This window comes from Bos taurus, chromosome 17, assembly GCF_002263795.3.
Source record: "Bos taurus isolate L1 Dominette 01449 registration number 42190680 breed Hereford chromosome 17, ARS-UCD2.0, whole genome shotgun sequence".
Lineage (NCBI taxonomy): Eukaryota > Metazoa > Chordata > Mammalia > Artiodactyla > Bovidae > Bos > Bos taurus.
In genome coordinates, this window is record NC_037344.1 from 56818344 (window position 1) to 56880718 (window position 62375).

At 44.9% G+C, this 62375-nt stretch overlaps 1 protein-coding gene across 1 annotated transcript; it reads right to left on the reverse strand.

Annotated features, from left to right (window-relative positions):
• Positions 1-19992: 19992 nt before the first annotated feature.
• On the reverse strand, positions 19993-60557 carry SUDS3 (SDS3 homolog, SIN3A corepressor complex component; the record flags this gene model as incomplete). The annotated part of the gene is given in 12 exon segments (NM_001098891.1): positions 19993-20187; positions 23187-23271; positions 39278-39383; positions 40553-40574; positions 40723-40784; positions 41737-41832; positions 48916-49072; positions 50520-50539; positions 53743-53814; positions 55197-55252; positions 57735-57804; positions 60284-60557. Coding segments are annotated over 12 exon segments (987 nt in total). The 3' UTR covers positions 19993-20088.
• Positions 60558-62375: the final 1818 nt, after the last annotated feature.

Genomic DNA, 62375 nt, shown 5'->3' on the forward strand with positions numbered 1-62375 from the left:
GAAATGGTGTCAGGTGCTTGAAATGTTTAGTGACCCTTAAAAGACAGAATATTGTAGCTGAGCCCAAGTGAATGTGCCTGCTCTAACAATCCTTTATTCTTTCTCCAAAGGGATGAGCATAGCAATAATCAAGAGGTAAGAGGCTGACAGCCCTCACATGAGGTGTTGTGCAGGTTGGGCACTGCACAACTTGAGGGGCGCCAGGTACACTGCCAGCTATGGAAGCCTGGCTGAGTGTTGCCCCCTAGAGTAATGCAGTGCTCAACCTTTGTAACCACACAAGTCAGTCCGTAATGCTGACACCAAAATCAGGGAAAAAAGGCTGGTGTGGCAGGAATACAGAGATTTTTAATCAGTCAACACATAATTTTTATATACTGAAGTGATATGTTAGATACATTGGGTTTGGGACTTCCCTGGCAGTCCAGTGGTAAGGATTCTGTGTTCTCACTGCAAGAGGCACAGGTATGATCCCTGGTCGGTGAACCAAGATCCCACACAGTGAGGCAAAAAAACAGATAGAGAGAGAGAGAGATAAGAGGTTAAATGAAATATGTTAATTTCATCTGTTCCTCTTTATGTGGCTACTAGAAAACTTTAAATCACACATGTGGCTTGTATTTGTCTTGGTACAGGGAACTGTACTAATCTCTACCTTTCCTTATATCCAGTTTGTATATAACCAGGCAGAGATAAAGAAACCAACACAGGAAAGGTTAAACACCAGATTTAAATAACAGAACAAGAGATGTGCATGATGACCTGCCTAGCGAGGGGTACAGAGAGGAGTGCTAACAGCCTGAAGGAAAAATGATATTAATATGGAATAATGTGATGAGGAAGGAAATTTCTTCTTGGCTGCAAAAGAGCTAAGTGCTGTCCGGTTTGCTGCCAGAATGGGTTGTGAAATATGAAGTATGAACAAGGATCTAGACTTGGAATGACTTTGGTGCTGTGTGTTTTGTGGAGAGTTCACTTTGAAATGCATTGTGTATGCATGAGTATGTGTATACTGGTGCTCAGGGAGCGTGCTAGATCTGATTCTCTTATTTTTACTCACTTCCCGCCTCTTGAGAAATGTGTATGCAGGTCAGGAAGCATATTTGTATGCAGGTCAGTTCTAACTGGACATGGGGAAAAAAAAAAAGAACTGGACATGGAACAACAGGCTGGTTCCATACAGGAAAAGGAGTTCATTGAGGCTGTATATTGTCACCCTGTTTATTTAACTTATATGCAGAGTACATCATGAGAAACGCTGGACTGGAAGAAACACAAGCTGGAATCAAGACTGCCGGGAGAAATATCAATAACCTCAGATATGCAGATGACACCACCCTTATGGCAGAAAGTGAAGAGGAACTCAAAAGCCTCTTGATGAAAGTCAAAGTGGAGAGTGAAAAAGTTGGCTTAAAGCTCAACATTAAGAAAATGAAGATCATGGCATCTGGTCCCACCACTTCATGGGAAATAGATGGGGAAACAGTGGAAACAGTGTCAGACTTTATTTTTCTAGGCTCCAAAATCCCTACAGATGGTGACTGCAGCCATGAAATTAAAAGACGCTTACTCCTTGGAAGAAAAGTTATGACCAACCTAGATAGCATGTTCAAAAGCAGAGACATTACTTTGCCAACAAAGGTTCGTCTGGTCAAGGCTACGGTTTTTCCTGTGGTCATGTATGGATGTGAGAGTTGGACTGTGAAGAAGGCTGAGCGCCAAAGAATTGATGCTTTTGAACTGTAGTGTTGGAGAAAACTCTTGAGAGTCCCTTGGACTGCAAGGAGATCCAACCAGTCCATTCTGAAGGAGATCAGCCCTGGGATTTCTTTGGAAGGAATGATGCTAAAGCTGAAACTCCAGTCCTTTGGCCACCTGATGCAAAGAGTTGACTCATTGGAAAAGACTCTGATGCTGGGAGGGATTGGGTGCAAGAGGAGAAAGGGACGACAGAGGATGAGATGGCTGGATGGCATCGCTGACTCAATGGATGTGAGTCTGAGTGAACTCCAGGAGTTGGTGATGGACAGGGAGGCCTGGCATGCTGCAATTCATGGGGTTGCAGAGAGTCGGAGACAACTGAGCGACTGATCTGATCTTGTGAACAAAGTTGTCAAGGGGATGTAGCCTATTACAGCAAGCCCAAACAAAACACACTTTCCAGAAAAGATCAAATGTTCTAACCCTTCCCCATTAGCACCTTGCTTTTTGCGACCGAGGTGAGCAAATATAAGTGTCACTGGAGGAGGGGCAAGTTTTCACTCTATGAGCATTACTGACTGTTAACTGTGTACAGACACTGTTGAAAGAGCAGTGAAGAAAGCAAAAAGCAAATGCTTTGTAGCTTTCAGGAAGAATAAACAAACCCCTGCCACCAATTAGGCCTTAAAATAGCAGTTAGATAAACACCCTGAGAGTACAAAAAAGAAATAATTAAAATGTTGTGAAGACTAGATATTTGAGTAGCTACCCATTCTCTTATTTGCTGTTCTCCTTTATAGGAGTTACAACCATCAAAAAAATAAGAGTTCACACCAAAGAATTGGCAGCGGGCAGGTGTGTGTGCGGGGGGGAGGGTGGGGGGTGCTGCTGTCCAAGGTACCAGTTGGTGACTCCATGAGCCTAGCTGGGATTTGAACGTAATCATGAGTTCCCCTATAACTTTTCAGAGGTAACATTTTGCCCTCAATATGTAAATGAACATCACAATATACAATTATGTGTGTGTGTACCAAAAACAACTTTTCTTTCATGTATTTTTTAATGTTTTATTTTTCTGCTTTCTGATTCATTGATTTATGCTTTTATCTCAATTTCTGTTGCACTATCTCAGTTTTTTATTTTTATTTATTTTTTGGCTGCACTGGCAAGGCATGTGGGATCTTAGTTCCTCAACCAAGGACTGAACCCATGCCCCCTGCATTGGAAGGAAAGTGTCTTAACCACTGGACCACCAGGAAGTCCCTCTTTCATGTATTGTTACTTTAAATGTCCTGTCCCCATTGAAAGATAACTTCCATTAAAATGCAAAGAATTAAGAAGTTTTTCTATCAATTCAGTTCAAATGGTTGTAAAGTGCACATCATCTTATAGATGATATTCTTCCTTAGACCCAGTTGAAAATCTCTCCTGCTTAGATATGTAAGTTGCAGATTCAACTGTCTACAAGGTTAGTTGTTGTTATTTAGTTGCTAAGTCATATCTGACTCTTTCAGCTCCTGGACTATAGCCCATCAGGCTCCTCTGTCCATGGGATTTCCCAGGCAAGACTACTACAGTGGGTTGCCATTTCCTTCTCCAAGGGATCTTCCCAACCCAGAGATCCAACCCATGTCTCCTGCATTGTTAGGCAGATTCTTTACCACGGAGCCACCAGGGCAAAGTAAATAACTGAAATGGGGCATTTAAATAGTAACTGACATGGCTTCCAAGTTGGGGAGATAACTGGCATGGTGGGACTGGTTACCAGGAAAGTGTGTGCTGTCTAAAGGGAGATGCCTCTACTCAATGCCAGACATTGTGTTCATGTAAGACAACAAACTCAGTCTTACTAAGTTAGCTAGTTATTCAGGAGATGTTCAAAAATCTCTCAATTAAAAAAAAAAAAAGTCCAGTTAATTCAATTTACTGTTCATTGTGTAAGCCAAAGAGAACACCTGTGGGTTGGATCTTACAGGCTTCCGCTTTGCAATCTGTTCAAGGCTGGTTCTCGTACTTGAAATCTCGTTTACATGAAAGTCTGGAAGATGGAAAAACAGGTATTTTCTTCCCCATTTCAAAGATGGAAAAATTGAGGTACAAAACATCTTAGAATAATTGACAGGAGCCAGCACCTCCAGGGCCCAGCCACCACCCTGAAGGAATCAGCTCCATGTCCACTGCTAATTTTAGCCTACAACTGCAGAGAGTACCAATGAGTGTTTTTGCCAAGTATTTTTGACTTTGTGGGCCAGACAGTCTTTTTCATAACTACTCAGCTCTGCCCTTTTAGTGTGAAAGCAATCATGGACAATGTGCAAATTTATGGGTGTGGCTGTGTTCCAATAAGACAACTCACCAGAGCAGGTCACAGGCTGAATTTGTTCTGTGGGTCGTGGTTTGCTGACCCCTGGTTCAGAATCAGAATACGATGATGTGGACTTCCCTAGTGGTCCAGTGGCTGGGACTCCATACTTCTAATGCAAGGGGCACAGGTTTGATCCCCTGCCTGCATGGTTCCTTGGGAACTATGATCCCACATGCTGTGCAGCATAGCCAAAAAGAAAGAAAGATGTGTAGTAGGGTAAAGCATACTATTCAGTTCAAGAAGTCGACTGCATAAACACTTAAACCCTTGGAATTTTAATCAAAATCCAGAGTAACCATGGGAGATGAGATACCAAAAACAAAATTGCTAAAGTGATTTTAGGCCACAAAAAGCCAAAATTCTACCCTAGTGTGTTCAGTATGGACCATGCCTAGATCAGTTCTGGATAAAGTAACGTGAACAGGAGCATGTTCAACAGAGATTAGTGATAAAAGACTCAACCAGAAAAGGCTTTATGTTTCATCTGGTGGGTGTGCCTGCCACCCCACTCCACCCTACCCCTAAACCACTGCTGGTGGCCACTGCATGGAAAAGGATCATGAAACGTCACATTGCAGGACTGAGAGAGAATGAGGGCCATGATTGATTAGTAATGTCTGTCAAGGGTATAAAGGAGAATACTGATGAGTGTGCCACGTAACTGCCATCTTTAAAACCATACCACATGGGGAAAGACAGGGAGTCAACAAATGGAATTTGCTATCCCAAGTAAGTTGTATAACCCAAAATATAATTTTCTTCAAACTGGCAAAATAGTATTATACTTTCTAAATATTAATCTTATCTTGCTAATAATGAACATGACATGCAGGCAGTAGGGGGTCAGGCTAGGTCATCTCTGAATATTCTCAGCCCTGCACAGGACTCTGTGATTTTTCAAGACACCTCATTGTACTATCCCAGCTGTGTTTGGGTGGCTTAGTCTTCCCAACAGCTTTGCTTTGAAGATGTCATGAATATTTAAATACTCTTTAGGCTAAACATTTTTCATGCTTCTCATTTCACCCACAGTCCAAAGGTGGGTTTTGTTTCACAAGAAAGCTCATTTTTGAGATGTGTGTATGTACATATATATGCATATAAACCCACTGGCATTGTTTTATATAACATACTCAGACCTCCAAGGTGTGTGTATGTAAATTCCTCCTCTTAAATTTTGACACTTGGCTCCGAAGTCAAAGTCTGTAGGTCAAGGCCACTGACGTGTCTTCAGGCATGAACCAGCAGGTGTGCTTAGTATTGATGGACTGATTATTCAGAAACAACTTGTGAGTGCTCCCACTGCAGTTATTCATTTGCTGTGACCTCAGAACCACAGTGACAGTGAGAAAGCCAATGTCCTCTTATTGGTGTTGATTAGGAAGAGGTTGAATGAGTCACAGAAGGTCCCAGAGAGAGATGGGGACAGTTAAGGCATGAAGGGTTGGTTAAGTATACATAAAGTGTTTTGTTTTTGTTGTTGTTTTAGGTTTTATACCCATCAGAGTGGAGAGAATAGGCAGAGGAAAAACAAAAAAAAAAAACAACTGTAGAAGCTGAATGTAGATGAAAAAAACAAAACACAACAGTGGATAAAGCAGAGGAACATGGAATACCAGCACCTAATCAGGAAGGAAGATGCCTCTAGAAACAAAAGTGAAGGCAGTGGGAATGACTGAAATTCAGCTTAAGAAGCTGTAAGTTCCCCAGATCTGTCTCCCTATTTCCTGTAGCAAGACTGCCAAGATCCCAACCTGGAAAGAGACTGGAGATTTCTCCTCTAGAAAAGGTAAAACTAAAGGTCTTTGGACTAAAGGACTCCAGAACTGGGTCCCACATTTTTTTTTTTTTTAAAGAGAGAGAATGAAAACTTACAGAATAAAAAAATTTTTTTAAAAATTGTTTTAATGAAAGAGCAAAAGTTAAACTCCATAGAAAGTTTAGAAAATAAAGTTAAGAAAATCACCCAAAACAGAAAGGAAAAAGACAAAGAAAAATAGGAAATAAATGAAAATTTAAAGACTGCTATAGGAAGTCTTAGAGAAGGAAATGGCAACCCACTCCAGTATTGTTGCCTGGAAAATCCCATGGATGGAGAAGCCTGGTAGGCTACAGTCCATGGGGTAGCAGAGAGTCGGACACGACTGAGCGACTTCACTTTCACTTTCACCCTGGCTGAGATCTTCCCTGTAGCTCAGATGGCAAAGAATCTGCCTGCAATGCAGGAAACCTGGGTTCGATCCCTGGGTCAGGAAGATCCTCTGGAGAAGGGACTGGCAATCCACTCCAGTATTCTTGCCTGGAGAATCCCACGGATAGAGGAGCCTGACGGGCTACAGGTCGTGGGGTCGCAAAGAGTGTCAAAGAGACACAACTAAGTGATTAACCCACCCACCCACATAGGAAGTCTACTGTCCAATAGGAATCCTTGAATGCAAGAACAGAAAAAATGGAGGGGAGGAAACTATCCATTATATAATTTATCTATCGCTGCATAAGAGAAAAGTCACCCCAGGGCTTCCCTGGTGGCTCAGTGGTAGAGCCATGTCCAGGAGACATGGGTTCGATCCCTGGTTCAGAAAGATCCACATGCCACAGGGCAACTAAACCTGTGCACCACAACTATTGAGCCTGTACTCTGCAACAAGATAAGCCACTGCCATAAGAAGCCCATGCACCAGAGAGCAGCCCCCACTCTATGAAACTAGAGAAAAACCCATGCAATAATGAAGACCTGGTGCAGTCAATAAATATATACATAAACTATTTTTTTTTAAATCACCCCAACCACACAGAAAACTTATAACAAACATTTATTCTCTTACCTTGTTTCTGAAGGACAAGATCTGCGAGCAGTTTAATGGCATAGTTCTGGCTCAGAGCCCTCCAAGAGGCTTCAAGCAAGGTGCCAGCAAAGGTTGCTGTCTCATTGGAGGCTGGACTTGGGCTTAGAGGAGTTTCTCCAGCGTGACTCACTCACATGGCTACTGGAAGAAGCCTCAGTTGCTACCTGGCTATTGGCAGGAGGCCTCGCCATAAGGCTTCTGCACATGGTAGCTGGCTTCCCCCAAAGCAAGTGATCCAGGAGAACGAAAGAACATGGCCAAATGGAAGGCACAGTGCCTTTTATACCCCAGTCTCAGCAGGGAGTTACTATCACTTCACTGTATGCTGTTGGTCACAGAGACAGACCCTGGTCCAATAATGAGAACTGTACAAGGGTATGATTATCAGGAGGTGAGGATCATTGGGACCATCTTGGAGGCTGACTACCACATCCACGAAATATGTAGGTGTGTGTATATTTATTTATGTGTGTGTGTACAATATATATATATAAAATCCTGAAATTCTGAGAATTAAAATATTTATATTATATAATATTTAAGATTATATACAATATTTTAATGTATTAATATTAAACATTTAATATATTAAACATATATATTTAAATATTTCAACTCTTAGAATTTGAGGATCTAAGTTTCCAGAATTGAAAAAGCCCACTAACCACTCAGCACTATGGGTCCATGCCACAGCCCACTGTCATGGGCTTTCAAAACACCAAGGATCATATGAGCTTCCAGAGATGTTAAAAACTCAGATCACTGAAGAAGACACACAGATGACCCACAGGTACATGAAAAGGTGCTCAGAGAAATGAAAATCAAAGCCATGATGAGATGTTACTTCACACCTGTAAAATGGTTATCATCAAAAAGACAAGAGTTAACAAGTGCTGGCCAGGATACGGAGAAAAGGAAACTCTTATGCAGTGTTGGTGGGAATGTAAATTTGGACAGCTATTATGGAAAAAGTATGGAGCTTCCTCAAGAAGTTAAAAATAGAACTACCAGATGATCCAGCCATCCCACTCTTGGGTATATATCCAAAGAAGATGAAATCATCATCTCAAAGAAATATCTGCACCAACTTGTCACCAAAGAATTATTCACAATAGCCAAGACATGAGAAAAACCTGTGATAGAGGAATGGATAAAGAAAATGTGGTACAGGGAATTCTTTGGCAGTCCAGCAGTTAGGACTCAGTGCTTTCACTGCTATGGGACCAGGTTCAATCCCTGGTCAGGAAACTAAGATCTTGCTGAAATAAGAAAACCACAAGCACACACACACAAAAGAAAATCCTATCATTTGCAACAATATCAATGAACCTTGAGGGCATTATGCTAAGTGAAATAAACAGAATAAAAATGCTGCATATAACTTATATGTGGAAGCTAAAAAAAAAGAACTCATAGAAACAGTAGATTGGTGGTTGCCAAAGGCGGAGCATAGGAGCTGGAGGAAATGGGTGAAGGTGTTCAGTGGTACAAACTTCCAGTTATAAAATAAATAGAGTCTGAGGATGTAATGGTCAGCATGGTGACTAGTTAACAATACTGTAGTGTGTGCTTGCAAGTTACGAAGACAGTAGATCTTAAAAGTTCTTACCACACACAAACATAACTAATGAGGTGATGGATATGTTTAACTAGCCTTATTGATAATCATAACACACATGTATCAAACTATGTTGTACACCTCAAACTTGCACACAATGTTATAAACCAAGTATATAGTGATGAATTAGCTGGAGAAAAAGGTCAGATCAAAAAATCAGTAGTCAGAATGGCTTCAGACTTCTCAAAGACAACATTGGAAGCTAGAGAGCAATAAACACTGCCTTCAAAATCTTACAGAAAAACAATCTCCAAGTCAGAATTAAACCCTCCAAAATGGAGAAACACTGGAGAAGAAACAACCAAATTTTAGAAGCTGGGAAGTAAACTGAAAAAGAAAAAAAAAAAACCTGAATTTTAAAACCTGACAATGAAGAACTTGAAAATAATGAATTAGCAGCACAAAGAATTTCTAGAAATGGACGTCCAGGGAGGGAGGGGCTGTTTGAAATACCATTAAGAGCTAAGTACTTAAGAGGCCTTTTAAGTTCTGGATATGTAAGGGACTAAATTCTGGGCATGAAAAACTTAAGTTATACCAGCCAAAGCATCAACAGAAGTACAAGAATAGAAGTGTTTTGAATCACGCTTGGTAAGTTACTGCAAGATGCGTTTTACCCAAATTGGGGAGGAAGCAGAGAAACAAGACAAGAGAAACAAGAGATGGGAGAGCCAAACACAGAGAGATATAGGGGATCTCCAGGATGGTGGTGAGGAGGGGAACCCCAGAGGGACAGCTATGTGTCAGGCTGCAGGGCAACCGGTTCAGAGTGGAGGTCAGAGGCCCTCAGGCAGGAAGCTTCTCAGGGCGATGGAACGTACGGAATACCTGATGCATCTCAATGTCTTATTGGGAATTGAGACACTCATTGAAGTCTTTGAGGTCAAATTTATAAGAGTACACAGAAAACCAAGAAAACAAAAATGAGGGCAAAACGCAAGGTAATTATTAACTCCTGGGGGAAACATTGTCCAGGAAAGAAAAGGCAACCACAGTTTACAACATGATTCAGCTGCAACTATTCACAGCTCCAGTGTTCTCCAGCCATAAGGATGTAAACACTGAATACTGAGCTAATCAAAATTACTAAAGATCTATTTTGGGGGAGTACAGAATGGCTTCCACAGGAGGAATTTAATAGAGAATGCCTAGGATGGATATGTCCAGCATTAGTAACAAGGAGATATAGAAGTTAAATACCAAAATAATCAGCTTAAGGAGGTGAGGTAGTTGATTCTGGGAGGGGAAATGAAGGAGAAAACAGAGGACTACTGCATTTTGTGGCCACTTGATAAAATCCTTTGACTTTCTAAACTGCATGTGCATTACGTTGATCTTAGAGAGAGACTAATAAGCTGCAATCAGAAATCAGGCAACAGTCACCTATCGATTTGTTCAATAAGCATTTAATGTGTGCCTACTGTATACCAGTCCCTGGGAATTTGGAGGAAAAACAAAGTTCCTTGATCCAGGCCCTTTCTTCACTGGCTCACAGTCCATTAGGTTTCTCAGCACAACCAGAGGGGTAGTGGTTCAAACTATTCTCTAGAGAGGCGTTAATATGGTGAAGAGGAGAGGCCTGGACACCTGCTTGGTCTTGAATTTCAAGCCCTGTCGCTAGTGGTTTCTGTTGGCTTACTGTGGGCAAGGGAGCAGTGAGTTTAGCCTCAAGTCATGATGGGACACAAGCAGGTAGGAAAGATGACAACTAAGATAACAACGGTCTCTAACAGGGGCAGTGAGCGATGTGGGATACATTCTCTGAAGTGCGGAGAGCAACCTAAAGGCTTGTTTCAAGCATGAGGGCCATTGTTCTGGCTGCTTGCTTTCCATGACCTCATTTAATCCTCACAGTGAACTTCGGAGGTGGCTTACCAGGTGTGAAAATGGAAGGGGTTGACTCCAGTGATATCTCAGCATTCTCTGGACCTGGCCAGTCTGTTAGGGACAGGAGAAACCAGTGGGGAAAGGAGACACATGAAGGGGATGCAGAGGTGAACACATTTTTACTCCTCTGAGCCTCCATTTCTTCATCTGGAAAACTGTTGTTTAGTTGCTAAGTTGTGTCCAACTCTTTTGCAACCCCATGGACTGTAGCCTGCCAGACTCCTCTGTCCATGAGATTTCCCAGGCAAGAACACTGGAATGGGGGCTTCTTTGGTGACTCAGTGGTAAAGAATCCAGGAGACAAGGGTTTGATCCCTGATCCGGGAAGATTCCACATGCCGCAGAGCAACTAAGCCCAGGAGCCACAACTACTGAGCCCACATGCTACAACCACGGAAGCTTGTGCATGCCTAGAACCTGTGCTCCACAACAAGAGAAGCCACCGCAGTGAGAAGCCTCTGCACCCGTACTAGAGGTTAGCCCTGCTCACCGCAACTAGAGAAAGCCTGAGCAGCTACAGAGACCCAGCACAACCAAAAACAAATTAATTAAAAAAAAAACAATACTGGAGTGGATTGCCATTTCCTTCTCCAGGGGCTCAAACCTGTGTCTCCCGCACTGTAGGCAGATTCTTTACCACTAAGCCACCAGGGAAGCCCCCTTCTAGAAACTTAGGGAATCATTAAGACATATCTCTCATGCTTGCTGAGTGCATTAGATAAGATGATGTATGGAAAAGTTCTTAGCACTCACCTGGGCACAGAGTAAGTGCTCAATTAACACAAGCCCTTATTCCTTCCTAGTCCTCGTATGCTTCCAGGGTTCTCCCACACTTGGACTTCTGAAAGCTCCTCCTTCTGGTAAGGGCAGTGCACCATGCTTGTGGGAAGAAGCGGGATCAAAGCAGAAGAAAAGGGAGTCAAACAGAATTACTGTCTAACAGGGATGTGTGTTGTTGCCCTTTATTGGTTTTACATACGAGTTAGTTTACGAATACTTTCAGGAGCATGTAAGTGTGAAATTGGAAAGCGTCACTGCAGGACCGCCACGAGCCGCTGCACTGGCAATATAAAAGGGGAGGAGGGCGGGGGACATGGTGGGCCGAGGAGAGCGAGAAAAGGAGCGAGGCGGGGAACTACAGAAGGTGAGCCCCAGAAGGTATGGAAGGACAAAAAGATATGGGGCTGGGGAGCAAACTGGCTTTGAAGTTCAAAGCACAGTCATGCAGGCTGATGGCTGAACACACACTTCTCTGACTTTTTCAGCACGGCCCCCACTCTCCCACCTCGTGCTTTCACTCCAGCCATCTCCTCCATGTGATTTCCCGTTCCCCGCCACAGACACTGCTCGAGACTGGCCCAGCTTTCAGGCCAAGCTCAAATTTTATTTTCTTTCAGGAGAAATTATAAAGTGTTCCATGGCTAGTAAGAATACAGACTCTGGGTCAGCAAGACCTGCTTTGGAATTGAGTTTGGTTGAACTTGAGGCAAGTTTCTTCACCTCTAGAAACCTTAGCTTTCTAATCTGTGAAATGTAGATCTGTAGTCACAACCTCATAGGGTTACAATCAATAATAAATGATAATGTACACAAAGGCTAAACCCTTTGCTCAATAAATGTCAGCTGCTATTATTTTCTCAATCACCCACATTCCAGTCCCACTTCCTCCACATCTATTATACTGAACCAGAATTACTGACAACCATGGAACTATGCTTTTCTCTCTAAATCCTCAAAAAGAGCCTCATCTACTACATAACGTAAAATAGATGTGGCATAAATATCATGTGAATTGAATGCAATGACTATCACAGTCTCTAATTATGGACTGTTTCAAGAAGAAAAAACATCCCAAGCAACTGGGTACAGGTGACCAGATGACTGTGGGTAGGTTCCCAATCTTGTCTGGGATGAGAGTGAGGCTCTCCAGGAAACCATTCTGTGGCAGAGACACGTCAGCTCTCATAATAATAAGAGCAAGAAACAACAACAGGTACTGAGATCTTACTACATCCTAAACAAGCACTTACTACTTCTAAGTGCTTTACCCCAAATAAATCAGCTAATCCTCAAAACAACTCCATGGAAAAGGGGCAATTCTCACCATTTCACAAAGGAGAAAACTTAAAATGACCAGCTGTCCTGGTTTGCCAGGATCTGAGGGGGTTCCTGGGATGTAAGATTTTCAGTGCAAAACCCAGAAAAGTCCCAGGCACGCTGGGGTGAGTGCCTAACACTGAAGCACACAGATGTTATGCAAATGTCCCAAGATCAATGAGTGGCCAAACCAGGATGACAAACCCAGGACCCCCATCACCTCTACTGCAGACACAAAGGCAAAAATGAATCCACTAAGGCAACAAATTAGCCAGGTCATAAAGTGGACTCTCCACCAGGCTTCCCAGCACAGAGTCTGACACAAGTAATTCAAATGACTGGCCCAATTGTGTTCTAGCCATGCATTGCCCAGAGCTAGCCATGTGACTCTCAGGCAAATTGTTATCATCCCTGGGCCTCAGATGCTTTCAGCTTCAAGATGAAGGAAGGGGTCTAACTCAGGGATGGCAAATAACAGGCTCCCCTTGCCCACTACTCTTTCGCACTCCACCCAAACTTGGGCCACAGAATCCTTCTCAACCCAACAGAGTGGGTATTCACAACCCATTTGTAGCTGATTTTTAGCATGATTTCCTAAGCCAACATCTTTATCTTCAATGTCTATTGACACTCAACCAGTAAGCTTCCCAGGAGTCACTCTGGTCTCTTAGGATTCGGCTGTCAGACTGACACTTAAGGACGGCAGACAGATGACCATAGGATGACAATGGAAGGGACAGACTCCGTAGACTGGGCACTCCCTGTTCAGCCCTGTGTTATGGACACCACCATGGACAAGGGCAGGGACTCAGGAGAGACCACCTGGCCTTGGCATCCTGGCTCACTCACTACATACAAGCAGTGTGACCTTGTGCAAGTTACCTAAGCTGATTCTCCATTTCCTCAACTACATAATAAGGATTATAAGACTACCTACCTCCTAGGATTATAAGGATTCAATTAGTTAATATATGTAAAATGCCTAGCACATAGTAAGCAATAGATGTGTTAGTATTATTAGAATCCTCAAAATCACCCTCCAAGGTAGATATTATTATTTAACAGATGAGGGAACTGAGGTTCAGAGGGATTACGTTGCCCAAGGTCACACGGCTAGTTAAGCAGCAAAGCCGGATTCAAAGGCTGATTTCTAAGCTTTGCTCTGCCACACTGCATCTCTGTAAACACTTGATGGTGAAGTAAGTGATTCTTGACTGTCGGCAGGGCCTTGCCTGGATTCCTAGGGCTGCACACCGCATTCCGCTCCCCCCCCACCCCCCGCCCCCCACCACCCCAGCACCTGCTTGTTCTCTCCTGGCTGGCTCTGGAATACTCCTGCTTTTACCCTGGCCCATCTACACCACTGGCAAAGGGAGCACTGATGCCAACAGATCCGAGCATCGGCCTACAGAAAACCAGAACCCAGACTGCTGAGTCTCCAGATCCTGGGAAACAGGGGAGAGAAGCTTTACCATTTTGATTATTGGTCTTCCCCAATCTGTTAAGCAAATTCTGCCATCTTATAGATCTCTATCTTTCAGGGAATTGAGCAGACACAAATTAGAGAAAATGGGTTAAAGGGATTAAGCACCTAGGTACCTATGCTGTGTCTTATCTATCTCACTCCCCTGGGGAGCCTCCTAAACATACATATCTCTTTGTCTTAATAATCACACCTATTCACAAAAATATCAATTCCAGTTAGCATGAAAAAAGTTGCTATGGCTAACGTATTTCTGGCCATGCAATTACGTCCAACAGGGTGAGCTGGTGGTGCCATATTTCTAGTTCATTCCATCTAGTGCTTTTTTGGTTTTTTTGGCCAAGCCATGCAGCTCACAGAATCTTAGTTCCCTAACCAGGGATCAAACCCACACCCCCTGCAATGAAGTGCAGTGTCTTAACCACTGGACTTCCAAGGAAGTCCCAGTGCGCCTTGCTGGGAAAGTACTTACCCAAAAATGGGGCTTGGGGAGTCTCTAACACTAGTGAGACACCAGAAATTCGTTCTGTTCCTGCTTCTGCCCAGGTTGCTGGTGGGTGCTGAGCTTGCAGCAAGTAATGTGGAACCCTGTGGCTCTCTCTTCCAGCTGGTGACTCCACAGGATGCAACATGCAGAGTACAGCACCATGTCAGATATTTAGCTCTCTGCCCACATTTTAGAACCAGGTCAATGGCTCCTAACCCTCCTCCTCACTTTATACACAGGAAAGGCAAGAAGAAAGTGGGTTGGAAAACCAGATCCGTGTTTGCCTCTGAAGCCTTGCTCTCACTGCTCATGAGACCAAGTCAGCTCCATTCAAATGGAAGACTCTTTTGTGTTCTCAACGGTTCCTTCTCTTGCAGAACTGGCACACTCATGCCTTTTCAAAGGCAGGCAACCTCCTGGCCAGGAGTTCAGCTCTCGGGAGCTGCTCTCCTACCAAGGGAGAGTGCCAGAGTCATCTGGCAAGGTGAAAGGTCCGACCAAGTGTTTTCACCTCTAAAATTTTCTCTGGATGTGTGTCCAAGAGGTGAGAGCAGATAAAAGCAAACAGCTAGGGAAGCACTGAAGGAGAAAGGTGAGAATGCTGAATCTGATTTTAACAGAAGAGGTCGGGAAAGGACAGCAAAAGGTAGTAGGTAGGAAAGCTGGCTTAGAATCCAAAAGATCTGGACTCAGCCCCTCAGTATGTGACCTTGGAGAAGTTACTGAACCATTTTCTGTGACTAATGGAACCTGCTTCCTCCTCCATAAACTGGTGATAACAATGATGTGCTCCCTCCAAGACTGTTACAAGGCTTCAACGAGAGGATGCAGGTGAAGGGCACAGCGCCGGGTCTGCCTCACTCTACCCATCATTTTACACTAACGCTGCTCGACAGCTACCATTCACGGAGCACTTACCAGGCATGGTGCTGATCTCTGGGTTTCAAAGAAGCCTTGGACTGATTTTGTATCAGTACTCTTCAACAGATTACTGCCACAATTAAGTGAGAAAACACCTCCTACAGAGGGTTTAGTCTAGAGCCTGATATATAGAGTACTCAGCTGAAAGGCAGATACTAACATCAAGGGCAAGCCACATTTGCCTTGGTAACAAATAGGAGTGAGCTCATTGACCTAAGTCTGAACCACACCCTCTGCTGCCAGCTCTCATATCCCCGATCCACAGCCCCTAGCCTACACCAGAAACTTGGCTCTTCTACAACTATGGAAGGACCCACAGACCTGAAAAGCTTGAAGGCTAAGGTGATTAGAACAGAGGAAACTTGTCAGGCAAGCAGTTACCGGGGCAAGGAATGATAACTGAAGGTCTATGGAGCTCATGGACACTGTCTCTCGGTCTAGATGCTGGTTACACGTACGTACTCACACTGAGAAAACAACTTGTACAATTAAGATTTGTGCACTTTTCTATATGACTGTTGTGGTGGTTCAGTTGCTAAGTCATGTCTGACTCTGCATCCCCATGGACTGCAGCACGTCAGGTTTCTCTGTGCTCTACTATCACTTGGAGTTCCAATTCATGTCCATTGAGTCGGTGATGCTATCTAACCATCTCTTCCTCTGGTGCCCCCTTCTCCTTCAGCCTTCAATCTTTCCCAACATCGGGGTCGTTTCCAATGAGTTGTACGAATAACAATAAATAACTCATTTCCAGTGAGTTGTTACAATAACAATAAAGAATTATGCAGATTGTGACTGCCCTTCTCCATTATCCAGAGTGTGGAGCAGCCCTTCCCAATGGGTGTTACAAGCACAACTGGGCTGTGAGCACAAGATGTCGTTGGCCCCCAGGGGCAGAAAGTGGCCTCACCACTTCACCCCCCCGGGGGAGCTGTGGAAACACCATGTTTTTTGGTGAGACTGGCAAGTACTGCTCTTGAGTTCTCAATGAACAGCATCCTCTTCATCAGACCAGTTTACCTTAAGGCCTTTCCTACCTTAGGTCAACCGTATTTACTCCATTTTTAATCACGTTCTTCTATCCTTTCTGACCAGAAGACAGCTTAGCTGGCTACACTTAAGGGTTGACAACCATAGACTGGCTCTTTACAGACCTGGGAGTTCATCTTGGACATCACACATATCTCACTCTTCACAGCAAGCTAATGTCTAGGAGGTCCCTCCCTCTTCTCCAACTTCCTTCCTCCATGACCACTGAAGGGAAAACCTAAAATAAATTTTAATCATTTAGGCAATCAATGGATGTCACACAGATTACATGCTGGTTTTCTCTTTGAAAGTTTATTGTCATTTAAAGAAAAAAAATAAAACCCTCTACTTGTTACATTCACCTCTCAGAACATTTAATGTACCAGTTAATGATGTTATTGTATAAAAAAAAAAAAGCCCACCAACTGCTTGAAATGGCTGTATGTTGTTATTATTTTTTGCCATGTTCTGGTACTAAAGTGTTTTAAACTCTTTGGAAAAAACGGTGTAACATTAAGTACCGAGATTTCAAATTCCCAGATTAGAAACAAGATTTTTTTATCAGGAGGAATTTTAGTAGAAATTCAAGGGTAAAAGGAAATGGTAATAGAAAATAAAAAACAAAAATATTGTAAAAAATAGGATCCCCCTCCCCTCCCCCCAGCCAGTCAAGTTAGGTTAAAAAAAAAAAAAAAAAAAAACAACATTGCAACCAAACCCATTCCATCCCACCCCCTGTATTTCTCTTAGAAAAGTCACCCAATCCTAAACATAGGGTCTCACACACCAATACAAGTAGCTTGATTTGCAGATCAGCTTCTGGGATCTTCTACTGGCCCCAGTTAGAATTTCTTTAAAAAAAAAAACTTAAAGTTAGGTAGTTAGTTAGACTTCTATAAATACTGGTATCCAAATCAAGGAAAATATCCTGGCTTTGGTATGGCTACAGAAATCTGGAAACTGTTCAAGAGGACACCGGCTTAGAGAGGGAGACACAACTCCTAGGTGGAGGTAAAATAAATATTAGGGCACACCCGCAGCAAACACTGCGGGCAACACTTGAGGCTGATGCCTCGAACGAAACACGTGGACAGGTTCTTGATCAGGATCACACACATACAGCTTCTTGAATAACATACATACAGGTTCTTGATCAGATTAACATATGTATAGGTTATTGATTGGAATTGTCTGGACCAAACTTTATCCAAGTACCACTTTCAGGAAATAGTTTGAATCTGGGAATTTATCTCATGCCCTGACGAGATAAAGGCCTTTTGGAAGAACAATAACCACCTGGGTTAAAGCCAGGCCCCTCTTATTCTAGGAAGCTCAGAATCTGTTTTTTCCTTGTCTTGTTTGACTTGGCCCATCATAAAAGCACCTCTATCTCCTAACAAGGGGGCTCTTCCCTCCCTGGTCACCAACCACAGGGGTCTAACTGAGGGGCAGAACTGCTGACTCTTCACCTCTGGAGTGACTCAATAAAAAGCAAATATACCAGGATCAGGAATATAATTTACTGTGCCATATCTCAAGTGGACCACATGGTCTCCCCCATTCTCACCACATCATGACTGTGAAGGGCTGTGAGGATACTGAGAAGGTAGTGGTGTGGCAGAGTCCACGCTGAAGCGTGGCCTCAAACATTCTCCAAATTTACAGAAGAGAAAAGGCTAAAGTGCCTGGTCTTCAAATCACTATTCTTTTCATGAAAGCACAAAGGAACCACCAGGCAAGGCCAGAAAACAAGGCGAGTTGCTGCTGCTTCAATGCTGAAAAGTTGTTATCAATACAATTCTTACCACCACCACTCCCCCAAAGAAACTCTAGAGCAGTGGTAGGAAGATAAGACAATCATTAAAAAAAAAAAAAAATTTTTTTTAAACCATCTTTGATGGCAACACACACAAAATACATCTAAATAAATTTCCAGCACAGTGTGCAAGGGGATAACAAAGAGCTCCCTGATATTATGGGAGGTGACACACACCACAGCGAAAATTCAGCCAAGAGAGGGCTGCCCTTACAGCAAAGGCTGCCAAGAAAAAATAAAAGGTGAAGGCCCTGTTTAGTGCAGATCCGGTTCACTATTGTAAAAATCATCACCGTGGGAGGCTGGAAGGCAGTAAAGAAACTCAGAACGCCCGGGCAACTTCTGATAAATGACGTCATTTATCCTGTTTTCTAAATGAGATTCCAACACCAGAAGAAAATGAGAGAAAAACTGGATTATAAATTAAAACTCAAATGTACCTGTACAAGCCTTTACTCTGGGTCACTAAGGTTTGGTCTCTGTTGAAGCCAGGACTCTGGAGAAGATAATCTACTTGTGCTCACAAGTAGCTCCACAACCTACTTTGGGACATGTGTATCAAGAGATAATACGAAGACAATCACTTGAGACCAAGGGAATTGCTTACAAAGGTTTCCTAGGACACATAACGTCTACTGATTGCTCAGAGATGCTAACACTTGACCCAAATACTTTAACATCTTAAGATGGCAACAAGAATATTAAAGCAAACAATCAGCCAGTAAGTCATCTGTCCAATCTGGAGAGCGAAGGAACGTGAGCAGGGCAGGCTGTTTCATCCGGATTCATTTAGGGAGACAGTGGGTTTAATGGTGGTCATAGCCTTCTTTGTCTCCAACCTGGGCCAGAGCTCCTGGGAGCTGACAAGGTTTCATGGGTTTGGAAGGGCCAAGGTGAAACACAGGCATCAGCAACAAGAGTGCGATCTGAGTTAAAGTGTACAGATCACTGATGACTCCACCATCCACCTCACTTCCCCACAGACCACAGACAACCCAGATCATCAGCTGGCAGCAGGGACCACCTCATCTACTTGGGAGCAGGAGACAGCAGTGAACTACACACTAACATTTCTGAAATGATCACTTCGTGTTCCAGACTGAGCTAGAATAAATCTGTGTGAACAAACCACTTGTCTAAACAACATTTGAAATCAGTACCTTCAGCACTTTATGAATATGAAACACTCTCCCTGCCCCAGCTCTGTTTACTGCAGTGCACGTTGTCTCTCATGCAAACTTTTCTGTCTTTCAGCCGGTGGAATGGATGGAACACACCAGACGTAACACAAGACATTCGTTTCTCCAAGAAGGCTTAGAGTCCGGAGAATGACTCTTCTTCTGCTAGGACCTCTGCCCCAAGCTTCTGGGGAAGCAGCGAACTGCGCTCGACAAGGAAGGGACCTATGTGATCCACTGATTGGATTCAAAAGGTGAAAACGCATTGCAGAGGGTACCCCTTCCTGCTCCTCGCCATGGAAGAAAGACCTACAGATAATAGAGAGAGCTGTCTCTTCAGAGGAGGCTTTAAAAGAGAAAAAAAAAAAAAGACAAAGCATAAGCAAAAAAAAAAAAAATTGGTAAAGCCAACTCCCAATGCTCCAGAGAGTACAACAGTTTCAGGGTGACGGACGACCGGAAGAAGTTGGCGCAGGGAAAGAATGATGCAAGGCGGGATGGGGCTGGCCACGAGAGTGCCTTGCAGAATCCACCACAGTGTTCTCCATCTGCCAAGGCCAAGGAGCCATTCCCAAGTTAAAAATTTTCTATTAAGAAAACAAGACAAAACCAAAAACCATTCCAGAAAAAGGGTCGAGGGAAGAAGAATACTGGAGAACATCAAGCCGCTGACCTCCGGCGGATCACAAAGAGCCCACGCTGAAGCTGGCCCAAGTAAATCCTCATCTTGGTGCTGTCGCTTGTCTTCCTCACCCAGATCTGTGGGAGAGAAGGAAAAGGAACAGGATGAGAAGGCAGTACTGAGGGACACATGTTTCAGAGCACAGGGATGTCTGCATCAACTAGGTGCCGGCAGACAGCGGGCAACCTCTTCCTGTCAACCCAAGAGGCCTTCATAGGCACCTCCTTGACCTGTGGCCTCCACTGCAGACAGCAGGCATCCGCACTTGAACTCATTTCTTCCAGTCACCTTTTTTACAACTTTGAGTACAAAAATGGAAAGCACAGTGATCCTGAGTTTCTTTTTCATTTCTGCCTCCATCTTAAGGACTCTTTCTTGTTTGGTTTGATTACAGCATTAGCAACATTAAGACACACATATTGATAAACAAACTTCCAAATAGGAAAATATTTTCCTTGACCCAAGGGACTTTCATGGTACAGCCTTCTAGAACTCTAGTTTCCTGGCAATTAAGGCTAATGGTCATAACAAGAAATGATAGAAAAATTAACAACAAAAAATGCCTGTGAGTGAGTGAAAGTCCAATTAGGATGCTGAGAAGGCAAAATTAGCTTAAGACAGTCCTTCCCTCCTGACAGTATCATTCTCCCACAGATGCGATCAGATGTCTGGCACTGGACAGGGCACATATATTCTTCCACAGAACTGAGAAAGAACTCTTCCAGCGGGGGCCTGCCAGAGCTGCCAGGGGCACTCAATACACAGCATCCTGCAGACAGGGAGGGGAAGGAGGGCTACCCCTCCATTACCCACCCAACCTGAGGGAGGAATTCCTGGGGGCCAGGCACTGTGATGACCAAGCTGAGCTCCTTCATTCTCAGGAAAACCATCAGAAGTACTGGCATCATCCCCACGCTACAGAAGAGCAAGGCTGAGTCCACTTGTCTGATGGAAGCCCTGGCACACGACGTCAAGGCCCCTTGCTCTTCCTCACTCAACCACAGCGCCTCACTCTTGTTCTCACCTGTTCTCTCAACCATGTACCTAACATGCAATCAGATGGAGATAAAAGTGTAATGTAAGTCTTTTAAAGATCTGCATCTCACCATATATGCAAGTGCAAGTTCACAGATCTCTCTCCTCTTTCCCCCATTCATTTTTCAGGCTTTAAAAAAGCTTATTCAAAAAAGTCGCTCAGTCACTTCTAACTCCTTGTAACGCTACAGACTGTAGCCGGCCAGGCTCCTCAGTCCATGGAATTTTCCAGGCAAGAATACTGGAGTGGGTAGCCATTCCCTTCTCCAGGGGATCTTCCTGATTGCATTGCAGATAGATTCTTTACCATCTGACCCACTGGGGGGTGGGGGGACACACATAGAATATTTTCAGTTTCATCTCAATTTCCTTACTGTGATTATTTAACAAGACAAAGACTTTAGTCAAGTACACTGGTTTAAACATAAAGACCTCACATGAAGCCAAGCTTCTAAAGGACCTTGTAGAACCATTTTAAACTGAAAACTGACTCCAAGGAGGGCTGAACAAGCAGGCAGTCACCAACATGCTCAGACCCACGACCCATGCACCAAGTCTGCCCACGGTCAAATTATGCAGCGGCCAAGTAGCTTCAGTGTTGCTTAGGATTTGAAATTTAAAAAATGAGCTGAAATATTTCTAAGAATTGAGAAAAGTTTCCCCATTGCCAGAGTTGCAAGGCTCCAATGCACTGAGGCTTCTCCCCTCCAGGAGACATGTCTCAGTCTCACTGTTCCCTTGTCAGATCTCGCTGATACTCTGTCAAAGGGAGACAATCTTCAAAAGAAAAAAAAAAAAACCCCACCTAACTTGCATTTCTATTTTCCTGAAAGTCCTGAGGTGTCACAGGACAGGTTCTGAAGTTAGGTTCAGGTACCAGGAAGCCACATGCACCTTGTACAGTGGCCCACAGGGCCAGGCACACGTGCTCTGCTGTGAAATTGCAAAGCCTACTGCCAGGGAACAGCAGGCTTCTGAGATGCCCTGTTCTGACTTGGCTTGGGATGACACACAGATCCCAAGCCTACAGAAAAATAACATTCATTTATCTGGTAGGCTCTCCGTAACTACTAAGTAAACAATCATTCTGCAAACTAGTCACACTGGAGGGCATTTTCAATTCAGGAAGCTGGGAGAATAGAATAGGCTTACTTTATTTTATAATCCAGCTTCATTAGATTTACTGTGCACTGGCATGAATAAGTTGGAGGGTAGACACATAAAAATCAATTTCTTTACAGACATTTGTGGACTGATAAAAGATCAAGCCAAAACAGCTATTAAAGTTTTAAACTGTTTTTTGACTACTAACAATACCCAGTTACACACTGCTGACAGCCTGCTAATGAAGGGCCAGCAGGAGAACGCACAGACCAGTCCCATCGTCCTCGGCCTCAAGACCCTCTGAGCTGACTTTCAACCAGCCCCCATCCCACAAGAGTAACTGGAGGACACCAGTCCCTGAAGATATGAGCCTAGCATCTCCTTGCTCAGAAGCACAACAGGACATGCAGGATGAGAGAGACAGCAGGCGAGGAGTGGCATGTGGGTCAGAAGAGACCACCACCCATTTATTGAGCACTTACTGTGTGCCAGGTGCCTTGCTAGATCCTCAGAGCGAGAAACAAATCTGAGTACCCATGAGAGCTCGAGAGAGAGAACAACAAAGACAAGCTGGCTCCACAGGCAAGTCCCACCCTCAGTGGACTGTTTCCTTAAAAAGTGGCATGATTTCAATGTGCAGACGGCAAACCGACTTGCCTTGTGTTCCTTCGTGCAGTCTATCTCAGTGGTGCCTGACTCAACTACTCTGTAGGGAGTTCACAATCACAAGGAATATACAAACCCACATATACTGTAATCATGCAAAGAGATTTTCAAGAGCAATATGTGCAATTTCTGCCTGAAAGTGCTACCTTTCGAATCTAACCCACATACAATATAGTGGGTACAGTGATTCCACTGCACTTCCGTGGTGGTGCTTGCATTGCAGGTTTGTCCCACTTTGCATTCCTAAAGGGTGAGGGAGTTCAGTCCTTACTTCATTGGCTCCAACGGAGCTGATCACACAGCTCAGTTTCTGGTTGTCCTTCGATTCCAGATAGATGGCTTGGCTCTTATGGTACCTGCCAGAAACAAGACATACACTTATTTTTTTAACCACCTTTTTGAGATATGATTGACATCTGAAATGTGGTACATATTTAATGTACACAAATAAGTGAGTTTGAGAATAAGTACATGCCCATGAAATCATCACCACCAGTCATAAACATCTGTCTCCTCCCAAAGTCTTTCCCATCCTCTTTATTATAACTATAGTTTTGTAGCTTTTTTTTTTCTTTTTTTTGGTAAGAATATTTAACATAAGGGCTTTCCTTGTGGCTCAGCTGGTAAAGAATCCACCTGCAATGTGGGAGACCTGGGTTCGATCCCTGGGTTGGGAAGATCCCCTGGAGAAGAGAAAGGCTACTCACTCTAGTATTCTGAGCTGGAGAATTCCATGGATTGTATAGTCCATGGGGTTGCAAAGAGTCAGACATGACTGAGCAACTTTCACTTCACTTTCACTTAACCCTCTTAAAAATTTTAAGTATGTAAGTACTGGCACAAATTTAAGAAAGTAATAAAGAAATGAAGAAAAGGAGGGAAGAAAAAAAATACCACCACAACAAAAAATATAATTAAAGGAGTCTTAATTTATATTTGAGGAACAGCCTGGATTTCAAGTTTAATTTCAATGCTTCCATTCCTTGGATTAGACAATCTCCTAATCTTCTAAGTCTAAAATCTACATTCTTGGTCTCACTGCAGAGTGGAAAAGGGGGCCAAAGAAAGGGCTGGAAAACCAACTCTGTATTTGGTTTTTTATTTAAGACTATGTGACCCAGTTCACTAGTGGAGCTGATGGAATTCCAGCTGAGCGATTTCAAATCCCAAAAGATGATGCTGTGAATGTGCTGCACTCAATATGTCAGCAAATTTGGAAACTCAGCAGTGGCCACAGGACTGGAATAAGTCAGTTTTCATTCCAATCCCAAAGAAAAGAAATGCCAAAGAATATTCAAACTGCCACACAATTGCACTCATCTCACATGCTAGTAAAGTAATGCTCAAAATTCTCCAAGCCAGGCTTCAGCAATACATGAACCGTGAACTTCCAGATGTTTAAGCTGGTTTTAGAAAACACAAAGGAACCAGAGATCTAATTGTCAACATCCGCTGGATCATCGAAAAACCAAGAGAGTTCCAGAAAAATATCTATTTCTGCTTTATTGACTATGCCAAAGCCTCTGACCGTGTGGATCACAATAAACTGTGGAAAATTCTGAAAGAGATAGGAATACCTGTCCACCTGACTTGCCTCTTGAGAAACCTATATGCAGGTCAGGAAGCAACAGTTAGAACTGGACGTGGAACAACAGACTGGTTCCAAATAAGAAAAGGAGTACGTCAAGCCTGTATACTGTCACCCTGCTTATTTAACTTATATGCAGAGTACATCATGAGAAACGCTGGGCTGGAAGAAGCACAAGCTGGAATCAAGATTGCCGGGAGAAATATCAATAACCTCAGGTATGCAGATGACACCACCCTTATGGTAGAAAGTGAAGAAGAACTAAAGAGCCTCTTGATGAAATTGAAAGAGGAGAGTGAAAAAGTTGGCTTAAAGCTCAACATTCAGAAAACTAAGATCATGGCATCTGGTCCCATCACTTCATGGCAAATAGATGGGGAAACAGTGGAAACAGTGTCAGACTTTATTTTTGGGGGCTCCAAAATCACTGCAGATGGTGATTGCAGCCATGAAATTAAAAGATGCTTACTCCTTAGAAGGAAAGCTATGACCAACCTAGACAGCATATTAAAAAGCAGAGATATTACTTTGCCAATAAAGGTCCATCTAGTCAAGGCTATGGTTTTTCCAGTAGTCATGTATAGATGTGAGAGTTGGACTATCAAGAAAGCTGAGCGCCAAAGAATTGATGCTTTTGAGCTTTGGTGTTGGAGAAGACTCTCCAGAGTCCCTTGCACTGCAAGGAGATCCAACCAGTCCATCCTAAAGGAGATCAGTCCTGGGTGTTCATTGGAAGGACTGATGCTGAAGCTGAAACTCCAGTACTTTGGCCACCTGATGCGAAGAGCTGACTCATTTGAATAACACCCTGATGCTGGGAAAGACTGAGGGCAGGAGGAGAAGGGGACGACAGAGGATGAGATGGTTGGATGGCATCACCAACTCAATGGACATGAGTTTGGGTAGGCTCCGGGAGTTGGTGATGGACAGGGAGGCCTGGTGTGCTGCGGTTCATGGGGTGGCAAAGAGTTGGACATGACTGAGCGACTGAACTGAACTGACCCAGTTCAAAAAGTAAAATATAATTTTTCAAGTAAAACCTGTTCCCACTCTCTATCTCCACCCCTAAAACACTGAGACGGGAGGATGGACAAAATTAATAGATGGGCTTGAACACACTGTTCCATTATTTTCTATTTGTTCAGATAACACATAGAAAATAAGTAAATTTGGCCTGACTTTTTCAACAAGACAACAGGTCAAATTCAGCCCTTGTTCTGACTGCTCATTCAACAAATACTCATTAGCCACTCACTATTTCACTGGCCACCCTAGAGGGTGGAGGCAGACAGCCAACAAGGCCATAGGGTCTCTGCTGTCAGGAGCTTTGAATATAGTGGCAGTGACTATTAAATACTCATACTTGCCAAGTCTAACTAGGCGAAGTTCAGAGCATTAGACTTGGACCAAAAGGTACCTAACTTTGCCCTGGTCAGTTGGGAGAACTGACCAGGAGAAAAGACAAGACTCTCCCCCTTTCAGTCTCTGCATCTATTCTCTTGGCCTGTAGTGCAGGACCATCTTCACTTTCTTTTACAAGTTCAGGGACAAGGCCAAGGATGAAAGTGAGGAAACCAGGGCCAAAGCACAAATGAGTCAGTAACAGCTGCCACATGGGGAATGAGTAGCTGCTGTGTGACCAGAGCTGGAAACATCAGCAGAGGTGCTGCTGGCAACTCTGGCCTGGGCCAGTCCAGTCCAGTCAAACGTAACCTTTGATTCATTCTGGCTGCGCAGAGTTGACTTAACAGACCCACCAACTCATGTAGCTTCCACCAAAATGCATCCCCCAGCAAAGCATCGCCATCTTACCACGATTTCTGTTGGGGAAGAAGACAGACTCTGTTTTGCTGGTACAATGAAATAATCCACCACAAAGAAATCACAGTTAAGGATGCACTTCACGCCTACAAGGGCTTCCCTGTGGCTCAGCTGGTAAAGAATCTACCTGCAGTGTGGGAGACCTGGGTTTGATCCCTGGGTTGGGACGATCCCCTGGAGAAGGGAATGGCTACCCACTCCAGTATTCTGGCCTGGAGAATTCCATTGACTGTATAGCCCATGGGGTTGCAAAGAGCTGGACACAACTGAGCGACTTTCACTTTCACTTCATGCCCAAATGGGCTTTTTTCAATTAAGGTTCATAGCAAGAAGAGATAAGAAAGCCTTCCTCAGCGATCAATGCAAAGAAATAGAGGAAAACAACAGAATGGGAAAGACTAGAGATCTCTTCAAGAAAATTAGAGATACCAAGGGAACATTTCATGCAAAGATGGGCTCGATAAAGGACAGAAATGGTATGGACCTAACAGAAGCAGAAGATATTAAGAAGAGGTGGTGAGAATACACAGAAGAACTGCACAAAAAAGATCTTCACGACCCAGATAATCACGATGGTGTGATCACTCACCTAGAGCCAGACATCCTGGAATGTGAAGTCAAGTGGGCCTTAGAAAGCATCATTAGGAACAAAGCTAGTGGAGGTGATCGAATTCCAGTTGAGCTATTTCAAATCCTGAAAGATGATGCTGTGAAAGTGCTGCACTCAATATGCCAGCAAATTTGGAAAACTCAGCAGTGGGCACAGGACTGGAAAAGGTCAGTTTCCATTCCAATCCCAAAGAAAGGCAATGACAAAGAATGCTCAAACTACCGCACAATTGCACTCATCTCACATGCTAGTAAAGTAATGCTCAAAATTCTCCAAGCCAGGCTTCAGCAATACGTGAACCGTGAACTTCCTGATGTTCAAGCTGGTTTTAGAAAAGGCAGAGGAACCAGAGATCAAATTGCCAACATCCACTGGATTATGGAAAAAGCAAGAGAATTCCAGGAAAATATCTATTTCTGCTTTATTGACTATGCCAAAGCCTTTGACTGTGTGGATCACAATAAACTGTGGAAAATTCTGAAAGAGATGGGAATACCAGACCACATGACCTGCCTCTTGAGAAATCTGTATGCAGGTCAGGAAGCAACAGTTAGAACTGGACATGGAACAACAGACTGGTTCCAAATAGGAAAAGGAGTTCGTCAAGGCTGTATATTGTCACCCTGTTTATTTAACTTATATGCAGAGTACATCATGAGAAACGCTGGGCTGGAAGAAGCACAAGCTGGAATCAAGACTGCCGGGAGAAATATCAATAACCTCAGATATGCAGATGACACCACCCTTATGGCAGAAAGTGAAGAGGAACTCAAAAGCCTCTTGATGAAAGTGAAAGAGGAGAGTGAAAAAGTTGGCTTAAAGCTCAACATTCAGAAAACTAAGATCATGGCATCTGGTCCCATCACTTCATGGCAAATAGATGGGGAAACAGTGGAAACAGTGTCAGACTTTATTTTTGGGGGCTCCAAAATCACTGCAGATGGTGATTGCAGCCATGAAATTAAAAGATGCTTACTCCTTAGAAGGAAAGCTATGACCAACCTAGACAGCATATTAAAAAGCAGAGATATTACTTTGCCAATAAAGGTCCATCTAGTCAAGGCTATGGTTTTTCCAGTAGTCATGTATAGATGTGAGAGTTGGACTATCAAGAAAGCTGAGCGCCAAAGAATTGATGCTTTTGAGCTTTGGTGTTGGAGAAGACTCTCCAGAGTCCCTTGCACTGCAAGGAGATCCAACCAGTCCATCCTAAAGGAGATCAGTCCTGGGTGTTCATTGGAAGGACTGATGCTGAAGCTGAAACTCCAGTACTTTGGCCACCTGATGCGAAGAGCTGACTCATTTGAATAACACCCTGATGCTGGGAAAGACTGAGGGCAGGAGGAGAAGGGGACGACAGAGGATGAGATGGTTGGATGGCATCACCAACTCAATGGACATGAGTTTGGGTAGGCTCCGGGAGTTGGTGATGGACAGGGAGGCCTGGTGTGCTGCGGTTCATGGGGTGGCAAAGAGTTGGACATGACTGAGCGACTGAACTGAACTGACCCAGTTCAAAAAGTAAAATATAATTTTTCAAGTAAAACCTGTTCCCACTCTCTATCTCCACCCCTAAAACACTGAGACGGGAGGATGGACAAAATTAATAGATGGGCTTGAACACACTGTTCCATTATTTTCTATTTGTTCAGATAACACATAGAAAATAAGTAAATTTGGCCTGACTTTTTCAACAAGACAACAGGTCAAATTCAGCCCTTGTTCTGACTGCTCATTCAACAAATACTCATTAGCCACTCACTATTTCACTGGCCACCCTAGAGGGTGGAGGCAGACAGCCAACAAGGCCATAGGGTCTCTGCTGTCAGGAGCTTTGAATATAGTGGCAGTGACTATTAAATACTCATACTTGCCAAGTCTAACTAGGCGAAGTTCAGAGCATTAGACTTGGACCAAAAGGTACCTAACTTTGCCCTGGTCAGTTGGGAGAACTGACCAGGAGAAAAGACAAGACTCTCCCCCTTTCAGTCTCTGCATCTATTCTCTTGGCCTGTAGTGCAGGACCATCTTCACTTTCTTTTACAAGTTCAGGGACAAGGCCAAGGATGAAAGTGAGGAAACCAGGGCCAAAGCACAAATGAGTCAGTAACAGCTGCCACATGGGGAATGAGTAGCTGCTGTGTGACCAGAGCTGGAAACATCAGCAGAGGTGCTGCTGGCAACTCTGGCCTGGGCCAGTCCAGTCCAGTCAAACGTAACCTTTGATTCATTCTGGCTGCGCAGAGTTGACTTAACAGACCCACCAACTCATGTAGCTTCCACCAAAATGCATCCCCCAGCAAAGCATCGCCATCTTACCACGATTTCTGTTGGGGAAGAAGACAGACTCTGTTTTGCTGGTACAATGAAATAATCCACCGCAAAGAAATCACAGTTAAGGATGCACTTCACGCCTACAAGGGCTTCCCTGTGGCTCAGCTGGTAAAGAATCTACCTGCAGTGTGGGAGACCTGGGTTTGATCCCTGGGTTGGGACGATCCCCTGGAGAAGGGAATGGCTACCCACTCCAGTATTCTGGCCTGGAGAATTCCATTGACTGTATAGCCCATGGGGTTGCAAAGAGCTGGACACAACTGAGCGACTTTCACTTTCACTTCATGCCCAAATGGGCTTTTTTCAATTAAGGTTCATAGCAAGAAGAGATAAGAAAGCCTTCCTCAGCGATCAATGCAAAGAAATAGAGGAAAACAACAGAATGGGAAAGACTAGAGATCTCTTCAAGAAAATTAGAGATACCAAGGGAACATTTCATGCAAAGATGGGCTCGATAAAGGACAGAAATGGTATGGACCTAACAGAAGCAGAAGATATTAAGAAGAGGTGGTGAGAATACACAGAAGAACTGCACAAAAAAGATCTTCACGACCCAGATAATCACGATGGTGTGATCACTCACCTAGAGCCAGACATCCTGGAATGTGAAGTCAAGTGGGCCTTAGAAAGCATCATTAGGAACAAAGCTAGTGGAGGTGATCGAATTCCAGTTGAGCTATTTCAAATCCTGAAAGATGATGCTGTGAAAGTGCTGCACTCAATATGCCAGCAAATTTGGAAAACTCAGCAGTGGGCACAGGACTGGAAAAGGTCAGTTTCCATTCCAATCCCAAAGAAAGGCAATGACAAAGAATGCTCAAACTACCGCACAATTGCACTCATCTCACATGCTAGTAAAGTAATGCTCAAAATTCTCCAAGCCAGGCTTCAGCAATACGTGAACCGTGAACTTCCTGATGTTCAAGCTGGTTTTAGAAAAGGCAGAGGAACCAGAGATCAAATTGCCAACATCCACTGGATTATGGAAAAAGCAAGAGAATTCCAGGAAAATATCTATTTCTGCTTTATTGACTATGCCAAAGCCTTTGACTGTGTGGATCACAATAAACTGTGGAAAATTCTGAAAGAGATGGGAATACCAGACCACATGACCTGCCTCTTGAGAAATCTGTATGCAGGTCAGGAAGCAACAGTTAGAACTGGACATGGAACAACAGACTGGTTCCAAATAGGAAAAGGAGTTCGTCAAGGCTGTATATTGTCACCCTGTTTATTTAACTTATATGCAGAGTACATCATGAGAAACGCTGGGCTGGAAGAAGCACAAGCTGGAATCAAGACTGCCGGGAGAAATATCAATAACCTCAGATATGCAGATGACACCACCCTTATGGCAGAAAGTGAAGAGGAACTCAAAAGCCTCTTGATGAAAGTGAAAGAGGAGAGTGAAAAAGTTGGCTTAAAGCTCAACATTCAGAAAACTAAGATCATGGCATCTGGTCCCATCACTTCATGGCAAATAGATGGGGAAACAGTGGAAACAGTGTCAGACTTTATTTTTGGGGGCTCCAAAATCACTGCAGATGGTGATTGCAGCCATGAAATTAAAAGATGCTTACTCCTTAGAAGGAAAGCTATGACCAACCTAGACAGCATATTAAAAAGCAGAGATATTACTTTGCCAATAAAGGTCCATCTAGTCAAGGCTATGGTTTTTCCAGTAGTCATGTATAGATGTGAGAGTTGGACTATCAAGAAAGCTGAGCGCCAAAGAATTGATGCTTTTGAGCTTTGGTGTTGGAGAAGACTCTCCAGAGTCCCTTGCACTGCAAGGAGATCCAACCAGTCCATCCTAAAGGAGATCAGTCCTGGGTGTTCATTGGAAGGACTGATGCTGAAGCTGAAACTCCAGTACTTTGGCCACCTGATGCGAAGAGCTGACTCATTTGAATAACACCCTGATGCTGGGAAAGACTGAGGGCAGGAGGAGAAGGGGACGACAGAGGATGAGATGGTTGGATGGCATCACCAACTCAATGGACATGAGTTTGGGTAGGCTCCGGGAGTTGGTGATGGACAGGGAGGCCTGGTGTGCTGCGGTTCATGGGGTGGCAAAGAGTTGGACATGACTGAGCGACTGAACTGAACTGACCCAGTTCAAAAAGTAAAATATAATTTTTCAAGTAAAACCTGTTCCCACTCTCTATCTCCACCCCTAAAACACTGAGACGGGAGGATGGACAAAATTAATAGATGGGCTTGAACACACTGTTCCATTATTTTCTATTTGTTCAGATAACACATAGAAAATAAGTAAATTTGGCCTGACTTTTTCAACAAGACAACAGGTCAAATTCAGCCCTTGTTCTGACTGCTCATTCAACAAATACTCATTAGCCACTCACTATTTCACTGGCCACCCTAGAGGGTGGAGGCAGACAGCCAACAAGGCCATAGGGTCTCTGCTGTCAGGAGCTTTGAATATAGTGGCAGTGACTATTAAATACTCATACTTGCCAAGTCTAACTAGGCGAAGTTCAGAGCATTAGACTTGGACCAAAAGGTACCTAACTTTGCCCTGGTCAGTTGGGAGAACTGACCAGGAGAAAAGACAAGACTCTCCCCCTTTCAGTCTCTGCATCTATTCTCTTGGCCTGTAGTGCAGGACCATCTTCACTTTCTTTTACAAGTTCAGGGACAAGGCCAAGGATGAAAGTGAGGAAACCAGGGCCAAAGCACAAATGAGTCAGTAACAGCTGCCACATGGGGAATGAGTAGCTGCTGTGTGACCAGAGCTGGAAACATCAGCAGAGGTGCTGCTGGCAACTCTGGCCTGGGCCAGTCCAGTCCAGTCAAACGTAACCTTTGATTCATTCTGGCTGCGCAGAGTTGACTTAACAGACCCACCAACTCATGTAGCTTCCACCAAAATGCATCCCCCAGCAAAGCATCGCCATCTTACCACGATTTCTGTTGGGGAAGAAGACAGACTCTGTTTTGCTGGTACAATGAAATAATCCACCGCAAAGAAATCACAGTTAAGGATGCACTTCACGCCTACAAGGGCTTCCCTGTGGCTCAGCTGGTAAAGAATCTACCTGCAGTGTGGGAGACCTGGGTTTGATCCCTGGGTTGGGACGATCCCCTGGAGAAGGGAATGGCTACCCACTCCAGTATTCTGGCCTGGAGAATTCCATTGACTGTATAGCCCATGGGGTTGCAAAGAGCTGGACACAACTGAGTGACTTTCACTTTCACTTCATGCCCAAATGGGCTTTTTTCAATTAAGGTTCATAGCAAGAAGAGATAAGAAAGCCTTCCTCAGCGATCAATGCAAAGAAATAGAGGAAAACAACAGAATGGGAAAGACTAGAGATCTCTTCAAGAAAATTAGAGATACCAAGGGAACATTTCATGCAAAGATGGGCTCGATAAAGGACAGAAATGGTATGGACCTAACAGAAGCAGAAGATATTAAGAAGAGGTGGTGAGAATACACAGAAGAACTGCACAAAAAAGATCTTCACGACCCAGATAATCACGATGGTGTGATCACTCACCTAGAGCCAGACATCCTGGAATGTGAAGTCAAGTGGGCCTTAGAAAGCATCATTAGGAACAAAGCTAGTGGAGGTGATCGAATTCCAGTTGAGCTATTTCAAATCCTGAAAGATGATGCTGTGAAAGTGCTGCACTCAATATGCCAGCAAATTTGGAAAACTCAGCAGTGGGCACAGGACTGGAAAAGGTCAGTTTCCATTCCAATCCCAAAGAAAGGCAATGACAAAGAATGCTCAAACTACCGCACAATTGCACTCATCTCACATGCTAGTAAAGTAATGCTCAAAATTCTCCAAGCCAGGCTTCAGCAATACGTGAACCGTGAACTTCCTGATGTTCAAGCTGGTTTTAGAAAAGGCAGAGGAACCAGAGATCAAATTGCCAACATCCACTGGATTATGGAAAAAGCAAGAGAATTCCAGGAAAATATCTATTTCTGCTTTATTGACTATGCCAAAGCCTTTGACTGTGTGGATCACAATAAACTGTGGAAAATTCTGAAAGAGATGGGAATACCAGACCACATGACCTGCCTCTTGAGAAATCTGTATGCAGGTCAGGAAGCAACAGTTAGAACTGGACATGGAACAACAGACTGGTTCCAAATAGGAAAAGGAGTTCGTCAAGGCTGTATATTGTCACCCTGTTTATTTAACTTATATGCAGAGTACATCATGAGAAACGCTGGGCTGGAAGAAGCACAAGCTGGAATCAAGACTGCCGGGAGAAATATCAATAACCTCAGATATGCAGATGACACCACCCTTATGGCAGAAAGTGAAGAGGAACTCAAAAGCCTCTTGATGAAAGTGAAAGTGGAGAGTGAAAAAGTTGGCTTAAAGCTCAACATTAAGAAAATGAAGATCATGGCATCCAGTCCCATCACTTCATGGGAAACAGATGGGGAAACAGTAGAAACAGTGTCAGACTTTATTTTTTGGGACTCCAAAATCACTGCAGATGGTGACTGCAGCCATGAAATTAAAAGATGCTTACTCCTTGGAAGAAAAGTTATGACCAAGCTAGATGGCATATTGAAAAGCAGAGACATTACTTTGCCAACAAAGGTCCATCTAGTCAAGGCTATGGTTTTCCCAGGGGTCATGTATGGATGTGAGAGTTGGACTGTGAAGAAAGCTGAGTGCCGAAGAATTGATGCTTTTGAACTGTGGTGTTGGAGAAGACTCTTGAGAGTCCCTTGGACTGCAAGGAGATCCAACCAGTCCATTCTGAAGGAGATCAGCCCTGGGATTTCTTTGGAAGGAATGATGCTAAAGCTGAAACTCCAGTACTTTGTCCACCTCATGCGAAGGGTTGACTTATTGGAAAAGACTGTGATGCTGGGAGGGATTGGGGGCAGGAGGAGAAGGGGACGACAGAGGATGAGATGGCTGGATGGCATCACTGACTCGATGGACATGAGTCTAAGTGAACTCTGGGAGTTGGTGACGGACATGGAGGCCTGGCGTGCTGTGATTCATGGGGTCGCAAAGAGTCGGACATGACTGAGCGACTGAACTGAACTGAAGCATTCTTTAACATGCTACTTAGAGCTGAAAACTCAAGCTTACAAGTCAATTTATTTCCTGAGAACACTATGAAAAGAAATAGAATCATAGAGTCATTTAGAACAGCAACACTGGTTGAGACTCAGCTTTAAAGTTGCCTTTGGCCAGGGATTAGTTGGTAAACTGGGTCAGGGGACCTCCAGAACTTTAAATATGTTAATATCACAGCACATAAGCAAAGGGTGAACTGGTTCACGGCAAAACTCAAACTTGAGTTTCCCTCCCACATCTAAGCCAACCATCCCATGTAAATGGTCAAGTTGTGAGTAATGGTTAGAATAAAAAAAGAACGGGAGACTATTCACAGCTACTCTATGGGGATTATGAGTTATTAAAGAGATAAAAAACACAAAACAACATGCAACTAGCCTCAAGTCACCCTGATACTACTTTCTAAGTACTTTAATAAAGAAAGGTCATGGGTGGGTGTGGTATAGAAGTACATAACTAGTGTGAAATGTGCTCAATATACTGCTAAGTCAAGAAAAAGGCTACATCCATTATGTCCCTGGGCACATAACACAACATAATATGTGTTATGTGTGTATCATATACACAGAAAAAAAACAGGTAAGCTTATATATTAAAATGTCTATTAAATATATAAAAATTTCACCAAAATATAAAATAAAAACCTCAGAAAAGAATGATATTTCTTTCATTGCGTGGTTTTCTTCTTTTCAGAATAAATAGGTACAAAAGTGTGAAAGCATTAGTCACTGAGTCATATCTGACTCTTTGCAACCCCATGGACTGTAGGCCACCAGGCTCCTCTGTCCACGGAATTCTCCAGGCAAGAATACTAGAGTGGATTGCCATTTCCTTCTCCAGGGGATCTTCCCGACCCAGGTATCAAACCTGGGTCTTTTGCATTGCAGGCAGACTCTTCACTGTCTGAACCACCAGGGAAGCCCCATTACTTGTATTAAAAAGTATACTGTACTTTCTTATAAGCCACAATGCTGGAAAATACCAAAATAACCAAAAAATGGTAAGAAGAAAACTTAATGTTACAAATTATGTTTAATATCTGTTAAAGGCAATTCTGGGAGATAGTCAGAACAGCTGTCCTGGGATGCACTGTATCTTCCTTCCGATACACTCAGCATTCAAATGCCAACACACCAGCCTGGCTTTAAAGTAGATATCAGGAGTAAATGCAATCTGGTCTGGTAAGCCTGGGAAGCGGTCTAGGACTAACATAACCGGCCACCTCTCAAAGCTGCCTGCTCTGGGGTCACTGAACCTTGGTGGCTTGAATGCCCACCACTGCTCACATGCTCTTGTGCCCACTGTGTGCTCCACAGAAGAGCTGGCCAGCACTGTTTGCCCAACGAGCTGACTCCCAAGTCCTTCTGAAGCAGAGGCTCTGGGACCTCTGGGGGGTTCTCTCCCGTCACAAAGTGGTCTTGGGGAACCATTATCCCTGGATATCAAATCTACTAATTACCCAAATTCTCTGGGAAAAAACAAGTCCTCAGAAATTAAAGTGCTCATACATAGTGGGTGATAGGAGGGGTAAGTTTCCAAGAAGAAACCATAAAGTATATAGCAACCTTACCACACAAATTTACTTGCTAATTCTAAATACTAATTTTAAAAATAGCAGAAAATTCAAAATATGTTCAAAAAATGTTTAAAAAAAAAAGCAACAAAAATTGAGTTAAATTAGTAAAAATGTATCCTTTTTTTTTTTAAACCAATTAACTTGTTTGATAAGCTACAACTCATCTCCGCTGAAAAAATATTTTAAATAGCCTCAGAGAAGAAGCCCCAAACATCAAATTGACTCTATTACTAATGGAAATTCTGACCTGGGGGAATTTCTACAATTAAGCCCTTAAAGTTTTGCCTCTACTATTAAATCCAATGAACTAGAACCACAACTACTATTATTGAAGAAAGCAATTTCTTTAGAAGGTGGGTCAAAAAGTGGGGCAGAGAAGGGGTAGAATTAATTTAATTTTGTATCCTCCTGGGAATCCTGATATTAATGTTTTATTTCCCCCAAAAAACGAATGCCATGTTACAACCACAGGAGTGCAAGAAGTCCCAATTCCAGCTGTAAAGAGGCACTGCTGGGGAGGTGGGGGTGGGTGGGAGGCTCAAGAGGGAGGGGATATACGTACACTTATAGCTGATTCAAGGTGCTGTACAGCAGAAATCAACACAACACTATAAAGCAATTATCCTCCAATTAAAAATGAAAAAAGAGTCACTGCTTTCAGTTATTAATAACAGCCAGGCCGGAGGGTTAAATCCACCTGTGCAAGTGGTTGATTTCACTGGATTCACTTTAGCAGCCCCAGATTTAAAGTGAGGGGAGAAAATACAGTCCACCGGCACAGGCAGCATCAGTGAGTCACCTTAAAATCTCAGCTACTTTCACAGTGCTTTCTAAGGAGGGTCATTAGTACAAATCAAAATGTGAGGAAAACCTCCAGCAGGACATAAAATATCTTAAAAGCAGTGTACCCAGAGGCAAGGGCAGACGCTCATCTTCCCAAGTGAAACGTAGCCTGATAAATAAGCATTCAAGCCAAGATGGGCGGCCCAAATCACACTCATTGTGCTGAGGTCATTTAAAACTCAATGAAATGTGTTTTAAAAAAATAAAACTCAATGAAATGTGTTTTGCCAGAAATACTGTTTCATAAAAATACTTCATGCCACCAGCAAGAGCAGAAAGCAATTCAGATGACCTCTCGGCCACAGGCTAGGACTACTGAGAAAGAAGGAAGAATGAGAGCCTCCAAACTGACAAGGACACAGAGCCAAACATCAGAAGCCTGGTCAGATGTGAGAGGCCAGTCCTGCACTGGGAGTGTACCAGCCAGGATTCTGGCAAACACACTTTCCAGATCCAGCGGAAAGGGAAGGGCCCTCTCTCAGCAGATGTGATGTGAACTCTGACTGGCAAGGCCACAGAAGAGGAACACAAAGAATGCAGAAAACAACAGTCATCATACTTAACAACAGAGTAAGCAACCTGAAAGTCACTGAAATTATCAGATGCTTCCAGACACTTGAAAGATCTCTGCTGCCACTGGGAGAAAGACAGTGAAATTCCTTCCAAATGCTTAGCTGATTGGACACATCCCACCTGACCACGGTCTACACTGTGAAACCCCCGTCACTGTGGATTCTTTCTTTAGAAAAACAGAATTTTATTTTACTGCCTTTTCATATCTCGTAAATCTGAGGACTAAGCCTTAGGAGAAGGAAGACAGAAAGCGACACAATGACAAAATGAACATCATCTGAAATATCACAGGGCTTTAGGACTCACAGATTTGTAAAGATGTTAGTGATAAATCTCATCATCTTTGAAGATGGTTCTTATGTGTGGGCTTGATCTTTAAAGGTTATTTGGTTTTCATTATTAGAAACATTTTTCATCTTATTTTGCCCCTTGATGTGTTGAGTTGTCGGGGCCTGCCATCTAGTGGTGCTGTGTTCTAACAAGCAACCCTAGAAAACAAGACAACTGGCCTTTTAGAAGGACACCGAAGAATCAAATGACAGGGGCAGAAGTCACCAAGATCAGGCTCACAGACAGATCCAGCCTTCATCCTCTACTGGGTTATTAACTCACTGTAACCTCAAGGGTGAACTGATTTACTTCAGGCACCACTAGGTCTCTGGGCATTTTTACCAACTTCAGACATTTAATGTTGGGCTTTTTTTTTTTTTTAAAGAAACCTCAAAACATTCAAAATAATCATAACTAATTTTTGAATTTTGGTTTAAATACTGAAACTCAAAACATTATATAACCATTATAAATGGCAATTACAGAGACCCTACAATAACCCAGAGAAACATTCTCCATACAAACAAGTAGAAAGGCAGCATGAAAACGTGTCCACCATGACTTACCCTGAGCAACAGTATGCCTACACGTGGGCAATGAATAAAAGGAGGAATTGAGAATTTAAAGAAAAGATGGCAGGGTCTAGGTGACTTGACACCTAGCAGATGCCCAGTCACAGAGCAAACAGTAGGAAACATTTACAAAAAGAGCAAATGCATGAATAAGGTTTTTCATATTTTGCTATTTCCTTCCCAATGACCTCAATGGTGGCCTGAAGGTTTCAAACCATCTTCAATCTAAACTCGTAATGTTTTAGGCTACACCTCTCCCAGGCACTTTCCCTGGAACACTTGTGCTGCAGGATGTGGTGTGTAAAAGGGCGCACGCATGCTCAGTCACTCACTCATGTCCTACTCTTTGCGACCCCACCAGGCTCCTCTGTCCATAGGACTTCCCAGGCAAGAATACTAGAATGGGTCACCATTTCCTCCTCCAGGGTATCTTCCCAACCCAGGGATTGAACCCACATCTCCTGCACTGGCAGGCAGATTCTTTACCACTGAGCCACCAGGACGGCCTGTGTAAACGGTACCATGTAAAAGGGTACCTTGGTCAGATAAACAGTACTGAGTAACATCTCATAAATTCACAGTGTACATTAGCGTATCAGAAGACCCAGAGTGCTACAATGATGAAACCCACTGATCTTAGTTAACACAGCCACTGCCCACACTCACCTGACCACAGAATCTTTTCTTCCACAGAACCCCTATTAATTTCAGCACACAGAGGCCACAGTTAAGGGGAGGCAGAGGGGCACATAAACCCTGACCCCAGTCTACAGGGGCACCACAAAAGATGTAAGCCTGCAGGATCTAGTATGGTGGCAGCAGCATGATCAGAAGAACATGTTTTGGGGAACACTGCCTTCAGAGATCTAACAAGCAGCATCAATCCAAGACTCTTGACACACTTCTTAATGTCCCTCCACCGTTAGTTAAGCAGCAGCCATGCTCTGAAATAATAACTAGAGACAGCCCTGGCCCTCTTTCCAAACGGTTCTTTTGAGATACTAATGAATAACCTATGTTCACACAGAACTTACCATCTTTTATCGTAGTACAGTTTGCCGTCTTCTATCCGAGCTTCAAATCTCTGCGCTGGAGACTCTGCAGGGGTGGTGGGCAAGTGTTCGGGAGAGGATGGGGATGCTGGAGGAACCAAAGAGATATTCCCATGACTACGCGTGTCACAAGCATGCGAGTCTATCCACTAACATGCTTTAAGTGAAATGCTATTTAAAAGGGGGTAAGGATCCTCATGATCTCAAGTTCTTACCACTGTAATAAATGGAAATTCAACAAAATTCTTGTACATCACATCTTCAAAGCAACTCTGTGAGCAGGCAAGGCAAAGATTAACCTCCCCACGGAAGAGAAACTGAAACCTGAGGCTCAGGCAGGCTAAGGATGTGCCCAAGGTGACTGAGAGTAGGACTAAAACACCACTGACAATCAGAAGCTCCAATGGGCAAGAACTAGAAAAATATCTTTAAATTTATAAAAATTAAATCATGCTTAGAAATATTTATTAAGAGATAGAGCAGGTTATTGGGGTATGTATCGAATCAAGCTAATAGCGCTGATAACTAAAATGGGTTCAAATCATCTAAATTCACACACTTACTCACAAACCTGCCCCACCAGGCCTTCAGACACTCAGGACTTCTCTCCAGACCATGGTGGCTTTCAGGAGGGAATTATTTAGAGTGGGAAGAATCTTGTTTCCTTTAGCAAGACTCGACTCATAGAGGGATGTGTAAGCAATCGCCATGTTTAAAAACAACAACAAAAAAAAGCCTTGCCAGTCCAGAGTTCTATTTTGCAGCCTAGCAAAGACCCTTGAGTGCTGCTCTGAATGAAGCACCCTAGACACTGGGCCTGTCTCTTCTGTAAGTTGGGACTGGGAGTAGCCCGAAAGGCCCTTAGGAGAACCAGCCTGTGAAAAGCCACCGGATAAGACGCCTCGTGCTGAACTCTACCAAGCTACTACCACTGAAGCACTCTCTGATTTCATTTTCAGAAATGGATCTGTGCTGACATCTTATGCCTAATGCCTACAAAGGATAGGAAAAGATCATATATCTTTTTTACAATAAATCCTAAGAAAAAGACAAAGGTACCTTTAACATAGCAAGGTTAAAAATAAAAATCAAGGGAGGATGAGCTTAAAGGTCCCCTTTGGTTATCATGATGACTGCTCTTAGGTAAATGATGAATGTTTTATTTTTGAAAACCATGACAACTCCTTGTCAGGCATTCACGTGCTTTTCCAAAAATACAAAAACGCTGCACAAATGCCTGTAACATCGTGCACTTACCTGGTCTCTTGGGTGACTTCAGCTGTAGGAAGAACAACAAAAAAATCTTAGAGAAAATCATTTCAGGTGCAACTTAAGGTGTCAAAGGTATCACAGTGATTTCACAAGCAACATGTGAACAAAATAAAGCCCGAGCTTTCAAATAAATTAAAAAAAAAATCACACCGTACCTTATTTAACGTTCTCAGATCCTCCATGATCTGCTCATCTGTTAACAAATAGTTCAGCTGGGGTGTTGAGAGTTAAAGGAACGTGTCTAAAAATGACAATTTCCAAGCAAACAGAATTCAACAAAATGGTGTCAGCCTTTGAGAATCTACCAAGTGAGAGGAAGTTCCACTATGTTCCTACAGTTTGCCTCTTGGAACTTTCTGATCCTCCTACTCAATGTGGTGGAGTCAGGTATGTACAAGAATCCACAATCCCCCATCTAACAAATGTCGATGGTTAAGAAGGTGAAATGAGACTCCACAGGTAACTAGAGTAACAGTGAGAGCCCAGGACACAGGAAAAAACTTCACCTGCCACTTGTGAAGTGCTTTTGTCCCGAAGATCTGAGACTTCCACACACATACATAATCTTGCCTAGCAGCTTCAATTCTCGGCTGGGAAGATGAAGGGACCTGAAGTCATGCCCTGTCTTCCTGGCAGATAAATAAGAAAACCATTCTGTACAAATGGCTATTTATTATCTCCTCGAGAAGATAAACAACGCCCCCCTGCCCCCGCCACGTATCCCCTTCCCATTCTTATGATGAGAGAGGTTTCTTGACGTCTAACTAAACTCTTTTTGTTTCAATTGAACAGCAGTTTGCAATCCACGGTTTGGGGGATATAGCTGACTGAAGTACAAGAGGCAGTTACTGTTCTCATTTGCTAAGTAGAAAAATCAAGGGCACATGAAATTTTCAGCTGTCCCGAATCTCCGAGTGAGTGTAAGAGGAGCCCAGAGTCCCTTTCCAAATGACTGCTCTCTGCAACTTCCTCCCACTCAAAGCAGAAATGACTGAGGACTCCAATCATAAAATGGCCACCCTCTATCTCATGGACAAATATATGTGCTTTCCAACCTAATATGACAATTCCTGTAGCACAACGGCCATGTTCAGTCTATCAAAAGGAAAAGCAAAGGATTCTGTGGTCTAAAGGAAAAGGCGTGATGAAGGCTTGATGCGAGTGGATATCAGGAGCAGGTTTCCTCCTCTTGTCTGGGATGGGGACAGGATCATTCGGTCGCCTCCGCAACTTTCTGGTCATGATGGGTTTCACTTCCATGGAATCTGTGGCAAGAATGGAACGGGTAAAGCTATCCAACTGCCACCTGAAGTCTGCAAGAATCCACAGTAGGACTATCAGCCCCAGAGCCACCCCATCAGAGTTGTTTCATGGGGGACGTCCAATCCATGCGTGACCTGAGTCAGATGCCGGATGACTTCCGAGAGGCCTGTGCTCAAGAGACATGGAAGGCTGACCCAAGCGCACACCCTGCTCAGAAACGGCAGCCCCCCTGCAACTTCCCACTGCAGCTGTTGCGGCTTCGCTCCGACTCCCTGGAAACCAGGCGTTTTTCCTCTTCCTCCTCTTTCAAATCAAAAAGCCACAGAGCAGTAGGCACTTAGGATTGGAAGGAACATCTGGGTTGTCTCAGCTAATTCCCGCCCTTCCCACAGACAGTGAGTAAACCAAAGCCCAGTGGTGTAATAGACTCTTGAGAGGCCTCTAGCCTCAGTCTCAACATTTTTACATGAGATTTACAAGTCTGAACTCTTATTATTTTATTTTACAACCTTTTTTAACTACTCAACTATCCAGACTGATACCCTGAAGGCTCCTGGTAAAAGTCTAGTTTCCTCCTCCTTGACTTCTCTCGACTGGCTGTCACCGTGGCCACCTCCCCTCATACACAACCTCTCCTCGAGGTCCCTCCTTCTCTCCTGGTTTCCATCCTTGGGCTCCGTTTTACTGGCCTGCTCCTTAGATGCAGGTGAACTCTGAGGTCTTGTCAGTTCTCGCTCCAGCTCCACCCACCCTGTCGCATAGCACCCTACACCGCCACACATTCTTCTTCAGGTTCTGAGTGAACCACTTTTTCCCTGTGATTCACCCCCAAGACCATCTCCTCCACCACCCACCCTCCCCAGTCAGAGCCAACTGTCATCTGTAACTTTCTTCACCTACACATCAGATCCCTCAGATAATGGCAGTTCTGCCTTTTCACTGGGCTTCCCAGGGGGCACTAGTGGTAAAGAATCTACCTGCCAATGCAGGAGACTTTAGAGATGTGGGTTCGATCCCTAGGTTGGGAAGATCCCCTGGAGGAGGGTATGGCAATCCACTCCACTATTCTCACCTGGAGAATCCCATGGACAGAGGAGCCTGGCGGGCTAAAGTCCGTGGGGTCGCAGAGTCGGACACGACTAAAGCAACTTAGCACTCATGCATGCTGCCTTTTCACTACCTCTCAACTCCATCCTCTCGTCATACCCTCGCCTCTGTCAACGGGCTCTTCCTCAGACACAAATCAGATCTTTCATCACATCACTCTTCTCAGGAAACACATCAATGCCTTGCTTTGGCTACAGAATAAAGGCCATGCCGGCTTCCCTGGTGGCTCAGACGGTAAAACATCTGCCTGCAGTGCAAGAGACCAGGGTTCGATCCCTGGGTGGGGAAGATTCCCTGGAGCAGGAAATGGCAACCGACTCTAGTACTCTTGCCTGAAAAATTCCATGAACTGAGGAGCCTGGGAGGCTACAGTCCACGGGGTCACAAAGAGTCGGACATGACTGAGCAACTTCACTTCACTTCTCCCTTCTGGTCTCCGTCCCTTCTCCTCCCTGCACACAGAGTCTCTTGCAAGCTTTTCAACTCTTCTGTCACCCACAGGCACCTTACTGTTTATGTCTTCAGCCTCTGCGTGCTGTCCCTTGCCCAGCCTCCTCTTTTCTGCCAGGAAACTCCTACACATGACAACCTCTGAGCGCCAGCTCAACACTCCCCCTGCTGTTATGGCTTCTGAGAAGTCCCGCCTTCTTCCCAGCAACCAGAGCATCTGTACGAGCCCTTCCACCAAGCTCCTGGTCGCTCCCCCAGCAGACACACCAACTCCACCCCAAGGCCGAGCACACTTCCGGCACACAGCAGGGGCTGGCTACACAGGATTTCCCACAGAACTAGATGAAGTCAAGCCTGATACTGAGGGCCAGTTCATTTGTGACTGTTACCTACATGGACAGCTGACAGGATAGCCTGACAGAATTCGACGTGGCCTGTCTACCACAGCAACGCACAAGGCCTGAGAGGATATAACAGGGGAGAGTGAGAGGCTGTCTCCCTATCCTGTGCTGAGATGCCACCCTCCTCAGTTTCTTACTGGTTGGGTGGGTGGGAATCCCCGTGGTAGTGTGTGACGTGTGAGGCAGGCTGAGTACATGCTCTTGCATCTCAACTTTCCTCATCTATAAAATGTACATACCGGTAACACTTGCCTCACAGGGTGCTGTGAAGATTACATGATGACAGGTATAAAGCCCTCAACATGATGCCTGGCGTAACTAGAGTTCAGTCAATGCCAGTTTTTATCATCAAGCTCTCGGCCAGGAAAAAACCATAACAGAGATCTTTCTGACAAGTCATGGCACAAACAGCTGCAACAGAAGTTACAAACTTGAAGGCAACTGCTGTCAACCGTGAGGCTTTGCAACATTTAGACCTAATCTGGAAGATGAAAAAACACCAGAGATAAGGCACCAAGACTCCAGCCAAGTGTGCCCTGCCCTCCAGGGGTAGGAGATACATGATGGAAACAAGCAGGGAGAGGGAGATGTGAGATGATCTGGGAATAAGCTGGTCCATTCAAAGCCAAAAAACTCAGAAAAAAATAACTGCACCCAATCACTCACAGATAAGAAAACATAATAGAATTCTGCAATGGTAAAAATCAATCTATTTCACTGGCCTAGTCATGGCATTAGCCTAATCAATTTACCCAAAAGACCCATAAGGAAGGTGCTCTAAGGAAATCTCTAAAATTAATTCGCATGTCCCCACCACTGTCTAGGAGAGTGAGTGAGCAGGAAGTTGTCCTGGCCCAGGGTCCAGGTGGAGGATGTAACTCAAGGGGAAGGGCAACGTGTGTAAGCGTCACAGTCCCAAATGACACAGTAAGACTGTTTACTTAACTCGCTTTGCTCCAGTCCCAGCAAGGTTTGCATGGTTGGCTTCCACAGACGATTTTTCATAGAAAGATGAGAGGTGCTGACCACCTGGGTCTGAGCTGATCTGGAAATTGTATTTCTCACCAGAATCAACAGGCTGGGTTTACATCAGTCTCCTGGGTTTAACCAGGGGTCCCAAGTGCTCTGACAAAAGACAAACTTCTGGGACTGAAACTCAGACTTCAAGAGTGTGGCCACCCTGGAGAAGTCACTCGAGCAGGAAACAGCGTCATCTCCGACTGAAAAGCCACAGCAGGGTCAACACTGTGGCAGATGGGCAGTTACCCCCAAACCAAAGGCTGGACTGAAGGCCCAAGGCAAACCCCAGGCACCCCTTTCTACTGGCAACGTCACAAACCAAGGCTGCATTGTGACTACAAATGGGTGCCTGTAAGAGACGGGCGAGAGGGATGAAAATCAAGGTCATGTCTTCCGTAGTCAAACTGGTAGGAATGAAGGGACTGATCTCCATTAGGCCAGCAGCCCACAATGCAGAGGTTGCATTTCAAGGGTGAACCGATCAAGCCCCCACAACGCTTGGACTCCACAATGGCAGCATCAGAAAAGAAAGTCTAGGGGACGAGCCCGCCCCACCCCAAATCCAGGTTCCCTCTTCCATCCTCTCTCCCATGCCGTTTGTTTGGAGCCTCTTCTGACTTCCAAGGGTCCCGGCTCACTGGCATCTGATTTGTGTTGTGTGAACCCCCTCCTGCATCACTACAACCACACGTGTCTTGTAAAGTTTCCTTGCCACTAGAAACCACCCTGACACATCTTTACCTGCATTTATTTAGGACACTCCTCTGTCGGAACCACCTCACACTGAGGAAGGCACGGAACCACGTCAGTCTTGTAACTATGAGAACACGGGCTCCTTGAGGACACAGGCCTTCCAGGCAGCCATTCTGTGGCACACCCAGTGCCACAGGAGTTCAGAGGGTTTCTGGAGTCAGCATCACGTGGTGGTTAACAGAACATGCCTGAGTCGGAGAATCATCTCACTGGGATGCTTGGAGCAGAGGGCTCCATTCCCACGTGCCTGCCCTGCTAAGTCAAGGTGAAGGAGTTGCAGGGGCTGAATGAGGTTCCAGTTTCACTGGCCCTCAGTGCCTGCTCTGTGTGCCAGCCCCCCAGGGGCACATCGCACCATCTCCACATCAGACCTCCACAGCGGGTTCTATCAGCTCCCTGCCAAACAACAGAACCCCCACCACAGAAGCAAGTTCAAGGCAGACTGGGGTTCATCCACTCCTGTCAGCCTTCAGCGGCAGCTCTCATGTTTTCATATAACACCTAGCTCGAGGTAAGTACTCAGAGCTCCTATTTGATGTCATCATCACTCATGGCTCTTGCCATGAATCCAGTATCTTCTAAGGAACCTCACAGGCTTTACTGAGGTCATGAACAGCTTCCACAGGGGCCTGCAGGTTGGTTGGAAGACGCCCCAGGTGAGGCACACACTTAAAGAAGTGGTGGTTAGTGGGCTGTCAGCAGGCAGGAGAAAAGATGGCTGGCCTAAGGTAGGAAGGGGACACACAAACGAAGAAAGATAAAGCACCCACATGTTTTCAAGCTCATGAAGGTCTCATTAATTATCGCAGTTACTTATAACTTTGGTCTCAATTGCAGAGAAAACTCACACTTAGATGATTCAATCTATAATCTCACTCCTCCAAGTGTGGTCTGACCAATAGCATCATAGGCCCTGAAGAGGTGGTCAGAAATGCAGATCACTGGCTCCACCCCAGAACCCCTGAATCAGAATCTGCATTTTATCAAGACCACAGGTGACTCACATCCATACTCAAGGTGAGGGAATCGCTGCTCACATCCCAGTTTCTTTACGACAGTACACCTTCCTGCCTGAACAACCCAGCTGTCCCAAGGTCTCCACCAGTGGTTCACACCCTAGAAAATGTCCCACCATTTCCCACGGAGGGCTGTAAAGGCTGAAGTCCTGCTCAGATAGAGCACTTCACCAGGAACACCCGTTTTCCAACGGGTTATTTGGTTTGAGTTTCTCATCGGAGCCACACTCCATTTTGTTTTTCAAGAGATCTTCATGTTGAACCAGAAAAGGAAATTTTAAGAAGCATCTTTTCTGGGCAGAGCTAAGCAGCACTGATGCTGGGCATCAATCCAGAGGTGAAATCAGTCACTCAGCAAGAGGGAGGCAGCGGGCCTTTGAGCCGACACCATCGCAGCACCATCTGTGGAAGCGTTCGTCACCCTTCTAGCTCCGCTGCCTTCTCTTCAGACGGTCCATCATTACCTCGGCCGTGCTTTCCATGCCAAGGGTACCACACGGCTCGCGGAAGGACATCAGCACCTTTAATGCCCATGGCAGGCTGTAAGCACTCCTGTAGTCGATTTTACTGTGTCACAAATGATTTCCCTGCATTTATTTGTCTTTTCTACCCTGGCAGGCTCGGCCTCTTAAGTCACCGAGGATGCCTCCTGTCCCTGTTAAAATTCCGGCTGTAAAACAGCCTGGCTCAACAATGACTATTGCTTGTCAATATTTAGGATGCCAAATCACAGGTGAGGGGCTGACAGCCTTCCCCACAGATGGAAAGGGAGCGGCTGTAAACTGACAATGTTTCCCACCAGCCTAATGAAGGATCTGAGCATCTGGTGGCTCTAGCAGGGATCGATGAGGCGTCAATGCCGCCAGAGCCACGTTGGAGAAGAGGGTGTGCAGGTCAGAACACAGCCACACAGACTGAGACTGGACAAGGCACCAATGTGCTCTCAGTTTAATCAAAAAAGCGCCTCAACAAGAACAAGACAGTGCCGTTCTGAAGATGCTGTTGTATATAGCATCCATTCTCACCAAGACATATTTCTGAGTTGCAGTCAGTGGTCTTCAAGGAATTCATTCCTTTTGCCAAGTCTTTCAATGAGGAAGGTATCAGAACAGAGATTTTTCAAGAGCCAGACCCCTACTTTAGACACAACCACAATATCATTGGTGTGTCGTGGGGACTGGCGCTAGAAGTCCATGTCAGGGGGAGGGCCGTGTTGGCTAACAGCACCAGAAATACCAAAGGGGAAACAGAGCTCTAAACTGTTACTTTTAGCTTCAAAGTCAGCCCCGAGGACTTCCATAAAACAAGGTCTTTCTAGAGCACTCGACAAAAATGAGACATGCCAGAGCCCCAGGACCTTCTGAAGATGATTATAAGAGTAAATCTGGGGGTGTGCAGAAGGCATGCCATTTACATATCCAAGTGACAAACTCACCACTGACGTGCCTTCAGTATTTGCTGATGGAAATTTTGCCAAGTTCCAAAACAGCTAGTTCAAGCCAATTCCCATCCTGTATCCTTCTCAGAGTCACTGGTCCGCATATGGCAACAGAAAAAGCAGCCCATATTGCTTCTCCCTCAAACCTGCCGAGTTCCCATATGCAGATGACTGAATCCTAGAAGGCCAGGGAGCAACTGGCTCCAAGTTTAACGTAACTTTACTAGCTTCACAGGAGAACAGCTCAGTTTAGCTACCCCTGCTGAAATGTTCACAGTAACACTGGGGGCGAAGGGATCTGACAGCACAGATGATATAGCCAAAGCCTCCGTTCTCACAGTCAGGTCAAAGTTAAGACAATGCTTTTTCCATAACGAAGGTAGACCCACCCCCGCCCCCACCCCCCGCCCCCACCCCCGCCCACCCAAAAAAAAAACCAAAGAGAGGGGTTTCCACCAGCACAGAGGAACTTGGCCAAGTAATTCGTGAAGATAAGCAAGACTGGAATGACAGCTGACCCACAAATTTTGTTAAATAAAGCAGAAGCCTGATGCTGCAGTCACTGTTAAAGGTCTACCATTTAACTTACCCAACACGTTATGTACAGGGCCTTGTACTAGGCACTCATATTTCTAATCAGTTTTGTGGGATAAGGTATGATCAGGCTCATTTTACAGAGGGGAAAACAGGCTCAGAGAGGTTAAGTGACTTGACTAAAGTCACACAGCCAATACAACAGAGCTCTAACTCTGACCTGTCATGTCAAAGACTGCCCCTCCACCCCTCTTTCAGCTCACTGCTCTGATGATAAGGAACTGACAGGAGTCAGCACTGGAGTGCCTCCCTCCCTCAAAGATCCCCTCAAATTTCCCTGGATCCTGTTCTGTGGTGCTTTCGTACCTCCAGTCAGTTCCATCGTTAGCTTTTCATTTTCAATCATTTTCTTCTTTTCCTCTAGCTCAGCAATTAAGTTCTCTTTCAACTCAACCTTCTTGTCTTCAAATTCTTTCACTGCCGCCTTCTTTTCTTTGATGTAATTTCTTTCCACTTGTTCAGTCTGAGCAAAAGAGAAACACAGATTGTAGCTATATAACCCTGGGAGCCAGGGTCTGAACACAAAGCCTTGTTCTGTGTGCAAGCACCAAGAAAATACCTTTTCTAGAAATAAGAGAGACAGCAGCAGTCACACACCAGCGAGCACTAACAAGGTGTCTGGGAGCAAGGTTTCCAATGCATGCATGAAACTGAACTACACAACTTCTCATTTTTATGTGAATCCCTCACTTGTAATCAGGTATTTCCTCTCTTCCACATCTTATACTTTGTGGCTTGTATGTGAAAACAAAATATAAGATTCTCAAAAACAATAAATAAACCCTTCTGAAGACACAACTTCGAAGGAAAATAGTATATTCCAAATAAAATACCTATATTCAAGATGAGTTATAAGATACCAAGACAGCCTGAGTTACCCTATCTTTTGATGCTTACAGTGAGGTTAGATCTAACAGTAAGATAAAGACCAACAAGAGGACAAGATCACTTATTAGGTGACTGAACCCCGAGAGACACTCAAACAGTGAAATTATACTAAGTAAAAAAAAATGCATAAGCATCCATTTTCCAAATCTCATCACTGCCTGAGGTGAAGAACAAGGGGACTCCTGGTGGGTATGGCTGTGGGTCATGTGACCCTCTGGGCTGTGACTGTGTGTGCTGACTTCAGTCTCCAATAACGTAGCTCTGAGAAACCATGACCACCCACCCACCCTCCTGCTTCGCCACACACACACTGGCCCCTTAGGAGCAAGCACATCACCCAAGATTTGGCCCTCATCACTGCCTGTAGCTCTGCACCTCACACGGAACCAGCACTCAGACATCTGCTGAGTCAAAGATCTTAATCAGTCTTTCCCTCCCATCCAGAGTTTCAAGGGATGAACCTGAGCTGATTCAGAGACCTGGCTGCTTTGAGGACCAATATAACCAACTACGAGGCCATTATAATTCAGTGCGTGCATGTGTGCTAATTTGCTTCAGCCATGTCCGACTCTTTACTACCCCATGGACCACAGCCCACCAGGCTTCTCTGTCCATGGGATTCTCCAGGCAAGAATACTAGAGTGGGTTGCCATGCCCTCCTCCAGGGGATCTTCCTGACCCAGGGATCAAATCTGCATCTCTTATATGTCTTCTGCATTGGCAAGTGAGTTTTTTACCATGTACCCCCAAACGGCTATAATGTGAGATGAGAGTCAACAAGAAAGCAGTGAGGGGTGAGTATCCATCTGTCAAACCCCTGGGATAAGCACAGGCTGCCCGACCAACAAACAGAATTTCTGAGCTGAGACCAAACGTCCTTTAGTCAAACAGAACCCTAATCGAGGCTTCCAGCGGGGATTCCCTATGTCTATGTGGTGATGAAGGAAAGGCCCACTGGGTTGGGAAAGCAAGATCCCACCCTGACAAAGATCCTGCAAGCCCAGAAGACCCGTGGTACTTACTTCCAGCTGGAGGAAGAGCTCTGAAAGAGAGAAAACATGCAATTAGATTCGTGAAGCTGTGCCACCTTTCTAGACAGTGACGTTAGGATTCATTTAGAAGCAGTAATTGCCTTCTGAGAGCACCGTTACACAGAGCAAATGTTTCCATCAATAAAGTGTGGCTACATGAAGAGGCAGGACTAGTTAAAATCTGGCCCTGAACAGAATCCGCTCTGGCAGCTCTGCCCAAGGGCAAAAGGGGGCAGCAGGAACCAAGCTACCCCGGCAAAATAAAAGTAAAGTTAGCCCTTCTTTCACTGAGCACACGCCCTCAACAGTCTTAAGGGACAGAAGAAACAACTCAGTTAGTCCAGAAGCAGAGGCAATGTGGATGTTTTTAAAGCCTCGTGCACAGGGCTCTCTGTGGTGAGGAAGAACATTCCCCCAGCAGACAGAGGGCAGAGGCCCCAGGCCTCGTGGGGCTATGGTCACAGGCCACCCAGCCTCTGGTCACACCCAGGCCTCCACCCACAACACCCTCCAGGCTCTGACCACAACTGCAAATTTTAGATCTACTGCAGCCTCCTCAGCAAGGACTTTTCTGAGGCCGTCACCCACCAAGCCCCTCTCAGAGCATCTACTCATAGGATCACCGGCTATTTAGCACCCACTGTGTGCCAGGAGAGTAGTGCCTGTTAATCCAGCAGCTCCCCCACCTCTAGACTACAAGGCCCCTACAAACCCAGCACCTGGAACAAAATAAGTCCATGGCTTCTGATCTTCTCTGGGTGACAGCAGAGCTGCTGCAAATGGTCCACAAAGATTGTTGGGGGAGTAACAACTCCAAGGGATGCGGATACCATTTGACAGGGTCTCCTGTGCAACCCTAATCAGTCCCACCGATTCATCCACTCACAGAGGAGCACATATGCACAGTCATACAAAACTGACAGCTTCAGTAACTTGAGATGAAGACTCCAACGTCAGCCAACAATTGCTGAATGAGAAAATTAACTGAGGAAACAGACAAGCCGTCGCAATTTTCTAACCCTTAGAAGCTGCCATCCCGGCGGCACTGGGAAGCATGGCGCACACAAGCCTGAGTGCACCCAGCCCCACATACTCACTCCTATGACTGCTGCACTCGCACCGTGTGAACGGGCCAGACGTGTGAGGTCTGCGCCATTCTGAGACATCACACCTGCACCAACAAGTCAAGTGACAATGAGCACTCAGAGCTGGTGGTGGATGTTTCAAAGCAGCCAGACACCAGACACAACAAAAACAGGTGGATTAGTGTTGCAGGAAATGTGCTTTTTAGAGCTCAAGATGCAACTGATTCAGGAGCTCTTCCACATTTTTACCTGGGGACGGGTGTGGGGGTGGGGGGTGCTTATGAAAGAACACAGAAGATTGAGAGTACAATTAAGTAAAACTTCCTTGGTGGCAGTGAATAACAACATGCCTGCCAAGGCAGGCGACACGGGTTCAGTCCCTGGTCCAGGAAGATTCCACATGCCATGGAGCAACTAGGCCCGTGCGCCACAACCAGTGAGCCTGAGTGCTGCAACTCCTGCAGCCCGTGCACCTCAGAGCCTGAGGTGAACTACGAGAGAAGCCACCACAGTGAGGAGCCCGAGCACCACAATGAAGAGGAGCTCCGACTCACAGCAACTACAGAAAGCCCGAGCAAAGCAACAAGACCCAGTGCAGCCAAAAAAAAAGAGATAAAAATATAAATTTAAAAATTTAAACTAGTAACCTAAAAAAAAAGAGAGAAACAAATCAACACTCAGCCTCGAGTCCTCACTTAAGAGAAGAGACTCACATCAATTTTCTTTCCCTCCTTGCATCTCAAACCAATTCCATGAGACGTTAGTATTCCTCTCTCCAGATGGGGAAACGGAGGCTCCAAGGGTAAACAGCCACTTAGAGGTTTAGGCCCTTAAGTGCTGGGAGGAAGCCATCAACCTGGGACCTCGGCCTCTGACATGCCACCTCCTTTCCCTGCTAAAAGGGGACTCCAGGAAAAATGCCCTGAGGAGACACCTCAGGAATTTAGAACGAGGGGGTGCCAGTGGAGTGGGAGCGGAGCCGGGTCACCACGAAGGCTCTGTCCCCCACTCTTCCTGCATCCCCCATGCCTCAGGAATTTAGAATGAGGGGGTGCCAGTGGAGTGGGAGTGGAGCTGGGTCACCTGAGAAGACGCCTCAGGAATTCAGAACGAGGGGTGCCAGTGGAGTGGGAGTGGAGCCGGGTCACCACGGAGGCTCTGTCCCCCACTCTTCCTGCATCCCCCACGCCCCGCAGCTCCTGTGCTGTGCCTTGGTGGACATGGACACCTGCTCACTGAAGGAAAGAAGGCCTCCATCCATAGAAAGCTGGAAAGTCAATGGCTCAGACAGCAAGAGAACAGCAACTCGAGCAGCGGGGTCCAGACCTCCTTTTGGAACCAGGCGCGAGTTTCACCTCTGCAGGAACAAGCACTGTCCTGGCCCAGAAAATGCTGGCCAAGGAGCTTCAAGATTCACAACTTATAGAAGATTTCCAATAAGCACAGGGATCTGTGTTTACACACTATTTCAACATTGATCACATCTTACTTTTCGTGTGACTCTGAGTCACAATGTTCCTTAACCTGGATATGTTTTTGAAGATCTTCTACCAAAGAAACGGTGAGTTTCCTAAAGTCAAGGACAAGGCATTTCACGGCTGTATGTCCTCAAAGAGCAGGGATGCAGCATAGGCTCAACACGTGTGTTGAAGGAATACAGTTCCTATGCACAACAGACCAAAACAAAGGCACACAATCTCTCCCTCTAAATGCTTCTGATACCATACTTGAGGGGAATGACATGAGGGCACCCTATCTTCTTGGAAGAAAAGACCAGAAGAAGCAAACTTAAAAATGGAGTGAAGTGGCCAACAACCCTTTTCCACGTCAGCTCCTGTGTCATCTGCTGAGCCAACTACACAGATGTATGAAAAACTGTGCACGACTACTCTGGGGGCATCACGGAGGGAGCCTGACCTCAAGGCACCTCCGAAAACAACCCTGACCACAGGCCACTCACTGGCAAAGAAGAACGGTTCTACGTAAGTGCAGCTTTGGAGTTTCCCAAAACTCGCCCCACAATGGGATATCTCAAACACATTTTGGAGAATGGCTCTTCTGGCCACAGTACGTCCAAATTGCTGAAAATGTGGATTAACTGGGTTTACTTCCAGTTAAGAGAGCCTCACCTGCATTTCGTATCCTCTCTTTGTACTGCTGATCTAATTTCTTCATCCTCTTCTGATATTCTTGTAATGTACCTGATGGAGATTCATAAAATAGTTACTGTGAAGATAAAACTGCTCTACACACTGGTTCCTAAAATTATTTTCTAGCACCAGCAGTAAATGTTTTAAATAACATTAGAGGAAAACACACACTGTGAATAGGCACCCACGAACAGAACCATCTCGGTTCCCAGCCAAGGCGCACAGCAGCCGTGGTTTTAAGACTCTCAAGCAAGTGAGGAGTCGAAGAAAGGAGCAGCCACCCACCAGGGACCCTCATCATTCGATGTTGCAGCTTTGGCCCATGGGCCTCCCTCTGCTGAAGAAGCTCCTTCCCCCACAGTAAGGTCTAGGTCAAGGTCATCCAGTAGAACTTGCTGTGCATCGGCGCAAACAGGCCATATGGGACCACTAGTCACATGGGGCAGTTGAACATGGGGCCACTAGTCACATACGGCAGTTGAACATGGGGCTAGTAGCAGCAAAGAGCCGAATTATTAATTTGATCTAGTCAAATGTAGGCAGCCACACATGGCTAGTGACACTCCAGCAGAGCTTGATCAAGTGGCTCTTCCCTGAAGCAGCTAATGATGAGGGTCCCAATTCATGTGGGAAGTTGCTTTCTGACGACTGCTTCGGTGGGATACATTAATGGCACCTTTTTCACAATTCCTCACTCAACCCTGCCAAGCACACCTTACAGACCTGCTAGAGGGGGCCATATTTCTTTCTTTGGCAACACCTCCTTTCCCACTGGAAGGAAAACTAAAACAGAGATACACGATTGCAAGTCACAGGAGTATGTTTCACTCTGCAGGGGAAATCAAGGTTTGCAACCACCGGCCCTGAGCTGTCACAGGGTACCCAGACGTGCTGGTTGCTCCTCACACAATCTCACTTGCCTCCATTTTCTTCATTTCACAGAACAGAAGATAAATTAAGGAGGAGACAGTGATGTGCCCAAGGTCAAATTTCTAGAAAGTAGCGAAGGTGGGATTCAAACTCATGACAGGACTTGAGAGCCTGTGCTCTTCACCAGGTGCTGAACTGCCCCTAGCAGCAAAAAGCCTTCAAGAAGGCACAGCCCACCCGTCATTAACGAAACAAAGAGAGCAAACAGGGGATGACCCACAACTCATTAGCATCTAGTTTAGAAAGAACAGCACAATTATATTTATTCTTGGTAAAAGCATCTCTCCTAAAATCAACCAGCTTTTGGCATGGTGGTAATCAGTTCTTGCTCTGCAGAAGGCTTTCAGTGAGATTTCAAGAGTCTGAAAACGGCCACTTTAATGACAGCTAAGATCAATCAAACCAAATTTTAAATCATGCCCGCTGAGAAGTGAAATACACAGATTTCAAAGGTGTGTAATATTAGGAAGGATGTTTAGAAAAGGATGAAATCCCACACCAACCTTCCTGCAGTTGTTGCAACTGTCTCTTGAGAGAAGCCAGTTTATCCTGATACATCCTGTTTAAAAGAAAAAAAAAAAAAAAAAAGCCACACTCAGAGATAAAAACAACCAATACCCAAGTCCACAATAATCTGCACACAGAAACTGCCTGGGTTTTTATGGGAATGTCATTAATGTCCTTTAGTGAGAGAGAAAATGAAAGCCTGGTGCTTTAAAATATGCCCATAGCTAAAGGGATCAGAAAGAGATAAGGCTTCTGTGTTCTTGAAAGGCAGGTACTCCTGTGTTCTCTTTAGAGAATCAACCTAAAATCCACAAATATGAAGACACACAAATTTTAATAAATAAATGGCAATAATAATGTGTTAGGCAAGAATATAAAGAAAAATTAAAAGTGTAACGCCATTTTCTTCAAGATTGAGAAGGGTAACATACACACAAAAACATAAAAAGCATTAAACACGGCTCTTATATCAACTCTGAAATTAGATTATAAACTGAAAGGAGTAAGATTATGCCTCCAACCACATTTTTCTGTATAGATAGCACAGCTGTGTAAGCACTAAGTTAATAAATCCTCATGTCGTTTTTAAAAACACTACTCTTTTTGTGATCTGAGAAATAACAGCAATTCAGTGACAAAAGTAAAAATGCAGGATTTACTTGCAGCCCCAGAAGGGTAAGAACACAGCACACATGAAGCAAAAGAACTCGGCATGTTACCTTTGCCCCCTCGCACTGAATGGATCATAGGCAACTGTGCACCCTGGTCAATCTGTTCAAACTGTGAATGCCACACATAAATTACATTTCAGCCATATTTTTGCTTCTACCTGAAAAACACACTCAATTTCACGAGGACGAAAAAGACTTGCAACCCAAAAGAACACCGTCCAACAGGTAACAGGAAGGATAGCCTTAGGATGATTGCTCAAGTAAGAGATGCAAATACAATCCATCTGTCTATAGGCTGAGGAAGAATAAGAATCTGAGAATTACACGGAAGCCCAGATTCTTTTAGGGAGAACTCTGATGTACTTTCAGTGCTTTAAATTTAATTAAAATTACTTTCACCATCATCAAATATTAGGGGGTATGTTCACTTAAACATGCCAAGTATAGAAGAGAAAAGAGATAGGTAAACTGCACACAAAAAGCCAGTATTTGGAACTCAGTGTTTTAAATTGTCCACCACAGAGTGTGACAGATGATGCCTTTGAATCCTTAGTGTGTCTTTAAAAGAGAATATTAATAGATTTAAGAGGTAAACAATAAGAAAATTCAGATTAGGGAAGAAAACAGGTATGGAAAAATACATCTCAAATGGGTCCAGGTAAATCAGTAAGAAGTCTGGAGAGAGGGCAAGTGAAAGAAAAAAAAAAAAAACCAGCAGCACAGTTTCACGGCTAAAGTTGTGAGAAAAATCACATCGATTATTAAAGCAGTCCTCCATTCGGCCCTGTACAGATTTAGCTGAGTTTCCCCTTTATATTCCAAAGCTTGAAAAGGTTAACAGAAAGCAGAGGATGGTCACAAAACATTTGCATATGAAAACATTCCATAAGGAAAAGAATGTGGATCGTCTAGTTTAAAGGTAAAGAATTTGAGGGCTTCCCTGATAGCTCAGTTAGTAAAGAATCTGCCTGCAGTTTAGGAGATTTCGTTTCGATTCCTGGGTCGGGAAGATCCCCTGGAGAAGGGATAGCCTATACACTCCAGTATTCTTGGGCTTCCCTGGTGGCTCAGCTGCTGAAGAATCTGCCTGCAATGCAGGAGACCTGGGTTCGATCTGTGGGTTGGGAAGATTCCCCTGGAGAAGAAGGGAAAAGCTACCCACTCCAGCATTCTGGCCTGGAGAATTCCACAGACTGTTTAGTCTACAGGGTCACCAAGAGTCAAAAACACACGACTGAGAAACTTTCACTTCACTTCAAAGAATTTGAAAAGCCAAGGCTAGATTCTCAAAATACATTCCACAAATATTTATCAGATCTGTGTTATGCTCTCTTGAGTGTTGGATAAGAGGGAGTGCTTTCAGTTGCTCTGAGGTGTGGTTCCACTGAGGCTTAGGTGTGGGCGCAGAGTGAACTGGAGCAGGAGTCAGGGGCCTGGCCTTGCTCTCCAAGCCTGGTCTGAGCTCTCCTGGCATCTACACGCAGCCCTGCCTTGGTCAGTGCTCAGTGCAGTCACACCCACCTGAGAACCAAGGGGCTGCGAAACATCATTTCCCCTCTCCAAGCAACGCTTTCACTTAGAAAAGGGGTTGGGGGGAGGGACCAATGGGTCCCCCCCTCCCTCCTCCATGGTCTTCTTCCTCTGGGAAAGTTTACTCCAGGTTCTTTCTAGCCTAACCCTCAAAAGATTCTTATCACAGGAAGACTGGTTAAATGTGACAAATTTAAAGGGGGGAAATTGCACCCACATGCATGGTCTTTGGAAGCACTATGTGAAAACCATACACACCAGGCCAGGCCACCATTAAAGATGCCCTTGTCAATTCTGTATTCCAAAGAAGAAACGTAAAATAATCATACTCACTGTTCCTTCATTTCTACAAAGTCTTCTTCGTCATGCTTTGCCAGGTCAGTTTCACTAGCATCCTCAGTGTCTGAGCAAAATTAGGGAATAAGGGTTTGTTAAAATCATAATTCACAGAGTTTGTATCACTTGATACAGTGACACTTGACAGACTTCTGAAAAATGAATTTCTACTCAATGCAGACCTGCGTGAAGCCATCAAAGAAACAAGAAAGCGCCATTTCCAACTTGTATACAGACAGATTTATAAAAAGAGCCTGCCTTTATCTGAACTGCAGCCAGAGAACAGGGTGCATCAGACACAATTGGTCACAGTCAAGGCTGTAACTTTGGCAGAAACAAAACACTGGCAGTTCAGGAAAAGGAGATGTGGGTGTAAGACTGGAAAACTACAAGCAGCAAGCTTTGCTCCTACTCCAAACAACCTAATACACGCATCCTCTTTGGGTATATGCCCAATTTGAATCCCTACGAGATTTTACATTATATATTCCAGGGGGCGCAGTGGTAAAGAATCTGCCTGCCAATGCAGGAGACTCAAGAGACGGAGGTTCGATCCCTGGGTCAGGAAGATCCCCTGGAGAATCCACTCCAGTATTGTTACCTGGGAAATCCCATGGACAGAGGAGCCTGGTGGACTACAGTCCATGGGGCTGTAAAGAATCAGACAGAACTGAGCAAGCACATATACAAAAGGAGAATCCAAACCAACTAAAGGAACTCTAACTACAGAAATATTTTCAAAGGGAGAAGGAAGGGGACAAGAAGATTAAACAGAAACTGTTTCAGAATACTTTAAACACTGTTTTTAGAGTAAGCAAACGGCTGGAGTGTCTACCTAATTTCAACAGTCCTATTTGAGGGGGAAACGAAAATCAACTTTTGCTTCACTGCTCCCCCTTGTGGGCATTAGAAGCAATACAAGGGATTCACCTTCAAATTCTCTGGTTAAGCCTTGCCTTCAAAGGTAGTTCAACCAGAATTGTAGCAAGTTCCTTCAACTTTGTATCTGCACACACAGCTGCCTTTTTAAAGCCTGCTGCAGACACGACTGAGCGACTTTACTTTCACTTTTCACTTTCATGCACTGGAGAAGGAAACGGCAACCCACTCCTGTGTTCTTGCCTGGAGAATCCCAGGGACGGGGGAGCCTGGTGGGCTGCCGTCTATGGGGTCGCACAGAGTCGGACACTACTGAAGCGACTTAGCAGCAGCAGCAGATCCAATCCTCCATCCCCCCTTTCCTCCCTCCTTCAGTGAAGGAGCCTACCCTGAGTGGTCACCTGTCTGCCACTCACAGTGAGATGATTAATAAAACATACTCCTGATTCCAGACAGCTGCTCTAGCTTTTGCTCCACCGCGCTATTTTGAGCCAGACCAGTCCACCCAAATGTTTCTCTTTCTCTCTTTCTTCTCTCTTGTCCTTTGAAAACTTCACCTTTCTCCTCCTGCGGCCAGCTCCTTCCTCAGTTCCTCAAAAAGTGTTCCTCACACTTGCCAAACTTCAGTAATGATAATATAGACTGTGGAACTGAAAAAATAACACCTGAGTATCATTAAGCAAATCCCTACCTCCTGTTCCCTGAGCGTGTTTTCCCAATGGTAAACACTGAGTATTTTTTATCAAGGACCAGTTCACATGCTTTAAGCCAGTGTATGTGCTCAGTTGCTAAATCCTCGCTGGCTCTTTTTGCGACCCCATGGACTGTAGTCCACCAGGCTCCTCTGTCCATGGGATTTCCCAGGCAAGCAAAATGGAGCAGGTTGCCATTTCCTTCTCCAGGGGATCATCCCCACCCAGGGATCGAACCCGTGTCTCCTCCTGTATTGGCAGGCGTATTCTTTACAACTGAGCCACTAGGGAAGATCTGCTTTAGGCCTGAAGCTCATTTAATCCTGGCACCTACGCTAGGAAGCAGGTACTACTGCAAGCCCCACTGCTGTTCAAGAAACTGAGACTCAGAAGCTTAAGTAAATTGCCTGATATCATTAAGCTGGGTTCACTAAGCCAAATTTAGATCTAATTCGATGTGGCCGATCTCAGGACTCCTTCTTTTAACCAACCTGTGAGCGGGGCTGACTTAAGCATTTCCCGGGGATGGGGGGGGTGGGGGGGGGACGACGCGGGGGGACACTTTGGTAACTAGGAAGCTAAACTGGGCTTTTGCTTAGATCCTCTCAGGAACTAAAAAGCGAGGAGTGCTCAGTAGACCCAATGAATGGCGGCTTTCACTCCAACCCGTGAAAAGCTGAAGTTCAAACGGAGACAGCTGGGAGGAGACGAGCAGAACCTTAAAGGGACCTACATGCTCTGACAACAGCTCCTTAAGACCCTTCTCCGCGTTAACTGTCTGCAACCAAGTCCTCAGAGGTTCCCCCTTCCCGAACACAGGTCGGGGGAACCTCCGGGAGCCGCTCTCCTCCGGGCGGCCCCTCCAGCCGACCCCCAAGGCCCAGAAGTTGCCCCGCCCCGCACCCAGACAGCCCCACCCCTTCCCGCAGCCGTCCCACCCCCGCCTGGGGCTGCACAGCCGGCGGGAAGACGGACCTTCGTCCGACTCGCGGCCACGGCAGCTGCGCTCGTCATCCTCGGCGCTCTCCAGTTCTTCGTCCTCCTCTGGGTAGTACTCCGGGGCCGGCGGCGCTCCAGCCGGGGCCGGAGCAGGCGCCAAAAGCGCCGCAGCACTCATGTCGCCTCCGCCCGAAGCTGAGCGTGCCCCCCGGGAACCACAGCCACCCGCCCTCCAGGCTCTACGTCCGCGTCGCAGCGCCTGAGGGAGCCGCCGACTCCAAGAGCCGGAGCGCCGGCGACCCCGTCCCCGTCTTCGCCAGGCTCCGCCCCGCGCGCCCGCTCTCGGCAACGGGGGCCTCGCGCCTGCCGCAACTTCCGGGTCGCGAGCTGCCTGACGACCGCCTGACTCCGCCATCCTAGAGGGAGTGACGAGGCCGCCGGTCTCCCTCTTCGCCTTAACGCCATCTCCTTCATCGCCGTCTTTAAAACCCTCGACGGGTAGAGGGGAGGGGCACAGACAGGCTCTCAAGTTAGGCAAATTCTTGGGCAGGCCCGACCGCGGCTAGGACCCTATAGCGCAGAGCCACTTACGGAAACAGCCACCAGGCGGCGCCTGGAGCCAAAACCAGAGATGCTTTTTTAGGGACTTGGGAGCCAAAGGGTTCCCAGGGCTCTACTACGTAGATGGAGGTGGGTCTCTAACTTAAAACAGGTGAATGGCATGAACCATCCCGTTTATAGGTCGGGAAACCTAGACATTTAGAGTTTGCGTCATCATCCGGAAGAAAAGGAGCCCAGCTTCTCGTCTGACTGCTTAGAGCTTTTGAAGAACTAAAATGAAAACGAAGATGCTAATATTCCATGCTGGAGCCAGCAAAACTGTATTTTGCCAGTCGGTAGGAGGACTTTTCGCTTGTGTAGGTTTGCTCAGTACGGTATTATCTCGATTTTACAGAAAAGAGCTGTCAGTTTCCTTAAAAAAAAAAAAAAGGTAACGACCAGCCTGCTTTGTTTAGACTGTCACCCCCAGGTCCTCTGCAGTACAGCTGCCTCATATTTCTCAGAATATAAATTTTTTAAAAGGTTGTTTTTCCCAATCCAGTAACTTGTTAACCAGCTCTCAACTGAGCAAGAGGAGCATGTGCCTGCAGAAAATTAATTAGACACATGTAAGGAAAGTGCTAGCTGGTAACTTGGAAAACAAGAAAGTTGAATATATGTATGAATTCATTTGTGTGGTTACTCTGAGTAGAAGGGGACATGATATTATAAGCTTTGCTTAATGAACAAATTGAGGATGTCCCTCATCCAGATGTGTGTAGTAAGAAAAGGGATAAAAGGGCCCAGAGATGTTTAACGGTTTGTCCAGAGTAACACTATTCTTTATGTTGCACCCAAATCTCCATAGGGCTGCCTTGGTGGCTCAGTAGTAAAGAAACCATCTGCCAATGCAGGAGGCTCGAGTTAGACCCTTGGGTCAGGAAGATTTCCTGGCGAAGGATATGGCAGCCCACTCCAGTATTCTTGCCTAGGAAATCACATGGTCAGAGGAGCCTGGCAGGCTACAGTCTAGGGGGTCTCAAATCAGTCAGATACAACTGAGCAACTAAACAAGTCTCCATAGGAAATAATAATGTACAAGCAGTAAAGTTGAACACAGATGTAAAAGCCAGGATGGAACCCAATATCAAATCCTTTGTGACCAAATTTATCTCTAAATTGGTCCCCACAGAGACTTTTCAAAAAGAAAATTTTATTTCTCATCCCATTTAACATTTCTTATTTTATGCTTTGTTGTAAATAAAATCTTGGCTCTACTTCTGACAGATTCTTCCTCCCAACAAAACTCAAAAATTTTCAGAATGGAATGCTGTAATGTCTTCCCAGAAGTTCAGAGATCTTCTGAAGCTCCTAAATAAGAGACATTCGCATGGCTCCTGTAGGTCCACCATCTATTTTAAAACTAAAACTTCAAAACTGTCTCTTGTCCAAAGGATGAAGTCATTTTCTTTTTTTATGCTGTTGGGTCACGTCTAAATTATTTGTAATCAACTATATTGAGCAACTAGTTTCCATCAGTAGCAATAACACCAAACAAAGCACCAACATTTTAGAAATCAGAGTTCAC